The sequence below is a fragment of the Cavia porcellus genome, unplaced genomic scaffold (genome assembly GCF_034190915.1).
Source record: "Cavia porcellus strain 051 isolate PalLab524CR breed Dunkin Hartley unplaced genomic scaffold, mCavPor4.1 scaffold_2, whole genome shotgun sequence".
Classification (NCBI taxonomy): Eukaryota; Metazoa; Chordata; class Mammalia; order Rodentia; family Caviidae; genus Cavia; species Cavia porcellus.
This window is the reverse complement of record NW_026947485.1, coordinates 91,469,296-91,541,384: the sequence shown is the minus strand read 5'-3', so window position 1 is coordinate 91,541,384 and position 72,089 is coordinate 91,469,296. Positions and strand designations below refer to the sequence as shown.

The following is a 72,089-nucleotide window of genomic DNA, read 5'->3' as shown; positions in this document are numbered from 1 at the left end:
ATAATCTGTGATGTCATAAAATTTTGTTTTGCCCCCATTTTTAGAAAGGTAATTTCCATAAAATATTATATAAGCACTTATATATCTTAGTAATTTTAAATTAAATTTTAACATATATAAAGTTTATATTAAAATTGTCTACTCTTTCTCAAATGATTATCCTTCCTTTCTTTATTGAATGGTCTTAGCTTTCCTGCTTAATATGAAATCTAAACTTTATTGTACATCAAAATTTCTTATATACTTGGGTCTGCTTTTGAATTTTGTAGTCTATTTAATTAGTCTGTCTCTTTTGGTTTCTATTTTAATTATCAGAGGTTTAATACACTTTAATAGTTGAAAGATAAATGTGCTCTCATTAATCTTTTTCCCCCTTCAGAGTTTTTCCTGGCTATTGTTACATATAAAATCCTCAAATAAATGCTAGTTTAATTTGAAAAAGAATATTGGAAATGACTTTTTTGTATGTATATGTGGTGCTGGGTCTCATGCATGCTAGGCAAGTATTTTATCACTAAGCTATATTTCCATCTCTGTACTAAAATGTTGTCTGAGATTATCTCCAATTCATAGCGTATTTGTCAGAATTAATATCCTTAAAAATCATACCTTCCCATCCTAGAACATGATGAGGTTTTTACAATTTTTAGGGCATCTTTTTGAATTCCTGAATAGAATTTTGTGGCTGTTATCATGGAGATTTTAGTCATTCACTGAGAAGTTGATTTCTAGGCATAAATTTTTGTGGCTGTTAAAGAAGCACATATTTTCTAGAAGGTTCTGGGAATATTGTTGATTTTTGTGATCTGACCTTATAACCATCCACCTCACTGAAGCCTCACATTATTTCTAATATTTCTTTATGAATTTTCCAAGTGGACAATTATATAATCTAAAAAAGATGATAGTTTTGTTGGTAGTTTTCAGCATTCACTTTTGTTGTTTCAGGTTCTTTTCTGTTGCGTTGGTTGGGAATTTTTTAATAATGTTAGACAGTAACAGTGAGTAAGCAGCCTGGTTTTGTTCCTAATTTTTAAGAGAAATGCTTTCTGGTTAGTCAGGATACTTACATAGAATACACAAGGTGTAATAAAAAATGGTGAATATTTAGATTTTAAAATTTTATACGGTAAAGGATACATTGCCATTCATCCATCCCAAAATACCCTACCCCTCTTCAAACACCCTGATCTATCTATCATTCTTGTCACTGTCTGAAGCAGTTCTGGAAGTCCGTTATTATGAGTCTTTAGTTGCACAGTAGTAGCTGCTGGGATGTCCTGAATCAGTCCAAAATATTTACCTTTCCTGGTCATTTTGACTTGGAGAAGAGCAAGAAGCTCAAGGTGACACATCTAAATAAAGTGGATGAAGATACTTCAGAACAGTGTTTTTACTAGCCTGGTTTTCTGTTCGGTGGCACTTGGTAACAGCACTGTCTGCATTTTTGGTCATATCTAATAAAGATAATGACATCATGTCTTTTACTATAACAATTTGTTATTTAAACATTAAAACTGTGTATTTCAAAGACACCTCATACACACGTATACACACACATAAGACACATACATGCAAATGCATCCATTTACTCATTCATCTTGTCTGTCAGTAGTTCATATCTGTGGTTTACCAAAAGATTTTGTTTTGTGCTTTCCTTTTTTTTTTTTTAACCATGGATGTTACATTTTATCAAATGTCTTCACGGTCTATCAAGAAGTGTTTTTCTTCCATTGCTCTACTTAACAATTATTTTTCATCTAACATTTGCTGAACATCTGTTATGTAGTAATCATTTTCTTAAAATAGGAGAACACAAAGATAAACTAGAAAAACTAAGTTATTTGGTTTCCCAGCTCTTCATAAATTAGTAACCACTGAATAGAAAGAAGAATGGATGGGCAAAGGTAAATGTCACCACTCAGCTGCTGCCAGGAAATACCTAAGGGACCTGTTTTAGTTACTTTTCTTTCATTACTGACACAAAATACCTGACATCCAAACTTAAAGGAGGAAAGATTATGTAACTCACAGTTTGTGGAGATTTCAGTCCATAATCAGCTGGTTCCAAGGCAAGATGGAGGGTAGAGGGTGACAGTTCATGGCGGTGGGAGAACAAAAGTCATAAAGCAAAAGGGCAGAGCAAGCGTGCTTCCTCCCTCACACTGTGTGCAGGCTGTCAGCTCTGCGGTGGCGGTAGCATTCAACCTCCAGTCCCAGCACTAGACAGTGAGCCATTCACACACTTCAGATTCAGTTGCTTCTGAAAAGTCCACTCCCCATAACCTCATGGAGTTTGGGGGAACATCCAGACACAAACCCTAACAGGACCAAACAGGCCGTGTGTCTCACTCTGGCCACTCATCTGGACCATTTAGAGGAGTTCCTACAAAACAAAACAAAACAAAACAAAACAAAACAAAACAAAACAAAAACCTAACCTGTGCCAAGCTAACTAAATCAGTGTGTGTGTGTGTGTGTGTGTGTGTGTGTGTGTGTGTGTGTATGGTAGGTGCTGGGGACCAGGAGGGTAAATGAGTTATCTACGAACATGATGGGCAAAATAATACAGTTTAACTGAACCTTAACTTGGGGTTTCCTCCAGGAGATGCTCTTGGCTTGGTATTTTATAAAATCAAAGTGCCTTGTAATATTGCTATTCTCATCATTATTAAATGGACCCACATAACCCTGCCATTTTGGTAGGCAAAATATGGTCAGATAACAGCAATTTCATACTGTCCAACTTTAATTACTAATAATTACCATTTGTTTGCTGTCATATACCAGCAACTGTATCAGTGTTTCCTATGGGCCATCTAATTTAATTTTCATACCAACACCATAATGTGAGAACTGTTTATTACAGTCTATGGATGAGAAAACAAGCCAAGAGAAATTAAGGAAATTGTTTAAAATGACACAGCTAGTAATGGTAGAACCAGTAGGTTCACTCAGTCAGTCTGACTTCAGACTCTTTGGCTTTCTTAGACAACAGGACTGCTGTAAGTCTGTATTACTCACCATTTCCACTACTGACCCAAGACAGGGAGTAAAGGCTGTTCAGTAGAGCAAGGGCTCTCTAAAAATGGTTTGCAGACTCTCAGCACCATCTGGGAACTTGTTGGAGAGGTAAACACTTTACCCTTCTGACCTACTAGATTGGAAAGTTTGGATGGGCCTGGAATCTGTGTGATTCTGGTGGTCCCTAATGTTTGAGAATCACTGCCCTAGGTGACAATAACAAAAGCTGTATCGTACTGAACACTCTGTACTGTTTCCAACTATCCCATTGCCCGGTAAGGTTGATGTTGATCTAATCATCTTAAATTCTTATTTCTGCAGAAGCTGAAGCCTAAACTGAGGATGAATGGACTAAGTCTGAGTCTGAACCCACTCTGATGACGAGTGGACTTAACCACTTTGCTTGGTCCCAGTCAGCTCATTCTTGTTGAGAAGGCCCTAGCGCTCCTTCCCCTGCTGAGGGTCCCCAATAAAGGATGGGTGGAGGAGAGATAGTATGGAGGTAACATGGGCCATTTGGAGGGGATGACGCAGCTCATGTCCTTTAGGCATCCTAAGGGCTTTGGTAGAAAAATTTCCACTAAGGGGGGTTGGGCCCTTCCAGATAAGGCACCCTTGTTTTCTTTCGCACAGGCCAGATACCTTCATTCAGGCACTTTGCAATGACTGCATGTCATCTACAGAGTGCTCAGTGTGAGTTGGGGGCTTTGTATGCCCAGGGTCTTACCAGGGATTATTGTAAAGGAAGAATAATGGCGATATTGTTTGCAGAGCCAGAGTGGAAAATCAGACCCGGGTGGAGGATTTATTTTTCTGCCATAAAGCTGATGGGGGCTCTTCAAAAGTTCACTGGCTGTGGTGCTAAGTCTCTCTGTTTGGAAACCCTCCTGGATGACAAGGGCAGAGTCCTGGCTAATGCTGTTCACAGCCCTCTATCGCCAGGCATCCAATTCCACGCGAATTTTGCAATATAGTGACAGTAATGGAAAGCAAAATGATCTCTAAATAATGGTTTAAGATGGCTACTTGATAAGAGGCAGTGCAATAATTATGATCAATGGAGCATGGATTCAATATATATTGCCCATTTAGATGCACCAGATTAGCTTAACAGCTTTCTTTAATGTTCTGAGTATTTTGCTTGTGTGTGTGTGTGTGTGTGTGTGTGTGTGTGTGTGTGTGTGTGTGTGGTGTAAGGAGGGAGGAAGGAAAGGAAGCAGAGGGAAGGGAGGGGAGGGGGCAGCCAGTGAGCTGCTTGGAGCATTGCTGTGGCATGGCTTACGCTGATCAATGTGGCAGAGGTGACACAACGTGCAGGCGGAGAGGAAATTGAGCTTCAGAAGGCGTGTGATCCATTACCAAGAGAAAGCACTCAGTGTCATGTGGGGCAGACAGGGCCTTTGTACGGGGAGGTAGAGGTAGGGGAAAGGGCAGGGGAGAGACACCTGATATGAGTTTAGTCATTTTGTGGAGGCCACTTTCTGGATGATGATTGGCTTAATCACAGAAATTAGGCATGCAGGCTGCCAGCCAAAAGAATCCCTCGACATCCCTGAACACAAGCTCTGGAAACTAAATGAGCTGGATGGTGCTAGGCTTGGCAAATGGGGTGAACTACGCAAATGCACTTTGCCAGGAAGTGGGGGAACTGATTTATTTGACATTGGTCCTAATTCTCCCCAAACCAGGAGGGAATTTTTCTGTGACAGTCTATCTAGAGATCTGGGTCCATTCCCTACCTTTCATGTTTCTGGGTTGATCCCAGGTAAGGCAACAGGGTCTGTGATCACTGTGTCATGGGGAGGGCAGCTTGCCATATGGGCTGGAATTCCTGGGATAATGGGTATAAAATGATTGCAGTCTTTATTCTGGCTTGCTTTGATTTGTCAGTTAACTTAACAGCCCCTTCTTTACCCTTTCATGAAAGGACATCAGTAGGAAGTGTCACCATTCCATGTGACAAGAAGCCAGCCTTCTAACTTGATAATTCCTACTGATAGCCCTGCTGAGTGGCTAACTGACTCGGTGACTTTAAGGCCTGGTGAGGCAGCTGGAGTTTAGATGATGATAATAGCAACCAATGTTCACTGAGCATCTACTATGTACCGAGCTCTTAGTGTGACGGACTCTTAAGCTGCATGCAAATCACTTGGGGTGTTTATTAAACAAACACAGATTCTGATTCAGTGAGTCTGAGTGGGGTCCTCAGGAGTGCCAAATCTTGTGAGTAGCAGATCCTTCCTTTCAACAGCCGGAGTCCAATGCCAAATCGTTTTTGAACTCCACAAGGGGAACTGTTGTTAATCCCATTTTACAGAGGAAGAAATCAATGAAAGCTTAAAGAGATGAGGTATCTTAGGGAATGTTTCCTAGCTCCTAAGTGACAGATCTGAGACTCCAAGTGAGGCATGCCTCTTTCATCCTGCTGTTTCCCCACAGCTGCTCTGCATGAGCCGTGAGACTCTTAGGTGCTGTGTGCTCAGGCTACTGAATTCTCTTCTCACTGTCCACTTGCTGCTGGTCATCCGGCATGCAGACTGGTCTGGAGAATCGTAAGTAGCTGTACTCGTGAGACCTGAAAATAGCAGATGTATGCTCGGGCTCTCCAGGAGTCCTGAGAGAAGGAAAGTGATGCCTGCCTTTCTTCTGAGCCTTCAAAGTGTCGAGGCTGGAGCTTAGACTGTACCCAGAGCTCATCAACACCTCACACTAATTTTCAAATACTCCAGGCTTGATTAAACCCAAAGGGCAGTTTGCCAAGTGCTTCCTCCCCCACCTTAATTGTTTAGATTGTGTAGAATTTGAGTAAAATTTAATCCAGATGTTTCTGATTCGCTTAAGTTTAAATCACCAGAAAATACTCTTAGGTTGCTATTTGATGTTGAAGAAGTTTTTCAAGCATTTCCCCCCTTCTTAATAGGAGAGGTCACATTTGGGTGGGGATAAAGGAGGCCAGTGCACCCAGAGGTTTCATCAGATTTGATTTGAAAACCCACTTTTGTGAAATCTGAGTCAGAACTCAATTTTACTTTGACCTCCTTTTCAAATTCCTACCACGACCATCTCAAAAGGAGATCTGGAGTCATTTGCATGCAATTGATATCAGGGATTCCGTTTTGAAAAATTAATACCCCCAGGCCTGGTCTTTTCTGGCCCTGTGGTCTGATTGTGGCTGGCAAGCAGCTACTCCCTTTTTTTACTACAGGAGAAGCAATTCAGGCCAGGTGAGCACACACTCACCTGATTGAACTCACCTGATTGAACTCACCTGATTGAACTTTATTTTGCTACCTAGGTACCTATTTATTGAGCTGATGCAAACCAGCCTGGCACCAAGTGCCTGAGAACTGATAAATAAGTTCTGCAGGTTTCATAGTCTAGGGCAGTGCTTTTCAAAGTGGAGTTCCCAGAATTGCAGCATCAACTTAGAACTGGAAATTCACCCTCATCCTAGACAGGTGAAGGCAGATTCTCTGGAGGCGGAGCCAGCTGTCAGTGTTACCAAAACCTTGCAGGTCATTCTGATGTGCCCTGCCTGACACTTAAGAATTGAGGGTCTAGGGCAGTGGTGGCAAACCTATGGCACTCATGCTGCAGCTGGCTATTTGTTACCAGGGAAAGTTCTCAAACGTTCACCATCACTGGTCTAGGACCTTGAGCAGTTCTCTCTAATCTTACTCAGCAAAATGTGTTATTTACTTTGTAGGAATTAATCAGATAACATTGTCATATGATTCCAGATGCCCAGACTCAAACAATATTGTATTTATCTACGGTCATAAAAATGAACTTTCATTGAGTAAGAAGGCCAAAAAATCAATTAACCTCCATTTTTTCTTCTCTTGGCAGTGGTTGTGCTGTGTGGTTGTGTAGAGGCAGTGTGGATACAGCTCAAGGCTGGTTTTCAATAGCAGCATTGTGGAAGTAAATTTTTTTCTGTTACCTGCATCATTTTCTGGAGCTTGGAAAATACCATTTCCTTAAATATCTAGGCTTTTATTGTATGTGCACTGAGATATACACTGGATTTGGCAGGTTAGTAGGACAGGAGTGTTCTTTCTGGACTGAGTTAGTTTATTTGTGCAGCCTAATGCTTGTCAAATAATTTTTAAATTTTTAAAAAAAAATTTATTTTAGAGAGAATAAAACCAAGCAAAAAGAAACAGAATAAAGGCAGTCAAAACAAGACAGTGTGACACAGAACTTCAAAATGAGATAATAGGAAATCAACAATGGTTACCATAATACCTCTTGTTGTCTTCAAAATAGCTGCCCATACCTTCAGACACAGTAAAATCAAACAAAGCAGAAGCAGAATAGAACCAACAAAAACAACACAATGAATACAATACAGGACTTCAAAACAAGATAATAGTAAATCCAAAATGGTTACCATAATATATCTTGTTATTTTCGAAATAGCTGCCCATGCCATCAGATACAACAAAGTCAAACAAGATAAAACAATAAAGCACAACCAAAGAATACAATGAGAATGATATAGGATTTTGAAACAAGATAATAGGGAATTAGCAATGGTTACCACCTTCACAAGGAGAGCCCCCATAGGTGGTATTTTTGTATTGTTATCCTCTGAATAGATTACCAGACTACTGGCTTTAGGCCTGCAAAGTCAGTGAAACTCTACAAGCATTAGGTTGTATTTTACCTCATTATCTATCATCAGAGCCTGTGTTTCTCTGGATCAGCCGATCACTTACAGAGAGCAGAGTTGGGGAGGAATGTTGGCTCTTCTTGTCTCCCTGCCCATGTGCTGGAAGGGGCTGGCATCTGGCTCTCCCTGAGTCAGCCCATACATGGTGCCGACTCACAGGAGGTCTTGACTTCCTGTGCTCCTCCCACACAGTCTGTGAATGGAGCCGACCCATGGGAGAGGGCTGGCATCTGCTCATGTGTCAAATCTTAATTGAGCTGTTGTTCTATACTGGGGCTGTCCTAGGGGAGACTCAGGAATTAAACTGGAGACCCAGTTCATGACCCCTGGGCTTTACCCAAAAGTTCTCAGATTAGAGGTTGGCAAGGACAAGTGAACTTGTGGTCAGTCAAACACTCTCTATGTGAGCATTTCCCAGCATCAGTGGAGCAGCTGGCAGACAGTGGAGGATAATGGTGGTATACCGTTTGATTGTCTCCTAGCAGGCCCAGGTGTTGAAGACTTGGTCCGCAGCTAGCTGTTACTAGGAGCAGGTGCAACCTTTAAGAAGGTTTTAGGTCACTGGGGTGTACCCTCGACTGTGGGAATCCAGCCCATTCCTCCCTTTTATTTCTTGGCTGTCATGAGGTGAACAGCTTTGCCCTCTCACATGCTCCCAGCCAAGATGTGCTGCCTCTCCATCTGGCCCCAGAGCAACAAGACTGCTCAATTGCTTACTGAAAACTTCAAAACCAAATAAATTTTTCTTTGTTTTGAGTCAATTACCTTAGATACTTGTTATAGTAATGGAAAGCTGACTGATACAGGTAGTTATACAGGATTCTCAGAGGGGGCTGTCGGGGTCACAGAGGATGAGCAAGACTAGGTGGGGTGGTACATGGAGAGGCAGGGAGCTATGAGTGAGAATGGTGAGTGTTTGAGGGCTTTGGTTCAAGGGGATAATGGTGGGGCCATGGTGTGGTTACTTTCTTGTTGCTGAGACAAAATACCTGACACCCAAAGTTAAAGGAAGAAAGATTTATTTAGCTCACAATTTACAAAGGTTTCAGTCCAAAGTCAGCTAGTTCCAAGGCAGGGCAGCATTGCACAGGAGCATCACAGAAAAGAAACAGCCTGTGGCCTGGGAAGCAGAAGGCAGTAAACAGCTAGCGGCTAGCAGCAAACCTGCCTTCCATCTTTCCTTTTTATCCTATTCAGGCTACCAGCCTTTTGGGTGATGCCACCCACACCCAGTGGGGCTTTTGTTATGTACACCCAGAACTATGCTAAATCCTTAATCCCAGTATCACACATCTTAAGCCAGCATCATGCATCGATGATCCACCTACCTCCCAATAGCCTCACCTACGAGTGCATGAGGCTCTAGGGGGACATCTAGATGCAAGCCGTAACAGGGACGTTCACAAACAGGTGCATATGGCTCCCTAACTTCCTCCTGCTCCTTGGGAGCCTACCTAAACCTATTCTCTTGAAAAGCATATTGCCTGCACCCCTGTCACTCATTCCTCTCCAGCTCTCCCACCACTCTGGGCACTTGGGAAGGCAGTGAGGGACAGACAGTACAGAGTAACAGGGTCTGGGCTCAAATGACCTAAGATTCAGTCTCAGGTCAAAGAAGTGGGGCAAGAAGTGCCAAATGAATACCATCCTCTAAAGCACAGATGTTAATGGTGTCATCATCTCCTGGAAGATGGAATAGAAGTCCTTCACTTGCATTCATCATGCTTCTACTCCTTCCTCTCCCTCCTGGTCCTCCTGTTCACTGTGATGGTACAGAGGGATGCCTACTGTGATGGTACAGAGTGACAAGGTGTCCCTTCCACCTTGCCTTCTGTTTGTGATGTTCCTCCAGCCTATCTCAGAACACATTACCTTTGGGAAACTTCTTTGACCATCCCAGGTCACAGAAAGCCATCCCATGGACTTTCAGAGCTTGCTGTCTGTCCCTTAATTGTGTGGGACCTTGGAGTCTTATGTTTATTTGACTCCTACTGGAATTTATGATTTCTGTCCTCAATTTCAGTGAAACATCATTCACAGAGACTCTAGATGTGGAATGAGCTAATAAATGCATAAGTAAGATTCAGGGAAGTTAGCGCTCCTCTATGGCTTTGGAAAGCATTATGACAAAAGCTCGGTTGTATTTTTTGTTTGTTTTTGGCCCTGGTAATCGAACTCAGGGCCTTGTGCTTGCCAGGTAGGTGCTGTGCCATTGAGCTACTTCCCTGGTCCTCAGCTGTATTTTCACTGGGAAAACAAACCATAAATCATGGCCTGCATTGCAATATAACCATTAACTTTTAGGATCTTTGGGCTGGGGCACAAGACAGAGGAGGTTTTGAAGGTGAAGGTGTATATTTTCAGCACTAACTCTGATCTACTGCTTCTCTGCTTAAAACCTTCCATGGCTCCGCATTCCTCCCAGGATGATTGGCGTGACTCCTGTGATTCCTGCCTACCTCTAACTTTCTGTGCTACCTCGCAGCCCTAGGCTCGAATGGGCTGCCCCTTTAGACAGCTGGCAGGCTCTGCCCTCTCCATCCTGCCATCCTGCTTCTCTGATCCTGTTGGTCTGAGTGAAGCACTCTCTTTGTATCTCATGGCTCAGGGACTGCCCTGTAATGCACTTGTCATATTGGTTACATTTGCTCTGATTTTCCCTTGGGCATGTGTCCCATGAGGGCAGGGGACATGCCCAGTTCATGATGGTTAGGTTGAAGGCTCCTGGTTGTTGGTTCCATGAACAAGTGCTGAAAAGGTGAAAGCCAGCAGCTTGCAGGTCAGGATAATGTTTATTATGCAGCACTAGCAAACAGAGTCCCTGGTTGAGATCATCAGTAGCTTTTGGACACTGGAGCAGGAAGTGCATTTGTACATATAATAAAAACATCTATTCCTGAGGGTTCCAGCAAATCCTCTTAAATGACTCCATTTCTATGCTTTTATTGACATATATTGTTGTTACTGAAAACCTGTCATGACAATTTCACATTTCAAAGTGCTGAAAGAATGTGCCTAGGTTGAAGCTTTCTGCAGTTTGCCAGGATGTCAAGTTTTATTTCTGGATGCATTTTTTTCCCCAGCCAGCTTTTCTCTACCTGATAAAGGAGGGTTATAATGGAAAGGCTGCAAGATCTTTCAGCTGCAATGTGGCGAACAGCCCTGTTATAATACAGCCGGCAATAGCCACCTGAAGCCCACAGAATGGCTCTTGCCTGAGCAGAAGAAGCAATTTTGATAAAGCATGCCATGCTTAGGGGCGGAATCACTCCCTATAGAAGGGTTTAACAATTACCATAAAGCAGCAGGGCCACATTCTTTCTTTCAGAGTGGCTCTAACAGTCACCACAATAAGGTGATATCTGAGCTCTTAATGACATCGAAAGAGAGGGCTTTCTGTTGTTACAAATGTTCCCCAAAGCACCTTGAGACAAAATCTGAAGAATTTGCTTCAAAATAACCTACTAGCCAAACGTGTGCCAAGTGTACTAATGAGTCACATTTTTCAGTGACACTGTCAGGGTAAGAAATGGAATGAGGACTTTGGAGTTGATAGAATGGATGATATACAAATATTTTGGGTGAGACATAATCAGTTAATTGGTTTATTAAATTATAAAACCATTGTTTGCCCTAAAGAGCAATAAAACTAACTAAATGAATAGTCACCCCTTTGAAGACTTTGTACATTAATTATGTTTATGCGTCGCTTGCGGCAGCCCTGTTAGACAAAGGGCTCTTTATCTTCACACGCCATGGCTACAATGTATTGTGGCACAAATGATCGGGCCGACTTTATGTCTACATAATTACAGAAATCTTATCCCTTTTGTGTTTGCACATCATTTTCGGTTTTTTGGAATAGTTAAACTCCATTTTACTTTTTAATAACATTTTAGAAATCATTGTGATTCAGGTAAACAGAATTTGATTGCTTTGATGGATTGAAAATGGTTAGCTCAGCCCGAGTTTATTTGATTTGTTTCTTCAGGGATTACAAAGAATAGGATTTTATCTCCAGACTGACAAAAGAGACAAACTCTGCATTTTTGCCTATGCAGTGGCAGAGCTGCTAAGCCACCCGGCCCCTCCACAGGGGAAATATACCGGGCTGGGGCTGGGTTTTTATTCACGATCTGAGGGTTCATTCCATCAGATGTGGGCTGGGTGGGAGGAGGTGTGCTGTATTCCTATTTTGCTTAGCAATTTTTTTTTTATTAGTAAGAATAAAACCTGAGTTTTTACAGGGAACTAAGTACAACAGATCACAGGAAGGTAATTTAATGCAATGATGCCTGTTCATCTAATAGTCACTTTAAAAGCAAAGGGCCATCTGCTCCTGGAATGGGTTTCAGAGGTGATGCACTGGTCACCTGCTGGCCTCACCTAGACCTGTGTCCTTGTCCCGGAGCTCAACTCCAAGGCGCAGGCAGCTGGCCTGGTGTTTTTGGTGCTGCTCATCTTTCTTTCCAGTGTGACCTGACAGTGGAGGTGACAGGGATGAGAGAAATCAGGAACAGGTGACACTCACCACAGAAAAAGCCAGGACATATTGCCAATACCTCTTGTTTCAGGAAGGGTGAGGTCCCATTAACTCTGAACTCTGTCGAAAACCTTCAGTCCTGTCTTTCTCAGGGCAAGGGGCCCGGGGACATGGCTAGCTATCTTTGTGTTGTTGAGTCAGGAGACTAATATTAAACTTGTTGTAGGCTCGTAACAAACCGTTAGAAGGATGATTGATTGATTGAAGTTGGAATGGCTTCCAACTCCTGGACTCCTGCCTCAGCCTTCTGAGTAGTTGAGACTACAGGAATCTCTGTGTCACCATTTCTGGTTTAGAAAATAGGATTTTAAAAACAACAACAGTGACATCAAACCTGGAGCTAGATTTCTACACCGTCTCATCACCTGTGTGACCTTGGATAAAGCCCAAATCTCACTAGCTTCAGTTTTCTCCTGAGATCAAGGAGGAATAAATTAATCTCCATAGCTGCCGGCCACAGGCATGGCCTATGTGTCCAGTGTATGCTTGATGATGCCACTAAGTGTCCATCCAGGCCATGGTCACTGCCCAGGAGGACCTGCCATGTGGCTGAGATGGTGGAACATATGTGAGGACAGATGTTTCAAACACATCGACACCTTTCTGTCCTGAAGGTCCCTAATGAAGAATAATGTTTTAACTCATATAGGGTTACAGGAAATTGGGTGACATCATGACAGGTTCCTTTGATTGTGGCTGGGATAGAACAATTGCATAGATTTCATGCTAGAAACAATCACAAATGTTCAGCAAATAATCACATGCAAATAACCACCAGGTCAAATCTCATTACAACAAACCCAGTTTACAAAAAGCAAAAGTCAACCACCTAAAATGTCCCTAATGACGTTAAATGTTCCCCTATCTTATTGGCTGGTTAATTGATTTAAGAAGGATCTGATGCAATAAAAATAATACTGTGGTCAAGCCTTTGAAATGCTATATGATGCCATTTGGTTTCGATATAAACCTAATACTGGAAACACGGAGAGTAAACTCATAATCAGAGTGAGGCACGGCGAAGAAAGAAGGCTCTCGGGTGGAGGTGATTTTGGTTTTTTTTGAGACAGAGGAAAACTGAGGCCGGGAAAACTGCAAAGAAGGAACAATAAAAGCCAAGATCAAAAGATGGTGCAGTCTGAAGAGCGCAGGCGGAAAGCTGGCAGAGGCTGACTCCAGGAGACAGGGCGGCTCTTGGACTGCGAACATTTCAGGCAAAGTGAGTCCCATTAGAGCAAGGCTTTGTTGAAGATGCAGGAAATCAGTCTCTCAAATGATCGCCGTGGCCTCTGAGGCTTGAAATACACAGCAAGCCCCAGAACCTCCCAGTTAAAGGATTTTAGCATCACTTACAAGAGGGCGGAACCGTTTTATAGCTGCTGGTATGGTGTCAGTCCTCCTTCCCGCTCACCCGGCAGGCAGCGGCCTGGCCTGTGTTTGTGACCGTGTGCTTTGCGCTCTCCTCAGAAGCATCGCTTTCTCCGTGGCAAGTGCTTCTGGAAGGACAATGGGAAACCATTGTTGCACTGGGATTGTCCAGCAGATGGGAGAAGGAGGGGGCTCTGGTGTAGCGGGAAAGACAGGCCGGAGAGGTGAAGGATGGATCGCATCTATGGGCAATGCAGTTAACAGCAGAGCTTGCTAGTATCCATGACAACACAGGTAGCGGGAGAAGTGTCTCCCGGGCATTAGGGTGACAATCAGGAGTTGTAAGAAGTTGAGTTGCCTCCTGTGCTGGAAGACAGGAAGTCTCTGCTCAATGACCAGACACAGATCAGAGCCCTGGGCAGGCAGAGGTCTGTGCTGAAAGTGACCGGGTGACAGATGAGTATCCCTGTCTTGGAAGGACCTGCTGCCCAGCTGCAGGAAGTGGGTTTAGCAGACAGCCTGAGCTGTGACTCCTTCAGGGTCCACCTGAGTTGCGAACAGCCAGGTGCTCAAGATCACATCTTCCCACGAGGAAACCCACGTCCACGGATGGAGCAAGTGAGAGGTTAAAGCCTCGGGCATTTCGCCTCACCTGAGACTACTCTAACGGGTGCTGCCCAGTTGGCTGCGTATGGTCAGTTCTCATGACTTTTCCTCTGTCTGATCCCAAACCCCTCCCCTTCCTCCTAGAGGTGCTGATTCCCAGTAAACAGCATGCAGCTCCAGGGCTACCACACTATCAGCTTCTAGAAAACTCACCGTGTGCCCATGGGGACAGCAAGACAGATTTGTAGACTGCAGTAAGTCAGTTTGGTGGCAGTGGAATGAGGCATCTCCAGACGTCTACAGGCAGCATTCTGTGCAGTCAGGAGGTCAGGTGTAGGGTGGGTTCCTGAAGAGGAGACTGTGAGCCTTGTGTAGGTCTAGGTGCCTGATGTACCCCTGGAGAGCAGCGTCTTAGTGTCTTTGAACTGCTGTAACAAAACACCATTGGCTGTGTAACTTACAGACAGCAGCGGCTTGCTTCTCACGTCCAGGTGGCTGGCAATTCCAAGGTGGAGGTGCTACTGGATTCTCTGCCTCATGAGGTGCTGTTCCTGGTTTCTGCTTCCTCGCATTGTGGCAGGAGCAGGGCAGCTCTCCAGGGTCTCTTTCATAAGGGCACTAATCCCCACCACAGGATTCTACCTCTGTGACCTAATCACAGAGGCCTCACCTCCAGGAATCATACTGCGAACCAGGACTTAATGCACTGAGGTGTTCATATGTGTGGGGGTGGGGGCACCCACATTTGGACAGTGGTAGGCAGGTTGTTGGATTAGGGTCAGGCAGCCTGGAGCCAGCTGAGGAGAGAGCTGTGCATAATGTCACCTGGCGAGAAAGGGGGCTGACCACAGTGCCGAAAGTGCATCCTCTTCCTTCCTACCCCAAAGCCTCTCACGGCAAGGCTCACACCGAGGCTCTGGGTCTGCATGCAGACGGCGCTCAGCTGTTGCGTGGAGTGGAGCTGCAGCTGAGTGTGAAGGGTGCCTGAAGCCTGTCCTGGAAGCCATGGAGGCTGGGGGTATAGGCGAGGGTTCTGTGAGGGTTTGTCCCTGGTTGTTGGGGAACAGCTTCGTCTTCTTGCATCCAGTCTCATCTCCTCTGGTACACAAAGTGATAGCTGCCAGGCATGGTGCCAGCCAATTTACATATATGCAAAGTTATTTGATTTGGTACTGATTTCTTTGCTTGTCAAACATTTCCATGCTACAGTTGGCTTGCCATGTAAAATTTTACAACCTTTTTGTCAGTCTGCTCTTACATTCTACTCTACCAACTGTCCTGCAAATGACTGTCAGAAATAATGACCATCAGAAGAGTGTCTTTGTTTGTAAAGAGCCATCTCTCAACTCTCTTGCAGAAGGATAGCCCTGTGTCTATGGCTTGTGGAAGGAAACATGTGAATTTAGGTTTTGGGGATGAAAAATAACTTTATCTCAAAGATGAAGTTCTGGGATTCATAGGTCATAGCTGGTGATTAATTCTTTAACTTAGAGCAATTGTAATGGAGTTTCCATTTTAATTTGCCGTGACTGTAATTTCAAGGGGTTTGTGGAAATGATTTATCTATTTATTTTAAAGAGGAAAAACATCAAGAAGCAAACAATAAAAAATCACAACAACAAAAACAGAGTGTGACAACAGCAGCAGCAACAACAATACAATAGTGATGTAAGATTTCAAAACAAGATGATAGGAATTTAACAGAGGTTGTTATACTGCATATTGTTATCTTCAAAACAGTTGCTCAGGTTACCAGATACAGGCATGCAAGACTGAGCAAACAACACTGTTTCCCTTTGAGCAGTTTCTTTCCCTTTCACTATATATATTGTAGCTTTTGGATGTTACTTACTCTTTCAGTTCTTTATACTAGTGAGACAATGCAGTGTTTACACATGCAAGTTTGATTTATTTCACTTATGAGTATGGTTTTTAGTTGCATCCATTTAACTCTAAAAGCCTCAAGTTTATCTTTTTTGATGGCTGAGTAGTACTCCATAGTATAAAAATATTGCATCTTTTTTATCCATTCTTCAGTTGGTGGACATTTGGTTGTTTCTAAGATCTGGCTATTACAAATTGTGCTGGGTGCACATATATTGCTGTGATATGATGTTTTCAATTCTTCTGGGAAAACACCCAGAAGTGGAATAGCTGGGTCAAATGGAACCTTCGGTCCTATTTTTTTTTGAGGAGTCTCCATATGGATTTCCACAGTGGTTGTACCAGTCTACACTCCCACCAACAAAGGAGAAGGGTTCCTTTTTCCCTACAGCTGCAGCAGCATTTGTTACTGGTTAGTTTCGTGATGGAGTGAGATGATATCTCAGTGCTGTTTTAACTTGCATTTCTCGAATGACCAGCGATAGTGAACATTTCTTCATATATTTATTTGCCAGTTGTATTTCTTTATCTGAGAATTGTATATTCATCTCAGATGCCCAATTTTGGATTGTGTCTTTATATTTGGGGGACCTGATCTTTTTCAATTCTTTATACAGTCTAGATAAAAGTCCTTTGTCGGAGAGACAGTTGGCAAAAATCTTTCCCAATCTGTGAGTTTTCTTTTCACTCTATTGGTGATTTCTTTTAATATGCAAAAACTTTTTAATAAGATGAGATCCCAGTTGTTGATTCTTTGAAGTACTTCTGTGGGGGATAATGTAAAGGGGATTTGGGGAATTGGAGAAAGTATCTCCTGTAAAACATTATTAGGCGCAGTTCATGCCCTAGAGCAGGGCTCGCAAACTTATGGCATGCATGTCACAGTGGACTGTTTGTATCACTAAAAGCTCTAAAAAATTCCCCATCACTGACTTAGAGTCTTATGTCTGTCTTTATAACGACAGGTGAAAAGGTCATTTAACTTGCATTTCTTACATAGATATGTAGTTAATGACTTCCGGAGGAAAAATTCTTTATACAGAAAAAGAATAGTTTATTATGAGATTTCTATTTAGCTTTCAAATTTGAATATGACTTGTAGCTATGACTTCTAGGGATAGGCATAGACAAATGAAGTAGAGATGGCAGAAGCATAAGGGTTTTTTTGTGCTTTTTTTTGTCTTGAGACAAGATCATGTTATGCAGTTCAGGCTGGCCTTGAGCTCACTTTGTAACCCAGGTTGGTCTTGAACTCACAACATTCCTCTTGTCTCAGCCTCCCAACTGCTGGGATTTCAGGCGTGTGCCACCATGCCCAGCAGTTTTTTAAGCAAACTGATTCTGCAAGAGCCTTGGCTCACAGTGATATGAACCATGTGGATCCTCCCCAACCTTGCCCATTGTGTCCTGGTGCTCTTAACTTCTTGGGTGTCCCTGATGGGAAAGTCACGCTCTCCATTTAACACAAAGTTCTTTCTGAGTTCAGTCAGTTCTTTCAGTCTGGCCTGACATCTTTCAGGTCCCAGTCCAGCGAGTTTGCACCAAAGTAATGTCTACTAGCTAAAGCTGATTTTTTGAATTTCTCCTCAGGCGAGTGAGGGTCGAGCATCAAGACAAGGTAATGATTTTAGCGAACAATGGGACACCTCACAAACTTAGTGCGCATGTCCTGGTGATGACTGAGGCCGAAGACATCGACTTGAGTGAGGAAGTAAAGTTAGCATTGCATCTCCATCTCTGCTGCAGGCCGAGATAACCCAAGCGACCTAGTAAGATGACGACTTGGAGTTGGCTCAGGGTCTACTCAGCTGCAAAGAGTAAGGACCCCGAGTCTGTGTAATCCCAAAGCCCATCCTGAGCTTTCCCAGCTGCAACTGTAGAGCTATCACTTGGATGCTTATTATATAATGCCAGTCAGATATTTTCATTATATGTTCATCAGTTACTTACTATTAATGTTGTTAAACATGAAATAGTGTGTTGCCAAATTACACTTCCCCTAGCAATGCAGAGACTTTCTGCCTGCTCCATGTTTTTATCTTCACCTGGATATAGCACACCATATGCTTTTTAAAAATGGCCAGTATTTTGGGAACTGGATGCTATCTCATTGATGCTTGCCTTTTCTTTATTACTGATAGATTACACAACATATTGTGCATTTAAGTTTCTTTTTCTCTGATCTACTTGGTTCTCTCTCTGCTAGCTCTCTCTCTCTCTCTCTCTCTCTGTGTGTGTGTGTGTGTGTGTGTGTGTGTGTGTGTGTGTGTGTGCATGTCCCTATCTCTATTTCTATCAGTCTCTTTGAGACAAGGCCTTGCCATGTTACCAAGGCAGGTCTTGTACTCTCGGACTCAAGAGAACCTCCTGCCTCAGCTTCCTGAGTAGCTGGGAGTATAGGTGCACCTCTGCCTGACTTTTCTGTTTTCTATTGTACTATTTTCTTTTCTAAAAATTAACATATAGAAATTCTTTATATGACCACCAATATTTCATTGGTCATTTGTTCTTTAAGTAATTATGACATCTATCCTTGCTTTTTTGTAGATAATTTTACATCTCATTTATAGTCTCCTTTTTTAAGTCTTGGATTTATATGAGACCTATAGTACACGTGAAATATATTATTTTTTATATAGCATGATATATAATGTTAACGAATTTTTTTGGCATAGAAGAATAATCAACTCTCCCAGTGCCCTTAGTGGATTCTACCCTGGCTTACAGTGCTTCTCCCTCCTGGACCAAGTTTCCATGTGAAGTCAAGTTGGTTCCTGAACATTGTCTATTCCCGTGCCAGGACCTATTTCGTTAATGTACCTTTATAATAAATCAGACTTTTAATTCTACAAATAGTTTTTGTTATTCTGAGACATGTATATGTTTAGCCCCAGTGTGCCAATAATGCACGTAAAAATTAACATGCCCCATGGGTTAGATTCATTGACCCTGCCGTGTTCAGTGCTTAATAATACAGAGTGCTGTGTTCTGCCAACCATGAGAATTCACTCATTATGATTCATCCGCAGATCACCTGACCTGGTGTGAAACTGACCGTCAGGACACGTTTTAAAATCTCTTTCTCTGTTTATTTAAATAAAAGTTATGGCTGCAGTCAATTTAATTCCTAAACCAATGCTAATGTCCACAGGCCACGAGACAGTGTTTTGGGGACACCGTAATTATAGAAGGGTCACCCAAAGAGGGTCATTCCTGCTTAAGACACACAGCTTTCTAGGTGCACTTTATAAAACCAGCCAGCAGAGGGCAGAATGAGCACGACGGTCCCACAGCTTCTCTGGGTGGAGGCGGATAAATGAGCCCTCATTGGTTCAGATTCAGACTGTGGCGTGTTCAGTGTGCAAAATCGGTGCGAACGTTTTTTTAGTGGGTTTTTTTTTTTTTTTTTTCTTCCCCGAGATGTGTTTTCAGCCATCTGGGATGGTGTTTATTGCTGGCCTTATCTCAGTTGAAGTATTTTTCTCTCACACACTGAAAGAGAAACTCACTTCCTAATTGTTGAGATCAAACCTTTGATTTTGTCACAAGGAAATGCTGGTTCATGGAAAAAAAAAAAAAAAAAAAACCCAAACCCCTGCCTTTTATCAGCATCTCAGACTCCCAAGGTCAAGCGACTCCTCTTCTGAAATAGGGTCATTTTCTACTGGGCTGCTTTCTTGCTGACCGTGCTATTTTGTTCTTACTGATGAAGGATCCTGTTTATTTGATTGAAAGTTGATGGGTGTGTATTTCCTGACTGCGGCTTTATTTGGTGGCAGCCAATCCACTTTTCTTTGTGCTGCCAACACAAACAGCTTGATTTTCTGAAGTACTGAGTTTTTATAAATAGAAAGAAAAACACATATTCTAATAATTCCCTTTGCCAGAGAAAACGAGCCAAGGCACAGTGTAGTTTTTCTTGCAGGTTACTCAGACGAAAAGCAGAGCCGGCCCTTCTGGGGCACCCAGGATGGGTGGGTTCTGCTCAGGGCGCCTGTCTGCAGCTATTAGTTGTTTGAAGCCCTGCGGACAACAGTATATTTTCTTTAATTCACTGAACCCCATCTGGAAGAGATGTCTCTAAACTGAAGAAGACATCCAGGAAATAAGATCCTTTCAATGGAAGACACTGATGCTCACTATGGATCTTGGTTGATATTATTATTTCTATTTAGCTCAGAACTTCTTTTCAGAGGCCTTTGGAATTCTTCCTGTTCGTCTGCATGGTGAAGACTGACTGGGCGCTCGGCTCTCGTGTCGCCTTCCATAGAGGGCCCGCTCCTCAGGTCACCAAGCAACGCAAGTTACATTGCTTTTCTGTTGTCCTTGCTCTTATCGCTGACGTGGTCAATGTGGCTTTGAATATCCACATCCCTGCTGGACCACAGGCCACTGCAAATTTAGACCATTGGTTGTTGCTCACAGAAGTGGACACAGGGCATAGCTTAAGCAGTATTTGCCAAATTCAAGGGTGATCCTCCGTCCCTGGGCTTTCCATCCACTCTTTGGAAGGTGTTTCCAAGCTTTGGGTTCGTGTTAGCCTGACCAACATGCGGCCTTGCCACGAGGTGCTCCAGCCATGCACTGGCGTCCTGGGCCATGTGATCTTTAGGACTCTGTAGCATTTGAGTGCCGCTTTACATGATCTTAAATCCAGTCTTTTGGGACTTCAGAAAGTTTTCTCCCCTATTTAACATAACGAATGGCTTTCTTGTGCCTAGAGATTCAAGGTTTATGTCCTGGAGGACAAGTGAGGGTAGTGAAAAGAACACGGCTGCCGGGCTCCATCGATAGATACTTAAATATCTGTTGCTTACCTGAATGAATGATTCAGAAGGCTAGAAAGGTGGGATGCACACAAATACTGCAGGCATTGAGGGCTTTGCTGAGTGCCTAAAGTTTTATTGTGTTAAAAAGCTTCAAAATCTTTTGAGGTAGGTATTCTTGTTAGCATCACTTTACAGATAAGGAAACCGAAGCTCAGAAAGTTTAAGTAAATCTCCCCTTACTGCAAAGCTAGTAAGTTTCGGAGCCACGAGTTTTGCACCCAGGCATTTTGACTCTAGGGCCCGTTTTTTCGTCTTTAGCACATGCAGCAGAGCTGTCGGCGTGTGGGTTCACTGGACAGAGAAGGGCTCCCTTTTTCTGGTCGTGCCTCTTAAAGCCTTTTTATGGAGTAATGTAGGTATAAAACAATGTGATATGTATTTCTCTTGAATTCCTGGCTCTTCAGATGTTTCTTTAGCAGGGAAAAGTCTGGAAGGGACTGAGTTGGATGAAGACCCAGTGGACCTCCTGGATCTGCGAGACTTCAAAGCCATGTGGGCTTTCAAGGCGAGTTGTGTTCCGTCACTGCAGTCACTTTCCTCTCATTCCCTCCCAACAGCACTGGGCTTGCCTTTAAGATCCCCAGTTGGGAACAACTTCAACCAGGGGGCGGCACTGGGGGATGGGATGGAAGCCAGATTCTGCCCTCCTAAATCTGGCCCGAGCGATAGAAGGCATCTTTGGCCTCAAGAAGTGTAATACAAAGAAAATCCTAATTGCTACAGCTAAGTAATTAGAAGATCCAACCTATAAATCATAGTGCAGCAACCTCTTTAATTATGTGCACTATTAAGTAGGTGTGACTAACACAACGTTTCCTACATGAGCATATTTAATGTCCTGTAATGGCAACAAGTTTCAAGCTGGTTTATCGTTGTTTTGTTTGGTCAGATGATTTTTTCCCGCATTTTAATGTGTTTTGTGGTTACATATTTGCTGTGGACAAACAATGCTTTTCCCAGGTATGTGCTGGAAAGGGCTGGCTGTGCGATGTGTTTACTATTCCTACAAGCCTCTCAGAAATCAAACAACATTATGTACTTATTTTTAAGTAGCTGCACTAAAATCTTAAACAGTCTCCTCAGAGCCCTCCCTTCTCTGCCAGTATGTACACATCCGACAAAATATTTGAGAAGTTACCCGTTTTCCTGAGTCTCATTTTGACACCTAGAGGTGAAGTTTGGTTGTGACACTTTAGTAGTGATGCAGTCAGAAGCATCTCCTGACCCCGAGATAGGACCGTCATTCTCCAAAACAGGAGCTCATGCTGGTAATGAGACATCAAGCCTGCATATAGGGCACACTAGTGACATTCAAAACTGGAATATTAGTAATCTCATGACAGTAGCATTTAGCCATCTGCTCTAAAAGCTTCTCTGTAGTTGGATTTAGTGGCATGGTAGTAGGACTCCAGGCTTGCGAATCACATAGACTTAGGTTCAAGTCCCAGTTCTTGCTCTTGATAGCTGTGCTGCCTGAAGTAAGTGGTTTAATTTCATTGGGATGAAATTCTAGCAAAGCAGAGCCACGCTCCTCCTTTGCAGAGTGGCTCTGGAGATCAGAGACGTTGCAGTGTGAGTTTTCCAGCCTAGTGCCTGAGGTATAGTAGGCACTGGATAAACGCTATTGCCATTGTAATCCAAATAAACCCAGGTCTTCCTGCTCAGAGCATCCCAAAGAAGCACGAATGATCCCAGCAGCCTGGTGGTTTTCTGAGCAGCCCTAGAGGGCCCTCGCCTGAAAGGGCAGCAGGGGGAGGACTGCATTCACACACGACCAAACATCTGTAGCATCCTTTTTATCCAGCTGTCTCTCCAAAGTGGCTGAATCATTTCTACTTTTTGCTCAAATCTCTGGTTTCTAACCCCTGCTCACTGACTCTCTGTTCCCTCAGGCGGTCCTGGCCCTTTACCTAGCCTCCCAGTGTGTCCGTTTCTCCCTGGCTTGCTGCATCCTCCTTCCTCTCCTCTGCATTACCCAAGACCCAGCCTCGGGTAGGCACAAGCAAATCCAGTTGCCATGCACCAGGGCAGCCTCACCTCTAGAGGGGCAGGCAGACCAAGAAGTCCTGGGCACTACGAAGCGCTCTGCCTGTGAGACACTGTCACAACGGATGCTGTTTGACAGATACTTTTTAAAAAGTAGGTCAGGATATTGGAGTTTAGCTTTTTGTATTTTCGAGTGATTGGAAAGTATAAGCAGAGAGCAGGTTAGAGGAGATGCTGAGAGATGCCATGCCAGGTGATCACTTCAGGGTTGGAGTGGGAAAGGATCCGAGAGCACAGGGGACTATGATAAGCATATTAATAGCAAGTAGCCAGCCTGTGTGGGGTGTCTGTCACTCCTATACACTTTAATGTGTATTAATATGTTCTCACAACAGCCTTGGGAGGTGAGAGCTTTAGTAACCCCATTCTACAGATGAACTAGCTGAGGTCTCAGGAACTTGTCTAAGGTCCAAAAGCCAGAGCTTAAGTGTAAGCAGCCTGGCCTTGACCTTCCACTCTTACCCCAGTGTTTCTCAGCTCCTGGTAATAGGGAGAAGCACTCGGGAGCTGCTTCAGCACTGCAGATCAGCCCACACTGGACAAAGCCTTTCAGAAGAGAAAAACGGAGGTCCTGGATGGCACGACTTTGCCCTAGAATCCCAAACCATGTTGTACTATGATCTATCCTGCACAAACACCAGGGACAGGCAGACAGACAGGCACACAGACAGACAGGGAAGGTGTCAAGCTAGAAGGGAGTGAGTTTCAGCACAGGAGCAGGCCAGGCTCTCTCTGCAGCCATGCACGGAGCCATGAGGGATTCTCTACTGGACGGGCCAATACTTACTCTTTGCACTGCAAAATAACCAACTACCCAGAAAGACAAGCTGTCTTCATAGTAAGGGGTGAGTACCGGTTACTGTTTTGTTTTTCCTTTAACAACTATGCCCTGTGGGCTATATCTTCACATCAGCCCTCTTGAGACTTACACAAATGTCCCACCATTGAAGAATGTGATAGGAGCCTCAGGAGCCTCCATTGGTGGAGGAACAAATCCTCCCCAGCTGGACATTGCAGGCAAAAGGCTCACAAAATCGAAATCCATTTGCTTGGATTTTTGTTTTAAGACTGTGTGGAATGCTAGGAGGACTTTTCAAGGTTCTGGCTTAAGATTGCAGTTTAAGAAATGCCACTGAAACTCAGTGACACTACCCTGGGCCAGCTGCACCCCCAGGGAACCTCTTTGCCCATGTAAATTGGAACTGTCACTGTGTTTCTTGGTGGCACTTGAAATAAATGCCAAGAAACCATCGCAGAAGGTCCATTTTTAAAAAGATTTTCTAATGCGGTTTTTCATACCCAATGCTAGGCTTTGGATTAGCATCCAAAATGCAGGTTATTTCTTTATGCCTGGCTCTGATTCTGAATCTGTCGAGGGCCACCCGTCCTATTTAGTGCTGGGTATTTCACAGGCGGTAAACAGCATCTGGGCATCCTTCACCTCCTTTGATGTTTAGCGCAATTTACAATGAAAGCTTTGGGAGATGTTTAAAACCGTGCAAGGTCCCAAATCATTAAAGGAATGTGGTGCTAGACTTAAAAAATGATAATTGAATGCCTTCAACAATAAAGCTGCTGAATCTTAGTGGCCTGTTTGCTAGAGGCTCTTTAGGTGAAACTGGGCTAGATTAAAAAAGAAGAAAAGAACACTGAAGACCTTCTCCAATGAGAAATCATTGTTATACAAACTAAACATGAGTGAGACAGGTAAAGAAAACTAGATTATCTAATGACACCACCACGCTCAATGATCAGACGATAGCCATTCCGGGCACTGTCGTAGTGTGTAACTCACCTGTGTCTCCTTCCTTTCTGGGACCCCGTAACAATGCTTGGATTATATTTTGACAACCCTTCATCAAAAGAGCGGACTCCAGCCTTGACGGGGATAGTGTCAACTAACGTCTATTAACGTAATGCACATTAAAAATAGTTACTTTGAGAAATTTCTAAAATATAGAAAAGCACATGGAATGGAGTAATAGAACACCACGAATTTGTGTTTCCTTCCTTATACTACTTTTAAAGAAATCCCAGGTATCATAATTTTAAAAAGACAGGAACATTTTTTAAAAAAACACACACACACATATATATGTGTGTGTGTGTGTGTGTGTGTGTGTGTGTGTGTGTATTTTGCTTCTTTTTTTGAGACAGGGTCTCACTGTATAGTTCAGGCTGCCACTGAACTCACTATGTAGCACAGACTGGCCTCATCCTGCCTCAGCCTCCCAAGTGCTGGGATTGCACTCATGTGCCACCACACCTGGCTAAAAACATATGTCTTCAACACCATTTTTACACCCAAAATAATGAATTAGATTTCCTTAGTGTAAACAAATATTGAGTAAATGTTAACATTTCCATTTTTCTTATAATGTTATAAGTGCATTTTTTCTCCAGCTTTTTGATTTTTGTTTCTAGTAATGCATATTGGTATCTCTTAAACTTCTTCTCATCTTTAGAGTTCTTCTCTATCTTTTTTTGTTCGGTTTATTATTTTGAGCTTTCAATAATTCATGGATTTGAGTGTATTTGATGTATTCTAATTAATCCCAGTCTCTATGTGTGTTTGTGCTCAAGTTAGCCCAGGGTTTCCTGCTGGGAACTTTGTCCCTGGCTATTAAGTTCCTTGACAAGGCCCTCACACTCTTTGGCCACTTCTGTGCTTCTAATACGCTGAGACAGTTCAGGCTCATCCTGTAAGTCTCCTGCAGCCCACGTTTGTACCATCAGACCCTCTTTTTCTTCTAGTTACTGAAATATTTAGAAAACACAATGCTTTCAGATTGCTCATGCCAACTAGTTGGTCATGCTTTCCAGGCCTTTTTTGTGGACGTGCTAGGAAGAATTTAAAGTAAAACCTGTCTTTTATTCATACTGTATTTTTAATTCAAGGTCAACAATCACAAGATTTTTATTTAAAATTTAAACCTTCCATTTGTAACTCCGGTTCCTCACAGCCCCATCACCAGTCTTCATGTGTCTGTGTTTCGGCTGCCATTTTGATCAGATGGAACTTCTCATCTAATGGATTCTTCAGGAGGAGCCCACAGGAACAAGATACTGAGTTCTTCTGTCATCATAAGAGTTTATATTCCGTATTTATATTTTAATATAAATTTAATTGGTCATATAACATAAAATGTTTTTTAAATCTTAAAGATAGTTACTTTTTGGCATAAAGCTTTATTATTCAACAATCTAATGGTAATCTATGTTTTTTCTAAGTGACTTAGTTTTTGTCTGGAACCCCATAGGACTTTTTACTTAAATCCAGTAAATTATTAGACTGTATTTCAGTGTTGGTCTTTCTGAGTGAACTTCTGTCCTTCCCTCCTTTCCTTTCTTCCTTTGTTTTTTTCTTCACTCTGATTTGGTTTCTGTCTTTGAGGGTGCCCATGAAGACTCCTCTTATACAGATGTTAGATTTTTGGGAGTTGGGCCTCACCTTCAGTGCCATTTTCTTTTGAATGATTTTATCTCTTTATTTCTTTTAATTAAAGTTTTTGTCTCTTAGCCTCTATTCGAGCAGGGCATTAAGTGTTGTATTTATTCTCTGATGAGTTTCTTATACTTTGTTCTTCATTCATCAAGTGATTTATTATTTTATTTCTAAATTATTCCCAACATCTATAACCTCATTTCTAAATTTAAAAAAGTTTACCCATGATTTTTTGTATTTCTATGTCATTTTAAAAACTTCTTTCAGCTCATTCTGGAATATTAATTGCATTTCTTTTCACTTTTGTGGGGACGTTTTTGTGATTCGCTGCTTACTCTCCTTTTAGAAATATTAACTCATACAGAATTCAGCTGAAATCCTGTTGTGTGGGTTGTTAGTCTCTCAAAGTAGTTTTTTTAACTTTTAGATGGGATGGGGAATGGGGAGGGGTAAAACATTTTTTGTTTGTTTGTTTGCTTGCTATTTTGTTTTCCTCTTTAATGACTCTAGAGCTCCCCCTTCTGTTTTCCCAAAGTATGAATCAGGTTTGTGCTTCTACCTGATGTTTTCTTTGCTAGCCCTTCCTCTTCTGAATTACACTCCCAACATTTCTCCTTCCTGCAGGGACTTCTTCAGCATGGAAATTTTGCTTTGTTTGTCCTGGGAGTTTTAGGGCCCAGACTCCTGCATCTTTCAGGTGCTCTCCACCTGCTCTGACCCTCTCCTGAGAACTGGAAGTGCGAATCTCTTTCACCCTTAGTTGCTGCTTTCAAACTGACCGACTGCATTTCCGGTGTGTACCTACGTTAGGACCACCCTGTTTTTAACTCCATTTAAGCCCCATAGCCTCCTTCTATGCAGAAACCCCACAGATCTTGTAGCTCTGTAAGATTTAACTGCTTTTTGGAGTCTGTGGGAACCCCTGCCACTTAGCTTGGTAGAGGTCATTTGTGGGTTTAGATCTTGCTGCCTGGTTACTTGGCCATTTATGTAAGGGAAATTAGGAGAATTTAAAACTACACTGCACGCTCTCAGGCTCCTCTCCAAGTGTAATTCTTCCCAGCAGCCCTTTTACTCTCAGAAGCAAAGAATGGATGATAAATGACACCCACCTTGTTCATTCTCAATGACCAAAAGATTTTCTAACTCACTCAAACCTAATCTGAATTCATATGATGGCAAAGTGTGACCCGGCATGAGCTGAAGCTGTTTATAATTTTTATTTGTCTCATTTATTATGAATACTCATACATTTTTTGCTACAGAAATGATCATGCCTTTCCTTTTATCATGTGATTCCAGATCCAGTGGTGATGTTCCATAATATACAGTATATGAAACACATTACCACTGTAAAACAGGAAAAGCTACAAAAAATGAAACACGTTTTGATCCAAACATTTCAGATAAGGAATTGCAGACCTGCAAGAGACTTCATCCTTATCCCAGTCAAAAATCACATTGGTGGAGAGATTTGCGCCAAGCCAGTTGACCAGAAGTTCTGTCCCTAGAATTAGGAATAAGGACTCTGGGCTGCTGCTGGGGCTTGCGCAGTGCTGAATGGGACCACTGAGTCAGCGGGGCATCGGTGGCTGACCATGTGCACAGAGACAGCAAACGCTAAGTGGAGTCTGACGGAGGTGCAGGGAGCAGGTCTGAAAAGGCCCGCTGTGAAGGGAGGTCACGGGACAGAGAGTGCACATTGTTCACGGTGGCTTTCTGGTTCATGACTTCAATCATTCACGAGTCCCTCCTTTCTTAAAGCCCTCTGAGACACTCTCCTGTCCTTCCAATAAAACTCAGTGTATTGCTTTCACTTGCTGGAATGATTTTCTTCTACTTACGATGGTGTGGGTGTGCGTGTCCTTTAATAAGGCACTTACAAATCTGAGTCTCTGCACCAGTGCATCTTCATTAAGGGTCTCAGAGGGTCCCACACATAGTGGGAGGAAGTCAGAGTCCAGCCACTCTTCCATTCACTCATTTATTTTCCAGAGAAATTCCTAGAATTACTGCAAAGAAATGGAGTGGAGCAGACTGGAAGACATGGGCAGACCCCTTTCTAATATCATCAGTCAGCGGGGGGGGGGGGGTTCTTTGCCTTGAGGTTAGTGGCTCTGGGTTTTGTGTGTCAGTGGCTTCCAGCTCTTGACGCTGTAGTTCTGAGTCTCCAGTGCCAGAGCCTCTTAGCTCTCAGTGTTGCAGCCTTCACTGGTTTCTACTATCAGCTCCTTAGCAGCTGAAGCTTGTAACCCTCTTGGCAGCCTTCTGGAGTCCTCCCAGCAATGTTTGCTGCCAAGCCTAGGCCAACTTTTGGCCTTGACCCTCTCTGTCTGCTCCTCCTTTGCTGCCAGTCTTGGGCTTGGGGCTCCGGCCTCATGTTTCCTGGGGGCCTTGGATTTCAGTCTATTCCATTGTAGGTCTCCAGAACTCTTCAGGCCTAATAACCCTTGTGTTATTGGTGCCATTTGTTGAGCCCACTTAGCCCACTGTACCAGAAATGAGAATCAGAGTAGGGAGTAACATCACCCATGCTGCAGTACAGATTTTGGCCATCTGCTAGAGGGAACTCCCCTTGACTGACCCATGGAGTATGAAGGAGCACTGCTATGCAGTGGGGTGCACATGCACAGTCTCCTGTATTTGCCAGAACTTTCCACGCTCTTTCAGTGTAGGGTCAGAAGGGCACGGGCTCATCTGGAAGCTACACAGTAGGCTTATCAGGAGTGGACACAGCGCGGGGCCAGGGAGAGGCCTGTGTTTGAAGCCTGTTGTGGCCAAGGCCAGCATCTCCCAGAAAGGCAGTAGGGGCCTAGGATAGCTTCAGCTGCTACCGAGAAAGCTCTGTGGAAGTGGCTATTTGACTAAAAGTCTGTGGGCTTCTGCAAATATACCAGCACTAAAAGTCAGGCTGGTGCGGCTTTTGTGCGGTCTCTAGGAGGGGCTGTAGTGTCTGTCGTTCATGGCCCATTGACTGCAGGGACTTCAGGGATATCAACAGTGGGACCTCTGCCATTACACAGGAGGTTTAGGTTGCTCCTTAGTGAGACAGTAGGCAGCAGTGCCCGGATGGGGGAATGGGCAAGACCGCCACCAGTCAGGTCCTGCCCCCTTTACAGCTGGTGGGGAGAACAAGGAAGGGCCAGCTCCTTATTTCTCAGTCAAATCAGCTAAGGATTTGGTCAGTGGTATCTTTTGGGCTTCTCTGCCTCTGTCAGAAACCTTCCTGGAAGGCAGATGTAAGTATTTAAAAATAGTCTGAAGGGCAGCTACAGAAATGAGAAGAGAGCCTGACAAGGATAATCTGAGGAAAAGTGCAAAAAGCCTTTAGAAATGGAACAACTTGTAATTCAGCCGACTAATCTTAAACACCTCCTTGGGGCAGACATTGTCCTGAGCAAACTGCTGGTCTTCACAGAACTCAGATTGTTCCTGTGGGAAAACAGAACCGGAAGGGATGGTCAGATGGACCCGAGTTATGGAGAACAAGGAATTAGGGAAGGGGAAGGCAGAATATGTGTGGGGTGAGGGTTGTGGTGTTTAAGCACATTGCCAGTGTCACTGGGTCACCATAAAGATGATAGCTGAGCAAATCCCAGAGGTGGGGATGGCGCAGCCTGGGCGCGTATCTGGGAAGCACCCAGCAAGGCAGAGCAAGGCCCAGGCAGGGCGTGGCAGCATCGTGACATGTGGAGAGAGTCCCAGCAAGGTCAGGGGGGCTGGCTGAGCGGCCAGTCACAGGAGTAAGGCTGAGGTGCAACAGTAATGGTCAGATAAGTCTCAGGTAATAGGAGTCCTGGGCCACTCTAAGGACTTGGGCTTCTAACTCAAGTGAGGTAGACGGTGACTGGAGAGTTGTGAGCCTGGGGAGCTGTGTCCACTCAGGCTGCCCTGTGGACAGTGGATGGCGGGTGGTGGCCAGAAGCAGGGAGCTGCTGTGGCCACCTCAGAGAGGGCTGGTGGCCAGGTCCTGAGAACGAGAGGGAGGATTAAAGGCCCTTTGCCTACCTCTTACTCCCTCACAGTCTGATATGCCCAGCTCCCCTAGAACTTTTAACAGTGTGCTATTTTTATGATAATTATGTGCTACTGGTTTATAGGCGTCCCATGTTTGATGTAGCAATTTCTCAAATAATGACACCATTTCGCACCTTTCATCTTAAGGTTTTGAAGAGGATGACACATTTTCTGCTCTGAGAAAGCCAATTAATTAACCTGATTCCACCCTTTCCCTAGAGCGAGGTGTTACTGTGCCCTTTTCAGAGCTGGTTAAACTGAGGCTCCGATCTGCACTGTGGAGCCCCCTTAGCTCTCCGTTCTTCCCTCTGTACTTGGTGAGCAAGGTTTAATTTCAGAATAGCGTCATCTAAACTTGCTGGAGCTTTTGGAAATTCATGCAGATAGAAATGGAAATTATTCATTCTGGAATCTTCATGGTAGGAGTAACAAGTAGAAATTCTAAACAGAAATTTCAGCTGTCTTCCCAGTGAAGTTCGGGAAGGAAGATTCTAGAATCCTTGCACAGTGGAGCTTCCTCTCATTCCCATTTAACAGAAGCAAATTTGAATGTTTAGAGAGAAGAAGCAGAAGAGAGGAACTGGCAGAGGTGTTCCCATGAAAGAGTAATGTGTGCCACTACACACAGACGTCTGCCGAGGGGCGTGGCATCCTCCGCAGGTCCCAGGCATGGTTTTGTACTTCTGCGTCATCTACTATGAGTCTTGGGTTAAAGGATACATATTTTGGAGTCCTGAGTCAAGCAACTACCTCATCTGGTGCTTATTCTAACAGCACTTAGTTTCTGTGCCTGGGGGAAGTACTTGTGCTCAGTGGTCTCCCACATTCTAGTAGACTGGGCTCATGCAGGGCTGGGCTTCCTGGGCCACTCGAAGCACTTTCAAGAATAATAGGGCTATGTGCTATGAGCCTCTCTTGTCCCCACTCTCTGCTGTGGGCTCTCAAGCTGAGGATCTAGAGCCTTGCAAGTGGACCCTAGCAGCAGGGGTGCTCCAGAAGTGTGGCCCTTTGGAGATAATGGACACACATCAAATTGACCGGGAAATTTTTTTTCCCCCAATGTTGTAGTCATCTGTAGCTGTGTGGGCTGCCGCACCCCTAAGAACTTAGAACATAGGACAGTCAAGAGTTTTTTGGATTCAGGGCAGATTTAATAAGCTTTCTTTGCTTTTAGCCCCTCGCTACTCCTCTGCTTTCTGTGGAGAGGGGGAAATAAGGCACAATGGTTCCATCCGCATGTGTGCCTTTTTCCAATTGGTCTTGGTTTCAGCAACAGGCCAGCTGGCTGTTGAGGGCAAAGTGAAGAGCTCAAGGCACATTGCCTGTGTTGGTCTCAATCTCCCACTCTGCCAAGGACTCGGGAGGGGCAGCGTCTGCCCCCATGACTGTCATGGGCGTTCAGGCTCTTGGATAACAGGATAAAGGGCAAAAGCTGAATTTTCTTGTGCCAAGAAGAGGAAGCACACGAGAGCCAAGAAGATCAAACCAATGCTGCCGAGGGTAGCTAAATGGTACCTATTAACCTCTGTCAGTGCTGGCGTCCCAGGATGGGGCTTTTGCCAGGAACCATCCCTGAAGAGAAACGAGGTTTGACTGGCTCAGAATGGCTGTAGGACGGAGCATGGGAATTTACAGAAACGAAGCTGAGCCCTTCTATCTATCCCCAGTCTGCAAGGATCAACCCCAGGGCTGGAATCAAGCATCTTGTAAGTTGGTGGGATGTAGGTCACACCTTGTCCCAAAGGGAATTTCTCCTTACTGTGGTTCCGTGGCTGCCCAGCCACCACTTCAGATGGGAAGCATGCAAATCATTACGGCCAGGAGCTGGTCCGTGTGAGTGTCTGTCTACTGAGATGTGCTTCCCTGCTTCCTGTTCCTGGCATCTGGGGGACCTGGAGTCTTTTACTTCTGCTCACATTTGTTGGCTCTGTTCTTCACCCTGGCAAGAAAACAAAACTTGCCACGCGTTAAGTGATGAATCTTTTGAAACTAGGATCCCATGTGCTTTGCTAGTGGAGAGGCTGGAGGCTTAGATATCTGAAGGTCTTGTAAGAGAACACTTAAGCAATACCCCAAAAGAATTCTGGAAGACATTTCTCCTCCTTGATCTATAATAGGTTGGCTGGCCTGGCTTAGCTTAGTGAAAGTCACCTTTTCCCCAGCTAGTAGAACTGGACTAATAATAAATTTGGGTGTTCACTGCAGCCAGCCAAGTAAGTCAAAATACCACACTATTTTACAGAGCAGCTATTAACAAAAGTCATTGATTGCAAATCAAAGAGCCTTAAAATGAGGTCAAGAGACCTTGCAAAGATCCCTGCAGAGTAGCAGGCTCCTGCTGTCTGAAAGACTCACCATTTAGGAGAGTTACTGCTTCTGCTCCGTGCTATTTGCCGCCCCCCACCTTCAGCCCCACCCCTAGTCCTTTAAATATTTATAGTCACTTAATATTAAGGGAACCTGTTAACTTCTGATAGATGGTGTCAATTTTGTTTTTTGTAAAACATGGGAGGTCAGAAGAATCCTGGGCTTGGATTTGGGTATCACCCCATGCCACCCCGCCTCCCCAACAGGGTAGTAAATTGGGGGTTTACTGTCAGAAAATCTTTATTCAAGGAAATCTAATAAGCTGATTTTTGAGCAAATGTAATTTATATCAGTGCTTTTAACTGGCGGTGATAACCTTGTGTAAGTGGAACAAATGTGGACAAAATAAGTGAAATAGAAGAGAGGAGAGAGAATCGTGGTGTATCATGTACAGTAAAGATGAGAATTCCTTCCTGAGACGGTGTTCTAGATGTCTGTATTAGTCACTGGATTATGGTGCGAAATGTATTGCTTATAGTGATTCATGGTCAAGAAAGCTTGAAAAATCATTGTATGTGAGTCAAGAGGCCCTGAGGTTTAGTCCCATTTTAGTTTTTTGGGTCTCAGTTTACCATCTGTGAAATGAAGCAATTGTCTACAAAGCCTCTGCACTCCTAAAATCTAATGATTAAGCTAATCACCACTTCCTATGCAAATTACTTTCAGCATTCAATAATTACTGATAAAAATTCTTAGGTGCAGTTAACTTCATGTTCTGGGCTTTGGAAAGACATACTTACCCACACAGCTATGAAGTGTAAAGACAAAACCAGGAGATAGAAGCTGCTTTCATAAGCCAGCTTGGCCCAAGTACAATTTCTTTGGATTTCTAATAGCAGTATTGCAGCAGATTTCTGTAGGTGCACTGCGATTACATTTTGGTCATATTTAACACATACATTCTCTTTTGGATGGTGAAGACTATGTGGGTGGGGAGAGGAAACTAATCTCTCAAGAGATGCTAACTTTGTTAATCTGGAAATGACTTCCAGGTTATTTTAAGCCTTTGGCAACTCACAGTTCTTGCTTTGTGTAAAACTACTGGGATGCCAGAGAAACACTGGTCACAGAGGAATAGCTGAGGGGCCCAAGAATAAGCCAGGCTTCTGGGTGGAGAGCGATTGAGAATTTCGTGATTCCAGGCCAACATTCTTTCAAAACAGTCTTTTAAACTATTGATTCCTTCACTCATGGATTCAAAGAAGCATAATTCAGAGGACTTACATGTTATTGCTTGGATCTCCTTGTGCTCATGGGGCCTGATCTTCCAAATGAGCATCTCCTTAGATGGAAACCAGAACATCTCAGACTCAGCCAGACTTCAAATGTGTAATGTCGGGAAGGAGTTCTGCTGCATAGCTGATGTGTGGGCTCCAGAAATGAACGTGAGTTCAGATTCAAAAATCCCAGGTCTGAATTGAAACTGGAGGCTTGCAGTGAGGCAGCAGCCTGTGTTCACAGCCATCGTCTGAATTCACTGTCCCTTCATTCCACCAGTGGACTCTGGAGTTGCCAAAATATCAGAACAGGAAGGAAACCTGCTGACCGTCTCACTCAACACCGTGATGTTCAAGGGAGGGAAATGAGGCTTTCGCTTCTGGCCGCCCTCTCTATGGCTGAGTGCAGCAAACGCTTCTGTCTCTGGACATAAATTTAAAGGAAATTGTTTTGTTCTTGGAGGTTGAATATTTGTCATTGATTGGTTCACTGTGACTGGAACTTTGCCTCATGTTGGCTTTCACAATTTTGAATTTCAGTTTTTGTGGACACAATGCCTTATCCTTGCCATAGAAAAGTCTGGCATTTCTCTGTATGACCCAGTACCCTAAAAGCTGAATGCCTGAAATGCCTTGACACGTACAAGAAAAGTTGGGGAGGCCTTTATTAGCTTTGATTTTGACCTCATTCTCATAAATTATGCAAAATGTGTCATTTATAGGAACAGCCCAGAAGAACAGTTGCCAGTTGTAATATAAAAAATGATACCACAGAAACTGAGACCTGGTTGTGGCAGATACCCTGTCAAAGGAATGATTTATAATCTGGAAATACAAGCAGTGAGAGAGGCCCACCAGCAAGGGCTGTATCATCTAAAGCAATCAAATCCCACAAAAATAAAGCAATTTTGTATTACCATTTCCAAGTGCTCCCCACAATAAGGACTCTTGTATGCCCAAGTTTAATATTCAGAGCAGAAACCACAAACTCCAGCAGCCGCTGCTGGTCAAGATAGTTAATCACAGTTCCCAGGCAAAGGCAGGCTGTTATAGCATTGCTCCAAGCAGCTGGGGATTTGCCTATGTGTCAGCTTCTCTCTTTCTGAGAACCAGAAAACGATGGTGGGTCAGACATCCATTTGCTGTATATATTGATATAATTTCACCAGAATTTATGATGTGGGAATTATTGCACAGGCAAGAAATGTAATCTAACCTTCATCTCACACAATGCAGAAAAGATATTATGTTTTTGAGAAAAGTACACTGACTTGTTGAATCAGACTATGCACATGCCATCCTAATGGGTTTCAATATTTCCTTGGGCGAGTCATTGCTATTTGCATCATGGGTATTAAGCTGGTGTGTATACAGATGCTTTTACAAACAATGAAGAATTCTAACACTATTGCTTCTCTTGTTTTCTCAAGTTCTGGCATGTGTGTTCATTCTGGTAAATTTTAAACAGCTGTGTATTTCTAATAGCTCATCCTAACTCCTCTAGCCAATATTTAGACTCTTAATATCTAACTATTGCAATAACATATATGATTTTCTTTCATCCTTATGAAGAGTTCATGGGGCTCCAGCTGTCAAGTAAAGTAAATTCCATCAGTCTTTTGCTCAAGGCTTTCTGGGGCAATTTTAGAGATGATCACTGCAGTGACTCTGTACTCTTCTACTGTTTGGCCCTTGAAATCATGTCATCACCTGTATCTGTGACTTCCATAGTCTCCTTTCAACAGGAATTTTAAAATAAACAATATCTTAAAGGAGGTCAGGGATATAGCTCAGCAGCATGAGCTCCTGCCTGGCAACTACAAGGTCCTGAGTTGGATTCCCAGTATCAAAAATGTATATATATATATATATATATATATATATATATATATATATCTTAAAGATATCTTAGCATTTTAAACATAGCACTTAATTGTTTCATCCAGAACTAAACATTTTTTGAGTCAAAAGTTAATTTTACATATTAAAAGAAAGAAATGCCAATTTCAAAATACAGGGCAGTGTTTACAAAAGTATTTTTGTAGTTGTTTTTTATTTCTGCTAATGACCTGGCTATGTAGCTCAAGAAGCAGAGTTAATCCAGCAACCAAAACTTACTGTGACTATCATTCTATAATGATTCTGTTGAATAGCATTTAAACTGTAGAGTTGACAGGTACATGATTTGAAGCTTAGTTTTTGAAAACATGCGCCAGAAAGAATCTACATTTTATCTAAATGGGGAAAAATAACCCATGTATGGTGTCTCCAAATAATCTGTATTTTTCATCTCATATCTTCTCAGTGTTGGCAATAACACAGTACCACAAACCGAGGGAGCTATAAAGAAATGTGACTTATTTTGGCTGACAGGTCTGAAGATACAAGGTTGACAGGTTGCATCTGGTGACAGCAGGTTTCCGAGGTGGCACATGGCATAAGACAGGGAGCAAACGTGTCTGATCCCTGTCCCTTTCTTCTTATGAAGCCGCTGAATTCAGTCTGGGGCTCTAATGTGATGTGCTTACCTAATCCCAATCATCTTCGAGGGCCACTTTGAAATACCATAGTTGGATTAAGTCTATGTCCTCTTCATACCTAACAGTGGAGATTAAGCTTTCACAGCAGTCTTCAGTGAGGACAAACTATATTCGAGTCACAGCATGTCACATATCTCTGTCTCTCTCTCACATACACACACACACACATACACACACACAAATACACATACACAGATGTCACTATTACTCTTCCCACCTTGCAAATTAGGAAATGAGTGTTCACAAAGCTAAATGCCTTGTTCACTGAGGGACACAGCAGCACTTGAACCAGGTGTGCTAAATCTCAGAGCTTGAGTTGTTTTAGGGCTTTCGGAAGCTGCTCCTTTTGAGGCCAGGCTGGGGTTCCTTTAAAGTGTGTTCTGGCCACCTAAAAGATATGCCCGTTGGAGAAGTCTCTTATGAGCCACAGTCAAAAGCCTCCGGCAGTGAACAAGCATCAGGAAGTTTCCTTGAGGAAAGAGGAATAGGATGAGAAGTCGTTGAATGGCCCTGCCCTCTGCTTGCTTTCCTTGAAAAGGAACTTGGTGGCTAATGTTGTAGCAGTGTTCTCCTAACCATGAAGGAGTAACTGAGCATTTCAGGTGTGTGGTCTTGACATTGCTATGTGGCTAAACACACACCCACAGTTTCTTATGTACAAATATCTTGTTATATAAGCAAAACAAACTCCTGTGTCATATGTGCCAAGTAGGAATTTTTCGACAAATGTCCCCTAAGGATGCCCATCACCCACCATGTAAATTATTCATTCAGTGCTTTGTTCCTCACAAGAAAGAAAAAGAAAGTGTTTTCCTGCCCCCAAGTATCTGGAAGATAGAATTGGTGTGGGGGAGACAGGGTCAGACCTATCAAACTGCATGTAGTATATTTATACCTTCGGGCAACACTTGACACAATTGTGACAGCCTTGGGAAGGAGAAAAACCCAACATGTGGGATCGTCTCATAATCTTCCTCACTAAATCCATTCTTACCTTTCGAGAGGCTTCCTGACTACCAAACCATAATAATGTTTTGGAGTAGAATTGCTGATTGGTAAAGACTTGTGGGATTTAACTTTCACTTTCCCCTGCTCCAGGCTTGTCCACTCTTATTTCTGTCCTGGTTGTCCCGTTATGGTAGGGCTGCCTGATTAGTGAACAGAAATACAAGATTCCAGGTTACAATTGAATTTCAGATAAATGACAAAAATTTGAAATGTAAGCTCTCTTCTGAGTGCTACTCCCCCAGAAAATTTCTCCACCTGTGCCCATTAAAACCTTCTCCAGCAGGTATTGTCAGAGATGGCTCTTACAGGTACAGGGACACAGAGCCAGTGTCTCCCCTGTCCATGAAAATGGTAGCTTTCTTTCTACTTCAATAACAAAATGTAGTTTGTCCATTTATTTAATGAACAAATAATTTGCCAGCTACTGCAGGGAAAAAATGAACAAGACATGGTGTCTGACTTTGAAGAGTCCCCAGTGAGCTGTAGAGATGATCTACAAGTAAAGGTTATGTCACAGAACTGTCAGTGCTAACAGACAAAATGGACCATGCATCATGGGACCAGAGAGGGAAGGGACCCTTTGGAACTGCTAGGGGTTCAAGTGTTGTTCCTTCGGTCTCCTATTCCACGCCCATCTTTCCCATTGGTTGGGTTTTACACAATTTCTCGTAGATCCATCATCTGCCTTATTGATTCATGGAACCATTTTGACACCTACCCTGGAAATTCCCAAAGGGCAGGCACAGAGCCCTTTGTGGTTGCCTGCCTCCACATCTACAGCACAATGAAGGGTCTCAAAATATTTATAGAGTGAAACTTCGATGTGCTTTTTAAAGCAAGGCTTTCAAAAAATGGAGGAAGTGAGAGGATTATGTGGCTTTTTAAGGACTAGGGCAGGAGAAAGTTGCTGAGCAACAGTTAGAGGTCACAGCTTTGGAATTTATGGTGACTTGTTGAATTGGTAGAGTCAGGCAAGAATAGTGTGTACATAATTCCCAACTCCATCTGAAGTTGAATATCTTAGACCATTTCCTGCCAGTTACCTCAAACCAACCTGATATATTGCTGTAAGCATTCCTAAACGACATGATATTTATATTAATACTTGCAGCATGTAAAGACTTCTCTCTTCTCGTGGATGTCATCAGGTACCTTTCAGGATCCCTGCTCTAGTCTTTTCACTGGCCAGCGCCTCGGTGTACGGTGTACCCTGTGTACTTAGAGATTCACTTCTGCCTTCTTGCCTGTTGCACGGGTCTGTTTTCACTTAAGAGCACCCAGCAATGGAAATGTAGTGTTAAATTAGTCTGGCCCTGGTGAAATACACCTAGTTCACTTGTAAGATTATTGAAATTTACATTTTCATTACTCTTCAGTGCAGGCAGGCCTTTAACTCCTCTTTGCAATACAGTTCCAGAACACATCTCAAGAGACCCAGTACTCTAACAGTGATGTTGGTAATGTTGGGGTAATGTGAAAGGAAGAATTAACTTTATTGCTGTAGTTTACTTTTCAACAATTGCATAGGGATAAAGGGTGAGCTCTGGGCTCACAACAGATCCAACAGGCAGGAAAATCTGATGGCCTCAGATTCCTGCAGCTCAAGGCATGATCAGATTGTGCTGAGCTGTGCTACCTAAATGACAGAGAAAACAGATCAAAGACAGCTCTTACCATTTCCTTTAGGGAACTCTGCTTTTCTTACATCAAGATTGTTTGGAAAAATACTGATGGCCATTACTTCCCCCCAAAGTGATAACTGTTTGCATTTTGAATTTGTACAATGTTAAATGAGTTAAACGACCAAATAGTCCACTGATACAGTTCATGCTGGAGAACATCTGGCTTGGATGAAGTCAGTGAGTTGAATATATAGCTCATGGCCAGGTTTTTCTTGTGAACATCTCGTTCTCACTGTTATCCTAGCATAAGCCTGGTTTTCTGAAGTCCACTACAAAGCTTCCCAACCCAGCCCCTGCATCCGGTCGCACCCCCATAGCCATGCTACATGGTACCTCCTGACCATTCCTTCAAAAGGCCTCCTGTAGAGGAAGCCGACTGAAATCCTGACCCCACAGGAATAACAAGAACTTCCTCCTTTTAAATTCCCCATTAAATACTTAACATTATCTGGAATATGAGCTACTTTCAGAAGTTTCAGCAGTGATTAGCTGAAGGGTGAATTTTATAGTGCAGAAATAAACAGAATTAAAAGTACCTTTTTTAAAAAAAAAAAAAAGGTGTGAGATGTGACAAAAAGATGGTATCTGAAATAAAAAGCCATCAAAGGACCCAGAATATTTCTAAGCATGGTTGGAATTTATATTCTAAGAGATAACTGAAGATACACTGTTATTAAATATGCTTTCTGATATGGGAAGGGGGGTAGGAGGGAAGAAGAAAAAGAAAGAAAAAAGAGGGAATGAAGGCAGAAGAAAGAAAAAGGAGGAAAGGAAGGAATCAAAAAACAATAAAAAGGAAAACAGCATTACTTGATCATTGGAGATGATCAGGTAAAAAAATCAGAATTACAGTATTAAAGTTAGATCTGTAAAATACCTATAGGATAAACTTAAATTCCCAACACTCTGGAGGCTGGGGCAGGAGGATTCTTAAAAATTTGAGACCAGTCTGGGCTACAAAGTGAGCTGAAGGCCAGACTGAACTGCAGAGTGAGACTGTGTCTCAAAAAAACAAAACAAAACAAAATTAAATTAAACCAAACCAAACCAAAACCAAAACAAACCCCGCCAAAATAAAAAAAAAACACACCTTAAATTATACATGCTGACGAGATAGCAAAAATATTTGTGAAATTAGAAGATCAAGGATAGATTCAAGGTGAGTAATAGAAATTTCTGAAGAGAATATGTATATGCACAAGACAGGAAATCAAGAAGCCTCATAGGTGGATGTGACAGCCTCATGAAGAGAAAAAAGATATTGCTAGTTTACAAGTTAACAAACTGAGGAGAGGAGCTATTTACTGTTCCCCACTCACGTGATCAAAGTAGGAATAACATTTCAAGGAAAAAAATTGCTTAATTTATAAGGGCAGCTGAGTCATGGTTCATGCGGGAAACATGGAAGGCTTCCAGGCGGATTGGAGCTGTAGCTATGCAGAGCCCTGGAGAGCTGGGTGGTGGGGGTGGATTACCCGGGGAACTGGGACAGAGAGGAAGGTGGAGAGGTGGAAAGAAAGGCTGAATCAGGCAATGATTTCTTATCCCGAGGGCACTGAGGAACTGCCAGAGTGTTTCAATCAAGACAGTGGCAAATAGTTTCGCATTTTGTAAGAAGTGGGGAGAGGCTCAAATCAAAGGTGAGCGAAGGTGGTGGGAGAGGGTGAGTAAGGATGCTGGTGCAGTTGTACAGACCAGAAATGCTGCTAACTCGAATGAGGTTGTTGGCAATGGGGTAGAAGGAATTGGTGTGGCAGATATTTAATATGCAGGTGGAAGGCAGATGAGGACTAGAGGGTGTGAAGGGAAAGGGATATTGGTGTTTCTGCTGAGATAACTGTGCTAGGGATAGAAAAAGAAGAAGGAGGAGGAGGAGGAGGTGGAGAAGAAGAAGAAGAAGAAGAAGAAGAAGAAGAAGAAGAAGAAGAAGAAGAAGAAGAAGAAGAAGAAGAAGGAAAAGGAAGAAGTGGGTTGGAGGAAACTGGGGGAACACGCCAGGGGTAGCCGAAGCAGTAGGCTGAGGCTGAACATATAGGTTGGAGTGATTCCATTGTGAAGGTGATGTCACAGAAGTAGATGCAGTTGACCGAAGTGAGTTCATAGAATGAACTGAAACTCAAAGGCATTTGCAGAGTAGCTGTTTCAGAGCATTTAGAATCCATGAACCTTTTTTCATCAAAACACGCTGGAGGATGCTGCAACTCTGAATCAATAGCCAGTGAGAAGGAAGTAAATAATTTATATGCAGGAAGGGGCTGCTTGTTGATCAGTCTAGTTGGAGCTACCAATAAAATTTAAAACAATTAAATCAAGAAAAATAAAGGAGAAAGCAGAATGATTTCAGAATTTTAGTTTAAATAAATGAAGAAATGACTGGAAAGATAATGAGTAGACTCCAAATGATAGCAGGCTTTGCTATGAAAAAAATGACTCAAAGATATTAATGAGTAATACGATCAAATGAAATCTCCAATCATAAAGTAATCCCCATATGTCAAATAGACACAAAGAGATAAGGGGGCTTGCTTGCTTTTGTTAAGTGTTCAGTGATTGTTTCATTTACCAATTGGATATTGAGGTTTAGTGAGCCTCTAAGCTTGGATTACTTTCATGATTTTTAGAACCAATGACCTCCTTCATGGATTTCCTAAGAGCCACACACCATGATAACAAAAGACTAGTCAAGTACAGTAGTAATTATTATATTCGTGGACAATTATGACTACTCTGAACACTTAGAGTACAGCCTGCGTGTAGTAGAACTCCAAAGGAATGTGTTTCAAATGCTTGTGTTAATTAATTAATTAGCTAATTAATTAAAACAATAAATGTAAGTGCACCATAATTGTTCCTATTAGAAGTCAAACTAGTGATAGTGGTCTCTGAGTTATGACAATTTGACTAAACAGCTTTTAACTTTATAATATACAAAAGTTCATTCAATAGAAATCAGACTTCAGCTTGTGAATGCTGACCTTTTCCTGGGCCAGCCATATGTGGTAGGATGCTCTTTTAAAATGTTTTTTCAGTGTCAAGCTGCAGCTCCAAATCTGCTCTGAGATCAAAAGTGGACAAAAGGGACACCCGAGAGTATGCTGTGTGGCTGAGCTAAGTAGGGTCCCAGGTAGGTGAGGTGTTAAGGACTTTCACTTAGGATGCTTTTAAATTATGATGGGCTTATTGGGAGATATCCCCATTGTAAGTTGAGGAATATCTGTATCAAAATCTAAAAAATAGAATAAAAATATGCTTTCTGTAAAGAAGTTTTTATTAGTAAATAAGGTTAGAATAGATGAGGCACAGAATATTGTTGCTTTGTTTAAAGACCACATGTAAGTTAAAACACCCTCACTTGAAATTTCAGAAGTTTATTTTGGAAAAAATAAGAATAGTTCATGACTTCATTTGCAAAAGTAAATGAATGTGACAAAAGTATTTCTAAGAAAACCCTAGCCAGTCCTGTCAAATACAAAACTATATTATTCAGTAACAATAGTTAAAAAGAGAAGACTAGAACACTAATAAATAAAATAGGTGACTGGAATAGAAAAGAAGCCCATGAATTAAGTAGAAAAATGTAATATCTAATAAAGCATCATGAGCAATATAAAAATGAAGAATTATTTAGTAAATGTTGATAGTGAAGAAAATTATTCCTTTTTTTCTACATGCCAAAAACAATCTCCATGTGAGAAAAAGATTAAGCTCAAAAGATTAAATCAATAGAAAATGGCCAAAAGTAAAATATTTTGAAGAACACTTTGTAAATATTGAAGCACATGAAAGAATTATGAAATACCACAAACTTCAAAATACTGTAATTCTACAGAGAAGATAGTAAAAATGAAAGCAGTAACCAGAAAAATTGTATCTAAATGGCAAAACTACAGAATATTCTTTATAGTACATAAAGGTCCTTATCAACTTATTAAGGATACAGTTAAGATTTTAATAGATAAATAGACCAAAGAATCCCTGAGACCATTTAAGTACGGAGAAATCAATATAATTTGTTCTAAAAGGCTTACATTAGCTACTAATAAAAATTCAATTGAAAAGTACATTTACTTACGTTAAGTAAAAATTAAACTACCTGCTGCTTATAGCACCTATTAACTGCTGATCATTAGATTTCTAGTGTCATTGGTAAATACTGATTGCTGGAATTAGTAGAAGTTTAGAATAACCTTTTTGAGACAACTTGGTAGTATAAGGCAGGACCTATGAAGGTTTGCGCTCTCTGACACAATACAATCATCCTTGGGAATCAATGTGAAAGGGATAATTAGGAAGTAAAATACGATACATGGGGGAACATGTTTATAGAGAGATCATTTGTAGTAGCAAAAAAAAAATAAGTCAAGGAGGAAAAGTAACTAGACAACAACCACTATAGATTATAATTACAAATATTATACAGCCATAAAGAAAAGTTTTACTTGATGACATTAAGTCACAAAATTGTTTAATAGCTATGGTACATCTATATAAACTACAAGTAACAACTCAAAAGAAAGTATGTAAAAATTATGAGTGGCATCATGCTGGAATTATGGACAATTTTCCCTGGTAAAGTGTTATGTAATTTTGCTAGGAAAACCACTTTGACCAAAGTGTGTTCGTGTGTGCACTCAGGGTAGTGGTTAGTAATTATGTGACCTCAAAGCGGTTACTGGGGATCTTCAAGCTTCACTTTGCCCATTTATATAGAGAAGATAATAACAGGATGTGCTTCGCAGGGTTGTTATGAAATCTGAGTGAGGTAATGTACAGAAAATACCAAGTTCTAATGCCTGGCACTGAGGAAAAGTTCATCCAGGTTATGAAAGTGACACTGATCACTGGAATGACGATGGTGATCTGGGTTTTGTTGCTATATCTCAGTTCTTCTATTTCATAGGCTCTCTGCTGTCCATAGGAAATTGTTCAAATTTCTAATCTGCACAATGAAATACTGCCACCATTTTGCCCATCCCATCTCTCTACTTTCATGTCCTCAGGTGTATTTTCAGCTCTGATCAGGTCAATTTGAGATTATTGTGTACCATTTTATAAGCATCCAGCACTGGACAAAGAGCAAAAGCCAGTCATATTCAAGCATAAATTATCTCATGCACTGCAGGTACACTGATATTCTAGAGGATGACATTGACAAGAGAACGTACAGAAGCGAAAACATTTCCAGACCAGTGCTCCACTGTTCTGCACTGTTAAGTTTGCATTAATCATTGATGAGAATTTTCTCTGCTCTTATTGGTTGGCACCTGTACTGTACCTGCTGTGAATAATTTCATACCTATGGTTATCTTTTGATCTTGCACAAGAAAACTAGTGTTGCATCCACTCTTTTTGCTTGGTTATTATTATTTTCTAACAATAAAAAATGCAAATGAGCCCTCTTGGCCAACCCAAACTCCTGCCATTTTTCAAAATTCAACCTAAACTTGATGGTCTGCAAGATGCCTCCTCCCCGGATTCCATTCCACTCATGTCTCTTTGCTCTCAGTGCTATCTGTTCTACTCAGCTTTCTCAAGCTGGATGGGAAGATCCTAGTGGTAAAAACATGTTGCTATTTGTTGGTTGGTTTTTAGTCTTAAGAATTTCTCAGTTTCTATCACAATCCTGAACATAAAACAGATACACCCTACATACATACAATTGAATCAGTGGAATGTTTTAACTAAGAAAAGGCCATATATTCATCATACTTGTGGCATAAAAGGAGGCATCAAAAGTGTCCTATCAATAAATTCTATAGGAGATTTTTTGAAACTACCCACTTTATAGCTCGCTTCTACTAAGAAACCAGTGCCGAGAGCAAACCAGTGCTTTAGTTCACACCCTGGCCAGAAATAGCAACAGATGTACAGGCATGGTTCTCTAGGGGATTTTCTTACAACAAAACCATTTGAAAGTAGCCAATGTGTAAGTGACAGTTAAATTCTTGGACCGGTCTTGCCTAATTGGAGTGAATTCTTTTTAAATGGTACCTTCTTGCCAATACTTAGGCATCCAGATCTGTGGAGGAAACACAAGACGTAAAGATGATAACGCAGTGCTCAGCATGTATCAAGAGTATAACTCAAAGAGGCTGTATCCTCATCTTGAAAGTGCCCTGCTATAAAGAAATCAGTCAGCTTTATTCTGGCCATGCTCCAGCTCTGTATTAACTATCCAGATTAATGTCAGATCAAACCCCAGGAATTATTCATGATGCCCCTCTGTACAATGTAATTGCAGATTTTGGCATCCAGAGTGAAGTCTTATTGTTTTATAGATTAGCTTCTCTTCCTGTACTGCGGAAGAGACAATGATCTGAAACAACTTAGTCCAGGGGGAAAAGGAGTTCATGTATTTCACGTGAAAAAGCACTTGTCGAGTGAGAGATGCCAGGTCTCACTTACACCCTGCCTTGAGAGGGGACCTGCAGCCACATTGAGGAGAAGAAGGCTCCAAGACCCATGAATAGTGACTTTCACAGGGGAGTTTTCCCAGCTGAATGGAATGGTTCTTTATCTATGTTTAAGCATTAGTCTTACCAAAGCATAGCCCTACTAATCTTGACTGCACGATTACTAAATGCAATAGACGTCTGTGGATGAAGAAACCGAGCGCTTTCCAGGGAAAGCACCAATCAGCAAACTAACTACAATGGATCATTAAAAAGCATTCAATGTAATTCAAATATTAATACATTTCAAGAGGCTATTTTACTGAAAATGGCAAATTATCTTAGTAATTAACCTTCCTTGTGAGATTTTAGGCTCTAAGATTGTTCAGCTTGTGACTTTTTAAAGTGGAGAAGGGAAGTTTGTTTCCGGTTTAAATGGAGTTTGCTTGTTTTAATACATTTGCCACAATGATAATAGTCTTGAGTCATTTCCCACAGGTTTATTTGGTACATAGGTAATTTGTTTTCTAGGGGAAAATGTGTGTTCATGCATGTAATCTAGGAATATGAATATGTATTAAATGCAAATATACACTTGTATGCACACAATCCATGTGTATACAGAGTATGCATATACAAAAATATATACAAAAATAAATGTCTCCTTCTGGATCCAATTAAAACCTCTTCTGGGGAACTTAACAGAACATTCATCAAAGTGGGCAATGTGTTAACTTAATAACAACTTGCATTTTTCTCCTCATTAAATTATGCTAAATTAAAGCTGTCAAATAACCCATATATCCTAGGGTCTTGGTCAGTAGTAGAAGGTTAGCAAGTTTTCCTATAAACTCAGAATTTTTCTGGAAGAATAAGGCTGTGAAATACATTTTCTTTCAGTTTGAATCACCTTTCCCATTTTTGTCTCTGTACCCCAATTATTAGGTAAACCATTTTTTCATTTAGCTATTTATCTGAGGATATATATATATATATATATATATATATACATATATACATAATTTCACAAACACACATATATATGTAGACTATTAGGAAATCATCTGAATCATTTAATTTAATTATTTAGATATTTCAGGGATAATACTTTCACATGTGTCTCATTTTTACTTGACTCTGTGTTTTATAACTCTGACATGAAATGATTAGTTATTGAGAAAGGAGATTAAAGGACAGAGGAAAATCACCAAGTATAGAAGGTAGATTATTAAAAATAGGGTTTTCACACACACTGATGAGAAGGAGATCATCACCATGGGCTTGTTTTGTGACCCAAAACGTTGACTTCAAGTTGTTTCCTTTCATGGAAATTTTTTAAAGAAAAACATAATCCAATGTCCCATAGATTCTAATAATGATTTAACTAGACACTTCATACAGATATGACTTACCTTAGCCTGATGAACCTTATACAATTATTTCACTCATATCATTTTGGTTATTCGGGAAATTTGATAAGAGGGAGGATTCATTATACACCGTGTACACTGTGTACATCTCTATCTTAAACTACAGATGCTCCACTTCTTAGTAGAGAAAATATATCTTTGGAAAGATCTGCAATATCCCGTCACTTCAGAAACCTTGAGAGTGTTTGAGTTATCATCTGTCCTCGTCTTCCAGCCCACTCTAATTCCGAGAACCATTAAGCATATGCTGTCATTGTAGTGGTGTTGAGTTTTACTGAGCACTAAAAATATAATTCAATTTCATAGATGAAACTTTGAGCATAAGAATTTAATGCTTTGTTTGGCGAATTACTGAAGTGGTGTTGCAAATCCCATGCATGTGTGGTGGTGTGTGGGGGGGGGAGGGGGACAAATATGTCTTTTCCAATTGTTGCTTTTCATGGGAAAATTCAGTTATCCTACCCTGGATAATTAGGACATTATCATTTATTAGAACTGCATGACATTTTCCAGGACAGAGATGTCAGCATACAAAAGACTCTTGTGAAACCAGAAAGTGGAACCTGCAGGTGAGATTTTTACACTCCACTGGTTCTGGCTCTTCTGCTTTTAATCCATTATTCATCTTTAATTGTTTGTTTCCTTTCTGTGTTTCCCATTGGTCCCCGAATTCCACACACTGTGGTGATCATGTCTGTCTTATTAATACTGGCATCCTCTCTGCCTACCCTAGGGTCTGTAGGCACACGGGAGGATGTGCACATTACATGTTTCTTGCACAGGTGGAAAGCTGGATGGTCTAACCCTTAATGTGTGCTTAATACATAAAATCCTTCCAACTATTAACCTTCCTTTACAAAAGTCCTGCAAAGAATAGACTACTAATTTCCGCAGATTCCTGGCCCCTTTGCTTAACTATCATCACATGAAAAGTATTCAAAATCGTACTGCTGGGTAGATAAGGTAATGACAATATGCTTCTAAAGAAGGTTTTGTTGAAAGTTCTCTTTTCTATAAGGTGTGTCCTTTCCCAGTTTAGAAGCTGTAACACTTGTCCTTTTTTAGTAAATGTTAACAACCCTTAAAACAAAAGGTGGAACTATCTGAACTCCTTTCTATTGGACCATAAACATTTAACTTAAGATTCTTACACTGTGCCATTCTTATACCACCCAACACTTGTGAAATGTTTCCATGGGCTGACCACCATCTAAATTATGTGTATAGATAGGTTAACTCCTTATAGATCATGGGAGGCAAGTACTTAGAAAGGTTACTTAACCTATTTAAGGTTGCCCATTAATGTGTCAGAGCAGGATTTGCTCCCATGGAGCCTGGTCCCAATGGCCTTCAGGATACACTCAGAGCAATCTCATGTTATATGTGAATATCAGAAAGAGCTGTTAGAATCTTCATGGCTTTCACCTGACAAATTATCTCCATGTTGAAAGAAAACAGCTAAGCTTGAAGATAGAGAAGCAGAATAAACCGATAGATCACTGTATAGAGGCACAGAAAAGTGAATTTCCAAGAAACCTTGGCAGAAAAAAATAAGTTCTTAAAACACCAAGATCCATCCCTGTGGCTTAGGGAAAACAATCCCTCTTAAGAGGCAGTCCTTGGCTCGCTCTGGGCTGCCTTACAGGCAACCGTCGCTCTCACCAGCAGAGGGCAGACGAAGTAACGAAAATCTCCCAGGTTCCCATTGTGGTGCTGCCTGGGCTCCCAGGCAACTCTGGCGACTTCAAAGCCACAGGCGGAGGATGCTGTGTGGAAGGGTTGTTGCCAGGTCATTACGTTAGTACAAGAATAAGAATTTCTGTTTGTAAAGGAAGACAGACAGAGGATGAAAAGCCTGCGATAGAAAGGTTTGGCATGTCTCTAGCATAGTGTAGACATTGCACGTGGTAGAAAATTTGGTATTTGTGTGTTGAATTTGGAACCAAAACAGAGTTTCCTCCAAGAACGCTTTGGCAGGGACCTCAATTCCATTTTCATCAAGGAAACTGGGAGTGGGGGCGGGGTGGGGCAGGGTTGGGGAGGGAAGGGGGCTGACGTCAAATCAGCTTTCTTGCAAAGGGACCTAGAGGAAGTTTAATCTCTTCAGCAATAAACTGAAGTTGTCCTAGATGAAACATTTAAATAATTTTATTTCCACATTATGTAGTATTGAGATTGACCTGGGGAGTCCAGCGTTGAGCCCTCTCTACCGCACATGCTTACACTTGTGTACACGTTCACATTTTTCCATTTGTCGCTTGCTGTTGTCTTTGCCTCATGACACACTGGTAAAGATTAATGAGGGTTTGGACCACCGAATTTAGCATCTACTATCTTCAAGAAAGCTGTCTTCAAAACCATTCACACTGTGCTGGGCTTATGAGATATTACCACATAGGGATTCCTTGAAGTCAACATTATTTTTGGAAACATGGGGTGTGTGTCCCATAGTATGAGACAAAACTAGGAATTCAAAATATTCTGGTGCGTTCTCAAGGCTGGTCCGTGAAAGCTGTGTTAAATAACTCCATACAGATACAGGCTGGCCCAGTGGGCAGCCCTGTCATCTGTTCTTTCTTCCAGAGAGTTCTCTGCCCTGAGCTGTGCATAATGTTGATTAACAGGACTTCAGAAGAGGGAAATGGTACAGTAGCACATTTTTGGTCTTCCCTGTACTGCGTTTTTATTTTTGCAGTTGAGAGACCTGGTCTGAGCAAAAGACTGTCGTTCACTCATTTTGACAATATAACTGCAACAATAACAATAATACATAAATAATATAAACTCCTGGCTAAAAACTAGTAGGCTTGATTTCAGAGCAACACTAGTTGCCATGGCTGAGTTATCAGCATTACCTATTTGTAATGAGATTACCAGCAGCTTCCTTGGCACCCAGGCGTGAAGGGTCTATTCTTACAAAATGCACAGCATCAGGGTCTGACAGTCAAGTGTCTCTGTGGCCCTTCATATTGTGATTTGTGCTGTCCTCTCTGGGACAGGTGAGCTCTTCATTGAAAGTTGTCCTGTTTAGCTGACACCAAAATGGATGCATCCAGGGGCTGATCTGTCCTTCAAAGGACACAATTTTTTGTGTGTGCAGAAAAATAGAAGCAGTGGCCAGAAACTTCAATCGGTGCTTTCAGATTCCAAAACTATGACACTGTCACACTGGTGTCATTAAAGCTAACTAACCATATTAAACGAATATTAAAATATGGGCTCCTTTGCATAACATAATGAGCAAAACCGCTTTTAAGTCTCTCCCTGTGCTTTGAGGTGAGGTGGCATTTACATTCCCAAACTTTGAAGTCGGAACAAAATGTACAGGTAGAGGGTACTAGATCAAATAATAATCAACTTCAAAAAGCATTTTGGCTGTTGGATGTCCCAGGGCTAATTTCCTCTAGACATTTTAAATGTAAATGTCTAAACTCATTTAAAAATTGTAAATTGGTCCAGGTTCAATCAAAAAGCATCCTGACGCAGAACAGGGAGAGCAGGCTAATTGTCATTTGTTTGTCAAATGAATTCCATTTGGAAAGCAATGAAACCTCCAAGCTAATTCTTTTAAGGTGAGCTGGTAGTTGTATTATCAGTTAAATGCAGTAAAATGCATAATCATAGGATGATAATGAAAACTGAACCTGTGTTAGTGCCGGGGCTGTGCCTGCCACGGGGCACGGAGTGATGAAACTTAAGTACTGTAATGCCGCCTCGGCCACAATGGTACCAAGTCTGGTCTTTAGCCTTACAGACACTTTCTTTGCATTTTAAAAAACTTTATCAAAGCACCGTGGCAATATAGAAAATGTCAAAGTGAAATGCACTGTAGGCAAATTGAGATTTCATTAAGTTTAAATTTATTGCTTTTGACTGATGTATTACCATGCTTGTTAAGAACCAGTAATTTGGAATATCTGTCTGCTTGGTAAAATAGCTTTGTCTCCTTGCATATTACTTTGTATAGACTTTGAACGGCCACAATAATTCAGAGCAAGTTGGGCTGCTTTATAGTAGTGTTTGGAAAATTGTAAGGCATTTGCCCTTGTGCTCTGGTAAACTTCCACATGCTCCCTCAAAGTCTTGCTGAAGTACCGGAAGTTAATTGTGGAACTCATATTTATGACATTTTTGTGAGTCTTGTCAAACAGTACGATGCATGCCAAAGTGAAGGATTACAGATGTCTCTTTTGCTGGCCTAATTCTTCTCTTGAGGTAGGATAGATGGGTACTGGGAAACACATAGTGATAAATAATGTTCATGTTCAATCAATGGAGAGACAGAACTATGTTTACAGTCACGGAGAAGCAGGACTGTAATGGTCTAGGGAGGGAAGATGATGTGGATGACTGAGATGTTTACAAACAAGGAAAGAGAGCTTCGAGGGTCACAAAACTCTGGCAGAGGCAGTTGAGAACCCAGGACTCCCTGCGGCCATTCAGGTCTCAGTTTTGACATTGCCACCTCCTAGGGGCCTTTCTTCCTTGCCATTGTGATGTGTCTCTTACACAGTCATTGGCAAGGGACACTCAGTGGGTGAAAGGCAAAAGTAATGCTATTATATACATAGGGGAAATAAATGTGCACAAATTTTTCAATGAAATTAAAAATAGAACAGAACGGAATGTAATTTTTGTGATGTAGGTTTGTTACTAGAAGAAAGGAATTCTTTCCTGGGAGGATGATATGTCACTGGATTGGAGTTCAGACTGAAATGTTTTCTTAGCTCATAGGCCACCTGAAAACAGTCAGTAGGCTGGAGTTTTCAATGGGCCACAAGGCCAGCCTCTTGCTGTAGTTCAGTACTCTACTCAGTTTTTCTCATTTTCTGGAATTGCTTTCTAATTCTTCACTGCTCATCAGTCCATCCACTGTAGAAAAAGAAGGTTCATGAGAACAAAGGCTTTACGTGTTGGGTTTGCCTCTGCATCTCCAGTTCCTAGAGTAGCCATGGGCCTGGTAGTTACTTGGTTGATGTTGGATGAATGTAAAATAAACCCAGATGCTACCATCAAACCCAACAGCTAAGATGAGATGTAGCCTACCAAAGGCACAGGAAGACATGTGTCTTTCCTAAGGTTAGGAAGGCCCCTTTCCCTACGACACTATGTCTGAAATATTTTCAGTCTCTAGACTAGATTTAGCTTCTAGAATTTCTAATCAATATTTTTAGTTCCTAGATTCTCTTTTGATTTTACTATTATACAGAAATGATAATTAACCAGAATGTGGCAATATTCCAGTACCCTTACCATTCTGAAGCATTTGGTTCTTTATAAATACCCATTGGTCATGATCACAAATAAATTGAAGTCTGTCCAGCTGCTCTGCCACATCTCTACCTCTGAGTTCAGGTTTTCTGCAGAAGAAAGCATTGTCCATGTCCCTGCACTCAGGTTGTTGCCCTTCCTAGAGCCTTTTCTCAGGACTTCAGCCTTCCTGCAGGCTGCTTTTTGAACCCGTTGAGCTCTACATCAGACACTGAGCTTATACTACTCTGGTTGACAGGCACATTCTCATTCCTCGTAGGTGTTGGTGTTATCCGCCTATGTAGTGTGTAAGGCTTTAAGGGTAGCAGCCACATTGGCATCTTACGTGGTACCTGTGTCAGGCATGAATATAATAGTTCTTAAATTTTTTTGCATTATAGTAGAATAATATGAAAATCAGAAAAAGCCTGTATCAAGAATTTTGTTTTAACACACGCATACACACACACACACACACACACACACACACACACACACACATACACCCCAAAGAGATTTTTAAGATATGCACAGCTACCTCTTTTCTCAGATCACCAGATTATAATGAAAATTTGTCACTAGAATACAGAAATTGAGTCACTTTAAATATGCTGCCCAAGGGCCGGGGATTCAGCTCAGTGATATAAGTGCCTACCTGGTAAGCCCGAGGGTGTTAATTTGATACTGGTACCAAGAAAAAGAAATTCTTAAATATGCTACTCATATAAGGCTTTTTTAAATTTTATTTTTTGGGGATCCAGGGATCAAATTCATGACTGTGTGCTTGCAAGGCAGACGCTTACGCCACTGAGCTAAATCCTCAGTCCTCAGAGCTTTTAAAAATTTCCATTAGCTTCACCATAAAAAGCATTTTATCAAGTATTTCACATTCAGGTTTTTGGTAAGATTTTTCTTGTTGGCTTCCAGTGAATCAAGGAATTCAAGGAATGCGCAGAGACATTCTCTGAGCACCTATTTAAATGAGTTTTGTTTAAATTGTCCTTGGTAGAAATGAAATCCTTCAAAAATCTATTGTCAAAAACTATTGAATGTGTGTGTGTATGAGACCTGAGTGATTAGATCTAAAATCTCCTCCATGAATATGTTTATATCTGACATAAGCTGTGTATTTCATAAGATTGTGCTGGAATGAAGAAATCTCTCTGCTTTGCTTGCCTAATCAAAAGAATTAGTGGGAAGAGAGCAAGGGCCAAATTCCCAGAGGAGTTGTTGGTTCTTTTCACTTTGATTAACATCAGAGGGAACAACAGGAAGAAAATGTCCTGTTAGAATTCTAATCCAGGACTGGCTTTTAGGGGAGTAGCTGTCAACCAAGGGAGATGAGGTCAATCTTGCCCCTCAAGGGGGTGTCTGGCAATGTTCAGAAACAATTTTGGTTATTTCAGCTTGTAGAGGAGGATGTTACTGGCATCTTTTGGGTAAAACCCTGGGATGCTGTTACACTACTTTCGGTATAAAGGTCTGCCCTTGCAACAAGGGATCAAATGGACCCAAGTGTCAAGAGGCCGATTGCTGAGCCATTTTTTAAAGACAGGCTTTTTGTTCTGCAGCCTCCACAGTGCAGATAGGGTGCTAGGGCTTGTTGCCTTGACTTCTGGATCATGTATAATGGGGACCCAATAATCCCAACTATGATGAGACAAGTGGTAGCTGAAACTATGCATGGAGAAGTATGTGAGAGAATTGGTCAGCATTAGTCTTTGAAGCGTAGTGACTCAGTGAATTTGGAGGAAGAATTATCAACCTACCACTTCCTGCATGATCAGCGTAAACATCTGTTCTGTGAGCAACCTACATATCCTAGTTGAACTGTACCTTTCATTCTCCCCTCAGAGCCTCATAAATTTCACTACACTATGAATTTACTAAGCCTTATGTAACTAAATCACTTATTTGCTAGTATTTTATTTCTGTGTGTATACTTTTTGAGTGATGAGGCAGATACCACAAAAAATCAGATTTGTAATACTAATGATATATTTTGTAAAATCTGAGTCATAGTCTACAGTACCAACTCATTTGATATACTTCCCATCACCTTCTATGACTACAGTGACAAGCTGATGTAAGTGATAACTCCAGTAGTGTGGAATTCTAGCTCAGTAAAGAAAGATTATTTGGAGACCTATTATTTTATGCAAAGTACAGAGTCACTGAAGACTTTTGCTAATGAGAAAGTCAAGTTAATCTTCAAAGTCTAATTAATCAATATGTTAAGGAATAGTGTAATATTACATATTGAGGAGTAGCATCATCACAGAAAACAAGACTTCCACTGAATTATCTATAGTTCTTTATAGTTATTAGATTTATACTGGATTGGCTCTTTTGAGATAAGTAGATAACATTATGTTCCAACTGTTTTAGGCACATGAAATAGTAACTTTATGTTAATAATCATGACAATCTACTAGAGACTTTTATTATGAACTCCACTTCATAGACCTAAGAACTGATCTTGAGAGCTACTAAATAACTTGCTCAAGGTCGTATAGCTGGAAAAGATATAGCTTTAAATGAACTCAAGCTCTAATGGCTTAGCGACTGCATGGACATATTATAATGCTCTTTGTAGTCATAGGATGTTATGGTTTATGTCAGTGCCATCCCCCCAAGCATCATGCAATCATGGATGTGGCCAAATCTAGCATTTGTGATTGGTTCATTTTCTAGTGCTTGGACTGGTGGTGTGAGAGCTACACTCTCCAGGTGTGGAGCCAGCATATAGTGTAATGGCAGAAAGAAGGCTGTCTTTCTCTTTTGCTCTGTTTGTGATTGCTACTTTCATCCGTTGTGATCAGCCCCTACTCAGCCATGCCACCTTGCCATGGAACCAGTTGAGCATGGACTGAAACCTTCAAAAACACTGTAATAAACCTTTCTTTCCTTTTTGTTGGGGGTCAGATATTTTGTTTCAACCATGAGAAAAAAGTAATGAAAACATACAGTAAGTTTTATGATTCTTTAAAAGGTGGTACAAAATAAAATGGCAACCTGCTAAATATTTGATTATTCTGATCAGTCAGGCCAATCCGTATTTCTGAGTGCACAATGGAGATGTTTATGGACACAACTATTTGAGTTTACATCAACATAATCAAGTTAACTGGGATACCAAACGACTAGTATCCAAACTTCATGTGACTTGCCAGCAGTGATTCTCAAAATTTGGTCCCCAGATTAGCAATATCCTGTTGTTCTGTTGGACGAGCATTCTGGAAGACCTGGGCTCTAGATAAGACCTATGCTGGTATGTATCCTGGTGGTATCCAATTTTGCTCACGGTCTCCACACTATTTCATCTCTAGGACTTAAACTTGGTTTTTCAGTCTCTTCTCTATTTTTATGGTACAAAACAATTGACAATACTAAGCTGAACTCTCACACGTATTTAAAAAGCCAGGTCTTCCCGGTATAGCCTAATAACTGCACCATGTGTTCAGCTCAATCTCACACTTTTTTTCAACTATAAGACTATGGAATGTTAATCAGTGGGGTCAGTATTAACTTGCCAATACCACAAATTCCTGAAATTAGGAAAATTTTATTCAGAATAATTTTAGAAGTTGATGTAGTTTATTTTAATAAGATTGATTAGTTGGAAAATACTTGTTTACTTTCTTTCATTCTGAAGTTAGCCAAAACTTTAATAAAAACCAATATTTACTTCCTGGATGGTCATTATAAATAGAAGTATTTGCTGAATCTTGGATAATTACTGCATCCCAGTCCCGATTTCTGAAATGAAGCAATTGTAAGATCATATGTGATTTCTAAAACTTTTATTAGAATGTCTGTTTTTGAAGATGTGTCTTCATTTTGAGGCTTCCATCTCATCTTGTGACATATTTTCGTTGGTGAAAAAACAAAGAATGTTGTAATGAGTGGGCTGCTGTCCATGGCCATACCACCCTGAATGTGACCAATCTCATTCGAGTGGGCTGCTGTCACCTCTTATTGTGCTTGAGATATAAAATGTTCCCCCAAATCTCAGAGGTTCAAGGAAGGAGTTTTAAAGGTTGGTTGGGTCATGAGGGCTCCAACTTCATCAGTAAATCAATCTATTGATAGGATTATAATTTGTTGGATTATTGGATGGAAGCAGGAGTAGTTAAAGCAAGCACGTCGTGGGGATATAAACTTGGGGGTTATCCTTTCTAGTTCTTTCCTTCTCTCTCCACTTCCTGGCTGTCTTGAGGTCAGAGCTTTCCTTGAATATGTACCTTTCCATTATGAAATTTTTTACTTCCTTAGAACTAGGAGACCATGGACCAAAATCTCTGAAATTTTGAGCCAAATAAACCTCTCCTCTAACTCGACTTTCCCAGTTTTTTTGTCACAGCAAGCCAAGATGGATAACACATTCCTACAGGGACTTGAACTCTTACCCTGGATATATTTGCCAAAGATGATAATTATTAGCTTAGTTCTGTTGGACTTATAAGATACAATATGAAAATTCAAGTGTGTTAACACTCCCACGTATGGAAATGTGTGTTTCCAGGCAAAAAGCAGTCAAGGTTGTGGAGAAAAGAAGTGCCAGTGCAGCTTGGTTACCTACCCTCCCCACCAGGCCCCACTGAGACACTTTCACTTTAGGTTCAGCTACTAGCCCAAAAATACAATTTATGAGGGGAAATTACTTACCCCTGAATTGGAATATGAAGAACAGTACAATACAAATATGTATTTCCAGATTTGATCTTAATGTTAAGTAAGGGTGGGACAATCAGATCACCTTGAGTAAGTTTTGACTTTTTCCTGGTACCTCTTAATGTGTTACTGAATAAAAAGGATTTGTGGACCATGTTAATTTCAGCTCTAGAAATATTACAAGCCACTCTGAGGGAAAAAAGGTAGATGTTTCAAACCACTAACAATGGTAAGTGTCCCTGTGCGACTAAATTTGAAAGAGGAAAGCTGTACAAATCCTCTCTATTAGCATCATGACACCTTGCAAGAGGCAGCTTGTGCTAGCTATAAGTTAAAAGTGTGACACATGGAAAGAGAAAAAAATTCAACCCACTGCACCCTCCCCGTGCCACATACTTCAACCTTTGGGCTCTTTACTGTCTAGAAGTAGCACAAGCAGACTGATTTGGTTCAGGGTCTCTAAGTTCTGTTAGACAAGAAAGTGAGACAGCTGTGCCAGTTCAGTCCACAGGACGGTATCCACTGCGTCTGAACCAAATAGCAGCCATCAGGCAAAGATATTGGAATCATTTGCATAGCTGTCTTAGGAGTGCGAAATCACTCCTTGTGGAAGCAGACATTTGAAAGCAGATACAGTCCACAAAGAATGCCTTTTTGACTTCAGCAGTGAATGTAGATGTGAACCCATCACTGCTGTTTTAGGGAGACTCTTCTCTGTTACAGATAACCAGGACTGGGAATATCAGATTCCCTAATAATGGGTCACTTTAGTTCTGCCATCATCACTTATCAGGTACATTAGTTTAAAACCTGCAATTTTGAACTTAGCATTATTGAGCCTTCCAAAGATTAAATTACTGCACTTTTTTGTTGGTGAGTATCTCTGTGAAATTTCCTGAAAAGGATAGTCCTCCTTCTTTGTGTGAAAGCGAAGCCAAATCACATACTTTATTGATATTTACAGACATACAAATGATAGTGCTAATGTACTTTAATGTCTGTCTACTTGGTGGAGAGGCTGTGACTGTGCTTTGGGCTTTTGTTTTTCTTAAGATAGTGTAGAGTACTATAGCCTCTTTGTGAGCTTAATCAAAGTGCATTGCTGTTTTTCTTCTTGTTTTCCCCAAAGCCTCATTTACAAGGAGGTAGATACCAAAAGTCTTTCTTAGAAAGGGCTCCATGTTTGCCTGTGACCTGGGTACAGTCTCTACTGTGTTCTATGTACATATACCCCCATGGTGGTTTCCTAAATGGTTTAGGTGGAAATATTAGGATGTTGATGCTTTAACAAGTGCCAAGTCAATTTTAACAGTTTGTACTAGAAAATAGCTACACTGAGGGAGACACTCTTAATCTTCAAGCCATGAAGATTTAATATATTCAGAGTAATTTTACAGATATTCTGGCTGTTGGTGCCTGGTAGAGTTTAGAATTTCTTGAGTCATCAGAGGCTTAACAAGCATCTGAGCATGAACCAACTTTGTAGTTTTAGGCAACAGTAGTACATGTTGATTCACGGTAGCTGGCAGGATAAAGAGATGATCTACCTGCCCTCTCTTTCAGGAGTTTGTGTACACTTAGAAGTCATCTTGTGGCAAAGATGGAAATGGGACCAGAGCATCCCAGCTAACATGGACAATGACGCCTTGAATTTCTGAGAAAGAAATGAATAAGCAAAGACCATAGTGAGAGCCCTGCACACATTGCCAAGAAGCTGGAGAAAGAGATGAGGTTTCTTACAACTAAAACAAAAGTAAAAAGCCAGGGTACAACCAAGTGTTTCTGTTCTGGTGATTTGGAACAAATAGACTTCTGGTAGTCTTTGGTAAAATAGCATTTTGGTAACTGATATGTCTGTGGCAATCATGATTAAAACATGGTTTAGGCTTGAACAAACTCCAGGGCTTGATAATATATTGATTTAATAAATAAACTACTGAAACTTTGTAAAATACATAAATAAATAGTAGGCAAAGATGAGTAATTTGCTTTATACTTATCAAATTTATAAACTTATATTATAAATTGACAAAGCTAAGCCTATTTCATGTCATTATCCTATCCCATAAGCATTTACTCACATATATAAATTGCATTTACCACTCAAATAACTACAGGAAATCTACTGTAAACATCAGAAAACTAACCTGTTTCTGTTTCAGTGCCATATCTAAGGACCTAGGAGTTTCCTTTTAAATCAGAAGACATTTTAGCAATTAGTTGCTTTAAATAGTGAATCTAAAAGGCAATACTCTTAGTATCCCACTGGTGGGAGGCAGAAAATCTTGAAATATTCTTCTCCACTATGTTGGCTCTGAATTCTAAATTAGTACACAAGAGGAATCTTTCAGGGGACTCTGTTTTCCTGAACTGAGTTAAAATTTACAGGGGGCTGAGCTGTAAACTCATCCTTCAAGATACCCCTAATTTGTGTATATGCAAGTGTTTCTCATAAAATTCCCTCCCAGGTTTGGGAACATATACAAGTTCAGGAATCTCTCATCTCACTAATGAGTATTCATTTGGGTCTGGTCAAATTCTCCATAGGGGACCTGGCTCCAAATGGAACTTTAAGTAGTTTGTTTTATTTCTTATTAGAGTATCAGGAAGCCATCTACTTAGCCTTTTTCTCCTAGCCATTTAAGCCACCTATGAATTAAGATAGTGAGAAGAATTGAGCATTTCTGTTTAGACAAAATATACTGTTGTCAAGTGCGGGATAAAGGCAGGAGTTAGATTTTGCCTGGGATGCTGAATTCCTCTGGAGCACAAAGAGAGTAAGAGGACAGAAGGGTGTGGGGTACACTAATAAAACATAGGGTTCCACAGTGCCTTCTCAGAGATGCGACTCCAGAGAGGCGAAGAAAAAAAGACCTGAAGCGAGAGGTCACCCTGATAAGAACAAAGAAGTCGCTTCCAGTGTTTTCTCCCATTGTGCCCGTTACACTTATTGGTGTGAATAACGTTGTTTTGTTTTCAAAAAGAAAGTCACGGACAAAAAAAAAAGAAGAAAAAAGAAAAAAAAGAATGGCGAGCGATAAGGCTCACTCAGGAAATTTGAGAATGATACATTTGTGATAATATATGTTAATGTGTTGGGTAGATGTGAATATTTTCATAAAGGACAAAGAAAAAGAGGGACTATAGCTTAGAGTCATGCATGTAGGTTTTTATATAGGCATTGCTCATGTTTAAAATGTGCAAATCTCTTGGAAAGTTTTTTTTTTTAAATACATTTTGTTGTGGTGGCTTATTTAGTTAAGATTACCATACTTTTCTTGCTTTGGAGATAAAAACTCTAGTGGAGCCAGACTTCAAGTAGATGATGTTCTGAGCACATCAAAACAAAGAAAGTGTTTCTGAAACCAAATGAAAGCATTTTTTGAATGACTCCCTCATCCATTCATGTCTCCTTTCAGCTTAGCGGCTCTGGCTCAGATAAAGTCTCAGACACCTCGCTGCCTATTCAAAAGTATCAGATTCAGCTGGAGGTGAAGAAAATGGGCTATCTGCAATATTCATGAGTTGGGAACTTCCCAAGTTTGACTATTGTCTGAATGACTTTACAACTGCTTGGGGTGTGCATTACATAACAGATATTCACAGGCACCCAGTTCCTATCAAGCCAGACCTTGTAAGTGAGTCCAGAGACCGCTCCGACTCCCCCCATCCCAGCCCCATTCTTTCCTAATCCAGGTCCCAAGAAAAATACTGCCCAGTCTTTGAAGTGTGCTATCCAACTCCTTAGTTTACCAGTCTGAACTAAAGGCTGTGATAACACTTCTTCAAGTTCGTGATTTGTTTTCATAGCATTTGGAGTAGTTTTTCTTTAATGGGAACAAAGCACAATTTAGTACACCCAAAATTTCTGAAATAAAGAGACAGATTGATTTATTGGGACAGGGTGAGACCTAAGCAAGAAAACATTAAGTAGTCTGAGCAACCTTGCTTATGTTCTGCCCAATGAGAGTGAAATTCCTGAGGTCCTGATATTGAGAAAGAATTTCAAACTGAGAGAAATAGAAATTTCTAATATTTCGTCCTTAATGTAATTGTCATCTGCCCAGTATCCAACCTGGAACTGAATTCAAACATCACTAACTAGAATTTTACATCTCCAGAACATGGGGTGGTAGAATGAACCCCTGGATTTGAGTCCTAGTTTTGTTTACAAACTGTGACTTTGAGTTATTAACCAGACGTTTTCGGACAGTTTTCCCCATCACAATAGCGTCTCTAAAGTCATTTCAATCTCGTCTCTAAAGTCGTTTCATTTTCTTGCCTCTGTTCATCTTCTCCCCAGTAGATGGTAAGCCAAGCATGTAGTCTAAGACATACTTTGGGCTTGGTAGAGAAAATTACCACCAAGGAAAGGCCGTGGGAAAACCAATGAAGCTGACAAGTATCTATTGAGGATTCAGCCGTGTCCCTCACAAAGATCTGCCTACATCCTAACCCTTGGAACTAATGAATGTGACCTCACTTGGGAAAAAGACCTTTGGAGACAAAATTAAGTTAAGGATTTCAAGATAGGTTTATCCTAAATTAAGAGAGTGGACCTTAAATCCAATGACAATGTCCTTGTAAATGACTGAAAAACAGAAGACTCGGACATAGTGGAGGGCAAAGTGAAGACTGAGGCAGAGACTGGAGTGATGTGGCCACAAGTCAAGGAATGCCTGAAGCCACCAGCAGTTGGAAGACAGAAGAAAGACTTCTCTCACAGAGCCTCTGGAAGGAGTTGCAACTTGCTGGTAACTCAGTTTCAGACTTCTAAACTCCAGAGCATGAGAGAACAAATTTCTGTTATATTAAGCCCCCCAGTTTGTGGCAATTGCTTATGGTGGCCAAGGAATAACACAGTATTATTGTGACTGTTCCTCTTTTATTCCCCAAGGACCAGAGGCACAGGTTGTCTTCAGACTGCCTGAGGCTGTGTCAAATACAGAGTGCCAGCCGCAGCTCTTCTCCATAGATGCTAGTATCTGCTTGGGAAAACATGGCATGAGACTGTCTTTGAGAGCTGCTGTGATTTTAAATATGTATAAGTTGCTACACCAGGGGCAGGCAGCCCACCTCTCCTGGCTTCACTGTGTATTTCAGCTGCTTTATGGTAGCATAGGCATCCACAGGCCAGAATCCAAGTCTGTGCTACTTGGAGGAGTGATTGGTCCATATGTGAAATTTCAGGAAGGTTTTAGGAGGTAAAGTTTTCTAGGCAGGGATTTTGGTGGTCATCAACAAATTTCACAGAAGGCACAGGAAAAGGACAAAGAAAGGGATGCAATGGCCCCACCTGAATCTCCTTGCCCACCTGTTGAGGACTTCTGGGCACGTGCTGGTCGTGGTAGGAGATCAGATGGAGATGGTGTGTGGGTAACTATAGGCTGGACTGTGAGGGAAGCTTGTAGCAGGTGATCCAGCTTTCCAAAAGGCTGTCAGCCTCTCCCACATCATCCTGCCATTCTCCAACTCACAGTGCCTTACAGGAAGGAGAGAGACCGAGAGACGACCTTGCTGGATAAGTGCACTGCACAGCTCTTGTACCAGGTCTGGAGCACTAATACACCACTTCCCAAATGACATGTGCAGGAGAGGGCTGAGAACCTCCACAGGGCTTTCCGGGACCTTCGTGACCACCCCCAGACTTATCTTTGATGCTCACTACAAAGTAAACACCTCACGTTTGCTGACTGGCTCCCTTCATTCATCCTGCTTTCCTGTCCATCTGACCAATGCCCCGCCCTTTGCAGAGCTCAGCTTAGTCATTCTTGTTTCGGGGAAGATCCTTGTGCTCTACAGAAGGCTATTCATATCTTGAAGGGTGTTAAGCCACCTTGACATTATTCCCTCAGATCTTCTGTGTCACTAAATGATATTTTTCCAACCTAACATTAACTCCTACACAAGCTCCTTGGAGAACAAACAATTTGTGCTTTTGTCTCTTTTATGCCTTGTGTATCTAGGACCACACCGATGCATATGAATATGGTCCCGGCATTACATACACATGACAGTAAAGTGAATATTTCCCTCACCTTAACTGTATTATTACTCAACATCCCAAAAGGGAACGTCTAAAAGCAGTTTGTCTCTTTCTAGATCTGTATCTTTACATCCACAAACATGTGTATATACATTTCATTCATCTATCCATCCATCCGTCTCTCTATCTAGCCATTAACTTTACATTTTTCTGCATTTTGCTTTTTTCTCCTTTGATATTATATCTTGGGGATCTTTTCATCTCAATGCATAGTGACCTACATAATTTCACAGTGCCTCACTCACTGCTGGATGGACAATCAGGCTCACTATGATAGGCCAGGCATTTATTGGTATGTGCCAGTATACAAACATTAAGTATTGCTTTTGGACAGATATAATTGCTGAGCTAACTTCTTAACCACTCTGATGATTTCCTCCTTTTATCCTTTGCCTCTGTATTTGCAGCTTTCTCAGAATTGCCTATATCTTTGGTGCTTTCCTCTTATTTTGAGCTGTAGGTTTACTAAACTATGGGTTTATTTTTTTTCTACAGATTTGTGTCCTTGTATCTTTCAGAAATTCCTCCAATCTCTGCTCAATCTCTTGTGTTTTCCAGAAGTGTTATGAACACATAAAGCACACATTTCTCATGAAGATTCATGGGCTTTGGAGTAGGAGGAAAGTAGATCTGTGGGCTTAGCCCCCTCTGTCTAGCTAGGTTGTGACAGCTACTCTATGTCCTGTGTCTACCATCAGCACTTGACAACTGCTATTAGGAAAAGATATTTATTGAGAGGTGAATTTTTGCTTTTGGCAGCAACCAACATTTGATCAAGACAAATGTTCCCTTATAGGAACTGATTTTATACTAATTCTTGTGATTTTAAATCATGCTTATATTAACACGAATAATTAGCTGCAAGTTATTGTGTAGAGAACTGCATCTGGGGGTAGAAAAGTGGAATTTGTTTGAGGGAAAATACTTGCATCTTTAATTTCAATATAAGTTCAGTAAAAAGGCCATGCCTCTTTGTTCTTAAAGGCCTTGAAACCAGGCAGCAACAAGGACATTTAGTGGAAGTTAATTTGATGACTTATGTTCTATAGAAGGATGCGTTGGCATACATGTCAGACTCTCAGTTGATTTTAAAATTTCCTTTGGAAATTGACACCACTTAGATGTAAAGATACACATAACTATTAATGAGACAGCATCAAACTGTTAATAGGACATGCTTTTACCAAGAAGTACATGACCAGAATTCTTGGCTTCCATGTTCTGACTTCTGCTCGAGACTCACAGTCTTCTTGCAACCTTGCTTCTATTTGCTGAACTTGAGCAGGCCTTCTTTCCAGCCTGCACTGCTCCCCACTCCTGCTGACAGGTGCTGCAGATGTGAGGCCTGCTGGGCCTCCCTCGGCAGCCATCTGTCAACTAGGCCCTCGCTCCTCCAGGCAACAGGCATGTTGATAAGAATATACACTTTCTGCAGTTGCCAGACTTTGCTATTCAAAACACTGTTAAAAAAGTGGCTATTGGAATTTAATTAGCAACTTCCATTAAGAGATTAGATGAGAAGAACAAAGAGAAACCAAGGGAAAGGCTTCTTAGTAAAACTGGAGAAGCTGTAGAATATTCATAACGTAACAAAGGAAATGGAGAATCTGCTCTGTGAATTGTTAGAGGTGACAGATACATTCAGATGCTTTTTCAGGGCCTGACCAGGCACTCATTATTTAATGAGACCCAATGTACAGGGAAGACTGTGAGAGAGCTCCCCTTGGTTTGGTGGTGGCAGGTGTGGCTGTAGAGCAACGCAGCAGAACCCGGGCACCTCTCAGGGTTCCCAGCCCTGAGGGTTCCTAAGGCTTCCCAGCAGTGGACTTGGTTTTAGAGTCCAAGAACTGGCCCTGCATGGGTCTCATCTGAATTCTCACTATGCCATGGCCTCCAGTTGCTGCTGTCAGTCCTCTGATCCATTGCGTGTAGGAGTGTGCTGGATGAGTGGAGATAAATGGGCCAGAACCCTCCTATCCCTTCTGAGAAATTGAATTACAAATCATTCCAGTGTTCTGGCACTATCGTTGTCTGTTTTGTGTTGCTATGGAAGAATGCCACAGAAAGTCCAATACCAAGGTGCAGGCATTGGGAGAGGACTTTCTTGCTGGATCGTGCCATGGGCAGAACTCCAGAGGGTAAAGGGGAAAACAAGAGGAAAGAGGCTGAATTCATTTTTATTAGGAAATTACTCCAGAGACAACCACTCTACTCTCTCAATTACAGTGTGAATCTACATATTAGGGCAGGGCCTTTAGACCCAAGTCATCTTTTGAAGGACCTACCTCCCAACACATTGCAGTGGGGATTAAGTTTCCAACACACAAACTGAGGAGGACACATTTCAACTGTACAGTGTGTTTTTGGTGAGGGGAGAACAGTCAGTTAGCTCTTTTGTTTTGTTTATAACCTTTTAGCTTGACTAACAAAACAAATGGTTGGTTCAAGATCCTATGGTCAAGACCCAAGCACAAATTCCTGGTTCCTTAATTCTAATGCTTTTCCTAAAGAATGGCTGGTGAAGAAACTAAGTGAAGAAAAGGCCAGGGAAAATTGCAATCTGGAGAGCAGGTTTCAATGCATAATATTACCAACCATTCCTTGCAGTAACTGCTCATCCAATGAAATCTTTGCCCAAGTCCCAGAGACAGAGGTGGTTTCTGTGTTGTGAAGTATTTTCAGATTCTGATCTTACTTATCAGCTGATAAATAGAATCACCCGAGGATCACGTAAGACAATATTGATGAAAACAAATAGCTTATTATGCTTAATTTTTACTTGACATAAGCTCAAATGTAATGAGCTCCCTCTCTACCTTTCAGAGGAAGTCCTGATATCCACAAGGTACCCAAAAATATAAAAAGATTAGGGCTGGGGTTACAAACTCAGTGGTAGAGCACTTGCTTAAATGTTTGAGGCCCTGGTTTCAATCCCCAGAACAGTAAAAAAAAAAACAAAAACAATTACATAAATTTAGTATTGCAGTAAAACCAACCTATGCTGTGCATCTGTCAAAGGCATGAGAATGTGTGTATAGGTTGACATGCGTGTGTGTGGGTGCACACAGATATGTCTAGTAAAGCTATGAAATTCTTGCAAGATTAACTATCCTTAACTCCAAAACAAAAATTAGGTGAAAAAAATGTATTAATTGACAATGAGTCATAACCTACTTATTGTGAATACAAGATATCTTTGTAATAGTGTCTAGTTACTAAAAGTTTAATTAATTTTTTTTATTTCCAAGAAAAAATGAAGCTAGTTCAAGATAATGAGATAGACGCATGGATTTAAGGAGACAAAAAGACCTAGAAAATTGCTAATCACTTGTCAAGAGAGCCAAAGAAAATTATCATCGTTGTCTTTTGTTCTTGTGAACTCAAAGCCATTTCTTTTAGTTGTTAGTGCAAAATGAACTAAATCAGGGAATGTGTGATTTTTGTGGTTGCTTGAGGCAGCCAGTTCTACCTCATGTGGGTTCAAGCTTTTTAGGCTGATGATGTCCCCAGAATCCCTTGTAGGAAATGGACTTCTGGTTGGGCTTTGTAAGGCCAGGTTCCCACCTGGTGTCCTCCAGAGCAGTCTTGTCTTCATCAGCTCTGAATACAGGTCACTCAATACTCATAGCTTATCATTATAGACTTTATAACTAAGATGGAGAACCATTGATTTATGTTTCCAAAGAAAGAGCTAGAAAAAGCCACTGGCTTATAAATACTACTTCCTGGAATTGTTGATAAAAAGACCCCTCCCACCCATGAAGTTCTCTCCCCATCTGTTGTATTCCAGGAGAAATGTAAAATGTAAAGCATATCTTTCCCTGAACTTGCTTCTTTTGTCCAACTTCAGAGTTGAACCCATTTCTACATTTCCTACGTGTACTGGGAAGACAAAGGGTTTTTGGGTCACTACTGGTATCTTGAAATGGCCCTGCTCTCCTTGAGATTGCTTAGGTTATCAATAATTTCACAACGCTCTTTCAGGCCTGAGTCCCCACAGGAGAAAAATAAAAAGAAAAACAAAGGAAAAAGAAAGAAAATAGAAGGCAGATACAAATGTTGCCTTCAGAGAGTTTACATTATAGTAAAGAGATAGACAGTAAGCAAGGAACGAAAGAAGGTAAGTGCCCTGGACTTTCCACTGACAGAGAGAGGAAAAGGGCAGGAATTCCTCTGGATGTGGTCACCTAGGTAGGGAAAGGAAACTTACTGATTGGTCATGGAGGAGGCTTTAGAAAGTTTTCCTCATGTATGACTTGAATGTATCAGGGGTCCTTGAGAAGAATGAATACCAAGCATACCGAGTACCCCCCTTATAGTGGAGCCCTGTGATTTTTTTTCACCAACAAAGAAAAACTTGCAATTAAGACTAAACCTACAGTCAGTTCGAGGAGTGTGTTCAGGAAAATTAAATACCTTCTTAGACTTTTTTTTTTAAACAAGCATGAAACAGAAAATCCTGGGATGAGGAAGCATCCTTAGCTCTTGATCTTGAGAAGTCAGAGGTGACCAAAGCTATTTGGGGAGGCAGAGGGTTATCTGATCTTCAGGGAACAGCCAGCCTGCTGTCCTCAAGATTATCCTTTGAGGAACAACGCTGTCCCTCCACCGGCAGTATCTCTTTTAAACTTATGTTTAAATAGCTATACTTAAATGATAAGGCACTATCCTTTCACCTCCAGGATCCTAACTGGATTCAAACTCTAGTCTTCTGGGAAATGAGTTTGGTCACCTAAGCTGAGCCTCGTAGACAAAAGTCCTTATCTCTAAACTCCAAGCATAATTCAGCCCATCATGGCAGGACTGGGAGTCTGCTCTGGCTCTTGGGGAAAGAAACAGAATGGGCCAGGGTGGAAAGTACATTACTGAAGTAGTTAAGTCAATCCTGAATTCAAATCCCAACTATTGAAAGGAGGGTCCTTTTCAGTAGGGATACAAAACTGCTTTTGAGCACCACGCCTTTCTAGCTGCATCCCGAAAGGAGGGAAACGTCACTTAGAGCAGTTAAGCCTCCAGAAATGAGGTCAAAGCTGCAAAGAAGCATAAGCTTGAGCACCTTAATAAATTTAAATTTTCTTTGAATAGGTTCCTTATCTACCCCAGAAGAATACCACATGTCTTTGCCTATGGATGCTGCAAGCGGTAACTGCAATTTTTATCTCCAATATACTTGAAGATGTCTAAACATGTCAGGGAAATATCATGTGCAAAGATTGTGTGTTCTCAAGCAAATTTGGTAAATTTAGAATAACACAACCAATGTTGTCCCCAAACACTGAGAACATAAAAATAGAATAGAGTCAAAAGGGACTACAGCAGACTGGTCTCGGGTTTACTCTGCTTGGCTTAGAAAGACATGATTATAGGCAAGAAGCTTGGATGGCTTAGCCTATTGGGCAGAAATGTGCTATTGAGGGATACTTTGACTACGGTGAATAGTTGCTTTCCAGGTAATCGGCGTCAGCATTATTTCCCCCGCCTTTGGCCTGCCCTATCCTTCCACGTCCCATTTATCAAGTTAGCATTTTCCTCACAATAAAATGGATGACAGTTTCATTACAGAATGGCATCACTTGTCAAACTTTGAATTACTGATCATAAAAATATCTGTTCTGCTTTGAAGGATTGTTGGAGGACTTCCATTTTTATATTTATGTATGTATTTTTATCAGTGGGAATGTTTAGTGCAACATGCATGAGGAGAGAGCAGAGGGGAGGGAAAAAGAAATCAAACCGGGCCGAGGAGCCCAGGGTTTGCTGTGTCCTACCCATACAAACAAGCTCCTATCACAGCTCGAGACAGCAGAAATAAAAGGGAGCTTTTTGGCTCACAGCTATAAAAAAAATTATCATAGTGATGAAGTTCCTCAGCCATCAACAGAGCTGTGATAACGCTGTTTGATGATGATTTTCCCATGAATGTTAAACAGCTGCCACTGCGGAGGCAAAGGGGCTTATCTGCACCTAATGCTGATCTCTAATTCCTGCCCTTCTTGAACCATCCATTTTCTAACAGCATTAACTGGCAAATTTACATCCCATCTTAATGCTGCTAAAGAGGACAGGAGATGAAGAGCAAATGACAGCAGTGTAATGAGGGTGGCTTTTTTCTCCTTTCTCTTTAATGGCTGAAGATTTACACAATTGTCTGTAAGCTTATATAGAGAGCTTACCTGAACCTTTTCCCAGCATGGATTCAACTTACAGGAGCTTTTGTTAACTAAACACACATAAATATTTTTAAGGAGGTTTAATAGTGTGACTTCAAAAGAAAGCCAAGGGATGGAAAAAAGGAAAATTTTAAATGTCATAAATAACAGAAATGTCTTAAAAGAGCTAATGACTTCTTAACAAACAAGGTTTAAGGATGATGTTCTATTAGATTACTGCAGAACCAAAAAGATTTCAAATGAGGAAAGATTAATTAAAGCAAGGATTTACGGACAGCCATGTTCCACATGCCACCAAGACCCAGGATTTCTCTGATCGTGTAACATCCATCAAAATACTACCTGTTCGCTAACAGGGTGTGAAGAGATAGAAGGTAATTTCAATGGTAAATCTGAATGTAGGGAGCTACAATAGCTAGATGTGGGAAAATCCCATTTGTGCATCCAGATGATAAAAGTAAACCAAATAAAAACCACCATGGACGAGCCATTTAACATCACAGGCTGGGAACCTTGAAGTTGTCTTTGACTCTTCCTTCTCTTTCATCCTCTTTATCCAGTCCATTACCAATCCTGCCTTTCCTTCCTTTGAAATGTTTTTTTGAATTTACTCTTTTTTTTCTCCCACTGCACTAACCCATTGCTTAGTCCTTCTCATTTTAAATATTGCAGATTCCCCATTTTCCCTGCTTCTAGTCTATGTGGGCCCTTCGCCAACATTATTAAAATAATACTTTTGTATTTGTATCATGTAATCTGAGTGCTTAAAAAAAGCTATGCCTCCAACCACCACAAAGTGTAGTCCACAAAAATAAATCCCAGGCACGAATTTAATGACAAGTGTGTTATGCCCATGAATTTAAAACGACAGAACACTGCAAGAGGAAGTTAAAGTGGTAAATAAACGGAGAGTTGTGCCATATTCAAAGGTTAGGACAAGAAGTTGGCACACTTTTTCTATAAAGGGCCATGTAGTAAATATAGTTGGCTTTTTGGACTGTATTGGTCTCTGGAAGCTTCTTCTTTTCTTTGTTTTTATCACTGATTCAAAAATATAGAAGTCATTTTTAGCTTGGAGCCATAAAAGAAAAGTCTAGATTTGATCTGAGGATCATAGTTTGTTGACTCCTTAGTTAGAAGATTCAGTATTACTAAGATGGCAGTCAGATGGCAGTCTTCCCAGGCTGATCCAAAGTCTCCATGCAATAGCAACCAGAATTGAAACAGGCCTTTTCTTTTTTAGGAAATTAACAAATAGATTTGAAAATGTATGGAATTTACATATGGAAAAATAAAGGACTTCCATTATCTAAGAGAATTTGGGAAAAAAAGCTGAAATTAGAGAACTTATGCTACCTAATTTTGTGACTAACCATAAAGTTATAGTAATTGAAACAATGATACACTAAAGCAAAAATAGATTGAGGAAAAGTGTAGCCCAGAAGTGGACTGACAGTTATGTAGCCAATTGACTGATCAAAGACAGCAGAGTAACTCACCAGTGAGAAGAAAGTTTTTTCAACAATGTGGTGCTGGACCAACTGGATATCTGTATGGAAAAAAAAATAAATAAAAGAACTGTAACCATCACCTAACACTAAGTGGTAAAACTAACTCAAAATAGAAAAAATTGGCATAATTATTTTAATGAAGTTTTAAAACATTTGCCTTTTGAAAGATATAATTAAAACAGAAGAAAAAGTCATAGACTAGGAGAAAATTTGTGAAACAGAAACACAACATTTGGCTTGAGTCTAGAATATCCAAAAGCAAAAAAAAAAAAAAAAAAACCTGCTTGAAACTCAATAATTAGATAACCTAATTTGAAAATGGGCAAAATATTGAACAGAACTGTTACAAAATATGTTCAATGAATATAAAAACTTATCAATATCAGCAGTCATATAAGAAGTGAAAATTAATCTGGATATAGCAGCAGTATATACCTGTAATTTCAGTACTCTGGGAGGTTGAGGTAACAGGATTTCAGGTTTGAGCCCACTCCAAGCAATTTAGCAAATTAGTGAGACCCTGCCTCAAGATAAAATATAGAAAGAGCTGTGGCTGTAATTCAATATGAAAGCTATAAGGATTAATCTCTAAAACAAAAAGTACAAATAGAAACAAAAACATAGCCATTAGAGGCAATAAAGTAGAAGGACAGTACCAAATATTGACAGGGACATGAGAACTCTCATGCATCGCAAACTGGATTGCTAAACCATGCAGCCATTCTGGAAAATAGTTTATCAGCACACTCTAACGTTAAACATGCATTTGTGATAATATCCATCCACAGCTGTTTACCTAGAGAAATTCAAACATACACCCACAAAACTGTGCATATACATGCTGATAGCAACATTATTGTTAATAGCCAAAAATTGAAAACACTTTAAAGATCTAATAGTTGGAGATAATGCAAATTGCATGATATCCAATGGAATATTACATAACACTACAAGGGATGGAGATACTCATATGCAACATATGTAAATCTCAAAAATATTATGTTAAACAAAAGAAAGCAAACACAGGCAACTGTGAAGGGTTTCACTTATACGAAATTCTAGAGAAAACAACATCATAAGAAAAGCAGATCGCTAGTTGCTGGGAGCTAGAGGCGAGGAGGCCAAAGTGAGCACAGAAAGGGTTTTTAGGGCTTAGCAACCGAGGTACTCTTTGAGGTCAGCACTGAATTTCATCACACTGGACATTGTAAACTGGTGATTTTTTGCCTATAAATAAAACTTAAACAAAAAGAGAGAAATACTACAAGTGAACAAGTTTTGATGCCTCTGTGAAAAGGATTGTCCACAAGTTATCTGAAAAGGCTTTTAAAATACTCCACAAATTATCCAGTATTAAAATACACC

At 41.2% G+C, this 72,089-nt stretch overlaps 1 long non-coding RNA gene across 1 annotated transcript; it reads right to left on the bottom strand.

Annotated features, from left to right (window-relative positions):
* Nucleotides 1-27,616: 27,616 nt before the first annotated feature.
* On the bottom strand, nucleotides 27,617-34,942 carry LOC134475218 (uncharacterized). Its single transcript, XR_010046244.1, has 2 exons — nucleotides 34,029-34,942; nucleotides 27,617-32,376 (listed from the first exon to the last, which is right to left on the bottom strand). It is a non-coding gene; the product is annotated as an uncharacterized LOC134475218 (long non-coding RNA).
* Nucleotides 34,943-72,089: the final 37,147 nt, after the last annotated feature.